This window comes from Pinus tabuliformis, chromosome Q (genome assembly GCF_031772625.1).
Source record: "Pinus tabuliformis cultivar Carrire ecotype Pingquan chromosome Q, CPIR1, whole genome shotgun sequence".
Taxonomy (NCBI): Eukaryota; Viridiplantae; Streptophyta; class Pinopsida; order Pinales; family Pinaceae; genus Pinus; species Pinus tabuliformis.
In genome coordinates this window covers 968,504,227-968,571,240 of record NC_142296.1, presented here as the reverse complement: position 1 = coordinate 968,571,240, position 67,014 = coordinate 968,504,227, and the positions used below count along the sequence as shown (strand labels likewise).

Below are 67,014 nucleotides of genomic sequence, written 5' to 3'. Positions count from 1 at the left end.
TGTTTGCTAATTTTTTTGTCATTTTGTAGGATTGAAGACAGTGGCAGATTCCATAGCTACAGGGCCAACATTCTCAAGATTCTCTTCACTCCTCCCTTCATCCACTTCATATCCATCATCCACACTCATGTGATCACCTCTCACCACCATCCCATTAGCTCAAAATTCAAGTTTCACCCCCTCTCTAAATTGCTACAGGAAGGTCTTGTAGTGCTACAGGAGGGCTCTGAAAAGCTACAGGAGAGAGATTTGAAGGAAAGGACAACCCAACATGACCTTGCAAAGGATGAATAAGGTTCCCCCACCATGGTCCACCATCCATCCATCACTCATCCATCCTAGTTCATTAAATATGCAAATATATCCACTTTGTCTTACCTTGTTAAAAAATTCTTGAAGAAACCCACACAACACATCCTCTTCATTTCCACAAATCTACACCACTCTCTCAAAGTCATAGAATTGTCCTCAAGACCTTTTACATCCTCTCTCATCACCCCCATGCAGCTTGAAGACCCTAGAAGAAAAGAAAAGGACTGCTACAAGAAGAGAACCTCCTCCTGTAGCAGCCTGTGCACACATCACAGAAAGCAATAATCTTGTTTTTCCTCATCAGTAGGGGGTGATGAAAACTTATGAGGCCACTCTGCAGTAGTCATATCACTCCTAGCAGGACTCTCCACTAGCAGTAGCATCTTGGACATCAACAAGGTACCTGCACACACAACAACCACAACAGTCAAATATCATAAGGAGAAATGAAGAAATACACAAAAAAACAAAAAAAAAACAACAACAACACAACAAGTCAACTCCCTTGATGACAATAATGAGGTCCAGCTCTAACATGTGCATCCCTACATCAATTCGATCATGAGGTAGGCATAGGTATGGAAAACTCTCATCTCCTCCCTATGTGTAAATAATGAAAAGTGTGTAAATTTCGAGAGGAGGTGTTTTAATAAGCTGGAGGTGGCTAGTTAACTTGGCCACCCTCGGCTAGTAAACAAAAAGTGATGGTAAGCACTCATGCAACGTGGAGGTGTCACATCAGTCGAGTTGGGATCACAGAGAGTGGGTGGTGATTATGAGGAACAAGGGAATAATTACTCTAAGTGGGGAAACGGTCCAAAAGAGGAAACCTCGTGTGACTGCCAGGTCATCACAGTGCTCCAAGCCTAAGCCAAAAATGGCATATTATGTACTAGGGCTCGAATTATTTTGCATAAATGCTCATTTCAAAAACAGTTAAGGAGAGGATGAGCTTAGGGTGCCATCGAGGAGTTTTGAACCATGTTCTGCCATTTCTACAGGAGGGAGCTATAGGCAAGCCTGCAACTGCTACAAGAAGGCCGAGAGACTGCTACAGGAAGACTAAAAGGGTGAAGGAATGCTACAAAGGGTCAAATTGTCTCCAATTTATTACCTTCATCCCAGACCTCATGATAAAAAGTAAGTGCACCATCTCCTTCATCCATCCATAAATTGTATGCAAGGTGCACTTCAAATTCTATAGGAAGTAGTAGTCAAATTGTGAAATTGAAATATCTTTTCGGGCTATAGATTAGAGGGAATGTAGGAAATTATCATCAACCAGGAATTTTAACCCACTGTTGCCACTGAATTATACATCAAAGCTATTACAGGAAGTATCTCTCCTTCACTTAGCTAAAAACATAGAGAAGAGATGGGGGGAGGATTTAACATAAGGGAGCCCTTAGATACCAAAGAATCCATCTACACCCTCCTGTGGTAGACATTTTTAGAATACACTAGTGGCCATGATTATTTGAACTGTTGAAAGGATATGATGACGATATTGCATTTGAATTTGCCATGGCCCTAAAATCACAAACAAAAGATAGTGCCACCACTGTGGTGAGGGGATTAGTTATTTCACTCAGCCCTTAGCTAATTAACAGAGTGACAACCCTACCCTGAGGGATCAAATGGGGTAGAGAAGACAGGACCAACAGGGCCATTGCCAAAAAGAACTTCTTCACTACCAATGAAAATCTTGTCGAGGATAAGAATGGAGTTAGGAGGGAAATCCTACCTTACCCTTGGGATGAGGTGGCCTACCATATCCTGAAATACATCTCCTGTGAGGGGAGGTTGAGTGTGGTTTATGCCTACCATTTTAGATTACTTCATGAACTCAAATTTCAAGCGGAATTTCCCTTGGATCAAAGACTTAGTGTACCATACTTCCTCCTATAGTCCATCAGGGACATGAGTCAGAAAGTGAGAGAGGGAAAACACCAACACCTAGGCCACCATGGCCTCATTAAACTGATAGTGGTGGATGCCTTGAACAAACTAAGAATCCCTATCCTTTGGTCCAAATTCATAGACATGGATAGAGAGGCCTTCATTGACACACAGACCCTCACACCAGGTGAGACCCCAGCCTCTAGTGTTGGAGGAAGAGAGGAGAAAGAAAAAGAAGAAGAAGAAGGGGCAAAGGTAGGAGAGGAAGAAGCAGTAGGGTTAGAAGAAGAGGAAAGAGAAATAGATGCAGAGAGGACAGAGGAAGAACCAGAGGCAGAGGTAGAAAAAGAGAAAGATGAAGAGGAAGAGGGGGAGCAATAGGAAAAACCAAGTCCTGAGAAAACTACTGAGCCTAGAGAAGTAGAGGTATCCCTAGAGCAAGAAAGTTTGTCTCCAAGACCCACTAAAAAAGAGGTAGCTACAACCTTAGCTACCTTGAGCACCCTAATCAAACCTAAAAATAAGAGACAAAGGCAAGCCCCATATACTTTAAGACCAGGAAAAGCACCAGGATCAAGCAAGAAATTACTCAAACTCCCACAAAGGTCCCTATCACAATTTAAGAGTCCCCAAGTAAGAAAGAGGAGGTGGGGCCACTAAAAGAAAAATTGAAGAGGTCACCTCTCCAAAATCCATAACAAAGACTCCTATAGCATATGTAAGGAGGCCCACCACTAGATCAACCTCCTTCAAACAACCCAAGACACCTACCACCCTCCAACAAGAAGAAAATGGGAAGCTACAGGAAGGGCAAAGCATGCTACAGGAAAATAGAGCATGCTACAAGAAAAATAGATTGTGCTACAGGAAAAATAGATTGTGCTACAAGAGGAAAAAAGGATGTTATAGGAGGGGCAGAATGATCAACATGAGGAGCATAATGTGACACAATAGCTACAGGAGGTAGCAACTTCCCCAAAAACGTTTTAGATGGAATTCCCATAGCTCCAGGAGCCTAGTCCACAACCTATTTTAAGCTCCTATTATAAATTCGTTGAAGGAGGGAGAGTCATTCCCCAAAAATTTGTAGTCCCACTTTTCTTTGAGCTAGAAGTAGAAAGAGGAAGAACCCACAAATGGATGCAAATTTATAAGTCTAAAAAGGTGGAAGATGTGGGCCTCATGGAAGAAAATGTCTTTGAAATGGGAAAATAATTAAGTGAGCTAAGAGAGAGGGAGTTCGCAATGAGGGAGCAACTACAAGTAGGAAATAAGTGGTTGAGGAAAAAGCTACAGGAGAAGGAAACTCAACTGGCCACAATGGCAAGCCTCTCCATGGAGGCATTATAGTGCAGACAACCATCCAAGTCTTATGCACTATTTCTCAAAGAGCAGTGGATGCAATTCCAAATCAAGACCTTAGCACAACATGGGTTTATGCCATTTCAATATTACAAACAATTCATTGAGTTTTGCAGCAGGTGGTTATCATAGGAGATAGAGAAAAGTTGGTTTAGTTATACATTCATAACCTACCTTGACTGATATGAATATTTGGGATCCCAATTCAAAATTGGGGGATACACAACTAATGGCCCTAGCATCCTGGATGACTCATGAGGAGGCAAAGAGCTGAGGAAGTAAAGAGAGTCATGGAAAAGGAAGAAAAGGAACCACTTTATAACAAGGCGGAGCTAATCAACCCAATGGTTGTTATTAGTAATCATAGCATCATCTCTAATGATGTTGACCTAGCACCCAAATACCTTTCCACCCAGGAACAAGCCATCTCACATTTGTAAGACAAACTTAGGTTATTAGGGATAGAGAGCCAATAAGCCTACCAAAGGAGATGGAATGCATTACCCCACAGTCTCCTTATCATGGAGTATCACTCTCCTGAAAGGCTGAGGAATGAATTGGAGAGGACAACCCTATACAAAATAATCACGCAAATATTAAAAGTCAATTGGATTGGACTGAAGATTAGTCCACCCTTGTTGCTAGGCCTATAGGAAGGAAGAAATGAAGTAGAGGAGAGGAAGGAGTAGAAAAATATAGAAAAGAATGTAGGCTTCTATCCTCAAGAAGGCACACCATTTGAGGAGCCTTGGGATGTAAGGGAGGCCTACAGGGCCATGAAGGACATGGACATAGATGACTGAGTTGCTCAGAGGATGAGCAACAGTTTCAGTAGCGGGTGACGATGAGGCTCATAAATAGGTACATCATAAGGGTCATAATGCCATCCTCCAGCTTTAGAATTATCTCTTTCTCACATTTATTTACAATTTTTGTTATATTATGCTTAGTGAGAGGGGTAAAGATGTTTTTCTTTGTCATATTGCCTAATATGGTTTAAATGCAGGAAATGGAGCAATTTTGAGATGATTTCAATGCAGGAACTCAGAGTAGACAATAGGGAGATATTTCAGGAGGTTATCCACCTCCTTAACTCCCTCAATCAGGCAAAATCACCACACTCTCTCATCATGTCAAGGTCATTGGAAGCCAAGCAGGACGAGGTCATTGGCATCAAAGTAAGTGCAGTTAGAGGAGAACTAGATCCACCATTCTCGAGTTTTTGGAGACAAACATTCCTATTTTATAGGGAGATGTTGGTAGCTACCCTCTCGTATAAATAAACATTTCAAATAGATCATTAGGATTCAAACTTGATTCAATTATTTTGACTAGTTATGTGATGTATTTGACATTGATGCAATGATAAAGAGAAGTTTCCAATTGATGAATCACTAAGTTAGTTCCAGAGGGCTGAGGCTCTTGGTTTGGGCCCAACCCTAGTGGCTTAGGTCCCTCTTATGTATTGGTATTTATTTTTAGCTTAGAATGATTATTAGTTCTCTGCATTTTATTATAATATAATCCCTAAAAAAGCTTGCCACTACTACCTCTATCTCATCTCTCTCATGGGAGCATGAATGGAAGAATCTACAATCACAGCCCAAAAATGCTATGTTTATGATTTCTTGGAAGAAGGTATATATTATTCATCTTTTCTCATATGTTTGTTGTAGCTTAGAAGTTGATATGTTGACTAGATCAGAGTTTTTGGCATAGATTAGATGGTAGTTAAATTAAACTCATATTTTCCACCATTGGTTATTTTGTTTTGTAAATAATAAAAGAGTATGTGCATGTGATGTTGCAGTGTTGTTTGGATCTTTAGGCAAGGGGCCTTTCACCATCTCCATCCAAGACTTCTTCACCCTCTTTGATGAATCCCAAAAACAAATTCTTGAGTTCATTCCCTTAGGTCATCGTGAGCAGCCCTCTTTGTCCAAAACAGGCCTTCCTGAGGTGTTGAGCTTGGCTAGGGTGTTAGCCACATTTCATCCATCTAACACAACCTCCATCCACCTTGCCATCACTTGATCTCATCATGCCTACCTTCCAAACCCTCTTGACAACCTTCCTTTAGCAATATAGGCCTCCTATAGCAGCTTCCTATAGCATGCCTGTAGTAGCCTCTTTTACCCCCAATTTTGGCCTATGATACAAGTTTGACTTCATTTAGGAGTAGGTTAACCCCCAGCTTGGACTCCATGATCAAGAGAAGCACCTAGGCCATTCCAACCATCATTTTTCCTTCACTACAAGATAGAATAACATTTGTTTATTTATCACAGATTTAGCACAAGTAGAACATTGATTTATATGCAAGTGTGAATTAGATAGATAATGCATGAAATCTTGACTTATGATTTGGTAGGATATTTCTTGTTTACAAGTGGTTTTAATAGCTATATGGTTGATTGCAAAATAGTGTAGTTCCCTTTCTGCAGGTAATATAGCTCTTGTGTTCTTTCATGAATTGATGCAGTAGCATATACAAGTTGATGTTGAAAAAGCATTTACCTTTATGTCATTAGAGATATATTCTGCGTAGCACCTTTAGTAGTTAATTTCCTTCTAATTTAGGATAAAGAATGGTCTTGGAGCATTATTGATCATATGTCCTAGTTGAGGGTGGCATAAGTAGAATCCCATCTACTGTGTATATAGAACTATCACCTTGAAGTTTGTACAAACCCTGGGTTGATAAACAGAGTTGAGGAGCCCTTAGGAGTTGCAACACTCTTGGATCAATACCAAGACTCACTATCACCCATGAAATATGTCATGTTAAAATTCAATTCCATAGTTGATGTGAACTCACAACCCATAATAATAGGAATTAGTGATAGATATGCTAGAACTGAAAAGCTTTCTCCCAAAAGAGAAGAAAATGAGAGACCCACACACTAAACGCTGGATCACCACTTTGATGATGTGTGTGATTGAAACTACTAACAATTGTTGCTACTTTCCTAATTGTATGTCAACTGCCACTGGTGCCAATGACTTCCAAAAATTCAAAATCAGTATCTAGAGCATCTACTAATGCGTTTCCCAAGACACCCACATCATTAATGATCCAACAACTAGTGAAAGTGTTGAAGTCAACCAAGGGTAAGGAAATGCATTCAACACTTTCTTGTTGTAAATGTTGAAGACAACATTTAGGTTCCACCAAGCAACAAAATAGATTCCAATCTTCAATCTCTAAGCACCTGTTGGTGAAGAACAATTTTTTATTTTTTTCTGGAAGGACTTCATCTTGGACATCACTGTCAAGAACTAGCTCCATATGCGTTTGCGTGAACATTGAAGCATATCCTTCTTGAAGGCATCTGAGATAATCCAAGCCCTACACAAGGTGAAAGCTCGAGATATTTTCGATATATGGCTTTTCTATTAAGTGCAAATGAAAATCAAATGGATCCACCCACAGGACGAGACCGAGACTTCAAACTTGTTTTATATAGTACATTTATCTAATAACAACGCATTTACAATCATGATTTTGGCACAAGAAAACATTTTTTAACCTTGAAGTGCAGCAATCAACTGGATATTCTCAAGCCCTTTTAGGAGAGTTCCAAGTTAAGATTTGTTTTTGATACTCTACCAGTAAGTGGGTTTCATCGGAAACCATATAAATGTATTGAAAGTGGATGTTGGTGATCACCAAGAGGTGAAATAACCACAACAGGAGCTATTGTGTAGGACTCATGGAGGTTTAAGTTACATCCATGATGGTCACAAAATAAGGCTTAATGGATTATAGAAACCTGCCATGGAATTTGAGTAATCTCCATCAATTTATATGTGGTATAATTCCATGCACATTGAAAAATATATTAACAAAATTAGACAACCTACCAAGTGATAAGATCACCTTGATGTTATTGATAAGAATTCCAAGTAACATGTTTCAATTGACATGATGAAGATAGGAAAAGGTTAGGAAGTTGACCATCGCCAATAAGAGAAATGTATCACACAAGCTTGTGGAAGGTTGTGGTGCATATACATGCTTATCATTGATGTTAACTTTGCAATACAACCATATTGCGACATCTCTTCGTATGAAATATACTAAGTACTAAGAAGACCATAAGAAAATGTGGAAGCTTCATCACAATATGCTTTATCCCAAATAAATCCAAGTTCTTTCTTAAATCCATTTCAACAAAATTTATTAATCCCTTGTGTCCTAGCTCCAAAACATAATCCAACGGATGTAATGAATGACTCACAATAAGTTGCAATAGTGTCATGTGACCATGGATAAGATGCAATACTGATGAATGTAACTTGGACATGCTTGGAAAATGGATGGGGTAAGGAAATATCTATAGGAGAGTTGCATGATAGATATTTCTACCATTAATCCATTCTCTAGCTATAGAGAATGTGAAAATTCCTTGAAACACAACAAATGGAATTAATTATCCTAACTGATTAATAGTTTATTAATTTTCAAATTAATCACACTGCAATTTCTTCACTAAAAATAAATATTGCAGAAGCAAAATAGGAACTGAGAAAAGCTAATACACACACATAAAATGACACAGTTGTTTTGGGATAAATGTCCCCAAAAAAAACTAACTTGGGAAAACCGGTGCAATAGATGAGGGTTTATTTCATTATGCAGCACTGAATTCTAAGTACAATCTTTGAAAGCCCAAGTGGCTATCCAAACAACAAGATAAACAAAAAATACTTAGAGAGAATAATTATTTCCTCCACAAGAAAACTCGCAGCCTTTGAAATTTGGTTGTCAACCTCTACGTAGGCCGAATCTGTTTCTAACGATCTGTATGTTTGTGCTGGGAAATCCCGGGACCTGTGTGTCTATTATGGGAAAACCCCTGCAGCTTTATTCTGCGACATCAAAAAAATACGCTGACCCTTGTGGCTGCTAAGGAAAAGTTGTGACATGGAATAATTTAGTCACTCGCCTTTTTCCTCTTTTGAATCTAGAAATGTTCCTCTGTATCACCGTCCTTGCACCTCTGACACTTGCTACTTAATCTCTGACTCGATCTCTTGAACTGTCTAGATGACTGAGTATCTGCAAAATATATCCTGCATCTACCCATTGACTCCTTATAATCTCTAGTTGGGACTCCAACGACGAAGATTAAATTTTAATCAATGGTTGAGATCATCACTAAGTCAATCTGTGTGAGTCTCTAGATAATTCACACCCTTCTCAATTAATTACTATTAATTAACCCATTTTCCTAAGTTAGACTTGGGAAAAAATAAATGATTACTAATTAATTTAATTGATCCATTTCTAGGTGGAATCTCTGGAAACTATTGATGGGTTGTGTATATCTCATGTATTCTAGCCTCTCCACCAAGTTTCATGCCTGGAACACATCCGATACTACAAAAAATAACACTCCCTCCTAGTGAGGACTGCGTTCTATTGTTGCACACCCTACCACAACACCGTGTCTCTGTAACACCCTTTGTCACATTGCTGATGTCTGGACACTGCCCACCAAACACTGCACAACTCTGATGATGCATCTGTGTTTCTACTAACACTGCCATATTGTTGTCAACCCGACATTTTCACTACAACTCCCTCTCATCTGTTGTTTCTGCAACTGCAACTACTGCAATTGAGAAGCAATCAAAATATTGAATCAATTGTGTTTAGTATGATGCCTCTTTCTCCGTAGTCTTTGGCTACTACAAGATATTGCACTGTCACTAAAATATCTACGTTGCTACCAACTCTGCACTAAGCCACTTACTCTATTGTTAACATTGCACTGTGCTCCTCAGACCCTAACTGCTACTAGTCTACGACTGTTACTCTAGATCTGATTGCATCACTAACATTAATCCATCTTGCTACTGAATATTGTGGGCCCCATAGTAAGGTGATTATCCATGAGGAGGACACCTCAATGGGCCCTGCCCAAACATTTATAGTTCTGGACTATAACTCCAGGTCACCCCACCTCACTCTTGAAGGTATGGATGCCATCATAGCGAAGTATTCCTCCAACTTGGAGGACAACTTATCTATCTCAACTTACGTTGTTTGTTGGTCCTTCCTCTCCTACTTGTCCTTGTTCCTAAGAGGACACTGTGTACTGACCAAGCTCACCACATCTGAAGCACTTGACTTTTGATAGGCCCTTCTTCTTCTTCTTCTCTATTATCCCTACCCCTGACTGGGACCCTTAGACACTAGGGCTGCATTCTCCTCCTCCTTCACACCCTTCGATCAACGACTATTGTTTCCACTGATGGAACTCTTTAGAAAAGCTAGCCTCAACTCCTCCTGCTGTAAGTCAGACCACATTCTGTCCCATTTTGGTAGCTTGTCTCTTCCCAATATACTTTGGACAAGGACTTGTTAATCCTCTGAGATATTGTTCAGTACCAACCTGTTATGTGAATTTTTTCATCTACGGATAAATAAAATTTCCCTAGGTGGGTAGCTACACCTAGAACAACAGATTTAAACAGTTTAACCTTTTCTATAGAAGATAAATAATACAAGGGACCTAGTTGTTATCTTTCACTTCCCTTTGTCTCCTTTGAACAACTCTCATCTCTCCTTCTCGAACTGAATCCACTCGATAAGTACATGCAATCATAAACAAAGGACAAAAACCAATCAAAGCAAGAGATCTATCTACTATAAGAAAATGGAATCGAAAGAATTTACACATATAATCATCATACATAAAGACAAGAATATGGGAAAAGGTGTAAACAACTTTATTAAGTAGAAGGAAGAGTTACAACCAAGAAGTCCGATCCCATGTCACTCATCCAGCTTGAGTTCCATCCTTCATCACATCAAAAGAACAACACTCTAGTAGCATAACAATACTTGCTTACAATCTCAAACCTCACACCAACAGTATCTCCTTACAAATTCTCAAAGTCCAGCCCCTGATCACTATGATGAGTGCTCAATTTATAGGGAAATGGAGGTGGTTTTGTCATAAATTGGGCATTGAATGGCTTTCCAATTTGGGAGTTAGTTTCCATGGAGGAAGGGATGAGAGGATAGGAGGTTATTTGATTCATTCCCTATCCAATTTCGAGCTCATAGGAGAGGATAAGAGGTGGGAATCTTCTAGAATGATCTAGAATGAAAGAATATTCCTAGAACCCTATGAAGATTTCACTCAATCTTGCCTAGCGCAGGTCAAAGTGGGCCTAGGTGCTCTATAGAGCAGGTTTGAATGGGCCTAAGTGCTTTGCAACGCACTTACCCCTAACCAAGGCTGCACTGGTCCCTCAAGGAGTCATTTCAGGATGTCTTCAAGCTAGGAAACTCTCAGGAATGATGGCATTCAATGTGATGACTTGTCTAGGGCATGTAGCAATAGAATTAGGGTTTGATGAGCCCTAAAAGTACTAATCTGAATGATGGGAGTGATGTGCCCAAATAGACCTATAACAATTTCCCCCTAAAGCATGAAGTCAAAAATGATAATGTCGAGTGATATGTTTTACAATGTGATGAGGAGGTTCGGAAGCGGATGGTAACCTGCATTGTTTACAATACATAATATCATGATATTTTGGATTTTTCATGAATTGTTGAGGGAATGCATACCCATTCTCAGCATATAAGCTTTTCATTACTTGTACATAGATAGTCGTCTATAGATATAGACCCATGATGGGATGACCATCAGTGTAAATCCATCGTATGGATGATTTGGTACTTTCCTGAAATCGCAGCCCGGATGGATGAAACTAGATCCGAGGGGTCTTCTATCTTGTTCAGTCATTCGCTCAAGTACAAGTCTAACCATGTGAATATGTGATCTGAAGTCGAACATGGGAAGACACCATCTGATTACCAACCAATGATGTAAGTCGTTAATAGACGCGAGAGAAATCACCGATAATGATAATGATTCTCAAGGTACTGCGATACATTCTACATGGTGTGAATGGATGTTTTGATGTCGAACACCATACAAAGTCTTTTAGTCGAAGGCCAGTGATGTCAACCTATCGCTGGAAGTGAGAAACTTTCCATTGATGTATGCAAGCTCCAAGGTACTAAAAATGTGTTTCTAAATCAAATTCTTGGATAATGTGTTGAGGTCGACAAGAAGTGACTCGTCACAGGAGGGACTTAATTTATCCCACATCAACGACACAAAACGATTGTAATGATTTTTTGGAGATGAAATGTGACTAATGACACAAGGTTCAGGAATGGCGGTCATGAAAATGAAGGTTTATGAGTATTGCAAAGGATGAATTTTAATTGAGTGACTTCTCTTGAACATGTCAGTGACACTGAATGAATTGGCAGCATTGACCCAAAACCAAAGTAATGGATGGCATGATAGACCATACGTGTGATGACCATCAAGCAGATAACCCAACGCAAGTGGTCACAGAGATGAAGTGAAAGTGTCATGTTCAAGAGCGACCTGCTGCCACAAAGTGGTTTACCCCTTTTCCCATTTCCCCAGTCATTGCTGACTAATTCTTTATTTTTTATCAAGCTTGAGGAGGATAACATATGCTTGTTGTATAATTCCACCCTTCAGGTGAATCCATTGCTATGTGATGTTTTAACGAGTCTAGCGAAGGTGAAACTCGGTCTTGTCATGATGGACAAGTTTGTCGCTATTTGATGTTTTAATGAGTTTAACGACAATGATAACTCAGTCCTTTTCATGTTTATAGAGTTTGAAAAGGGACAAAAAGAAAACTCCACAAGTTATTTTTCGTAAGTTTGTCTCTCAAGTCTGAAAAAACGTAAAATAATACGAGAGAGAACCTATTGACCATGTTCGATCAACGTATTCCTTTTTCGTAAATAATCTATCTCAGTCTAGAAAAGGGTTAAACTTATATTGAGTAGATGTCATTTCCAATCCGTTAATGAGTTGAAAAGGACAAGCGCTCGGCAATATTTTCATATTTCGAGAGTCTAAAAAGAGCTTAAAGAGGACTCCAAGGGGGTTCCTTTTTCGATGTTTAATAGAGCTCGAAAAAGAGATAAAAGTATGCTTTGTGGTCAATGTTAGCCCCCTAATTTGCTCTCTTTTTTCCATTTTCCCCTTCCTAAATTATAACCATTTACCATTGTTTTACCTCTCTTATACACCCTCATCTTGCACTAATCCAAGAACGATGACATATTTCGTATGCCCTTTATTTTTCATATTTTTAATTCAACTTAGAATTAATTAATAATTTATTACATGATTTCTTGCTTATAATCACTCTTTGTAACTTATCGATATCTCCAATGTTTATTTGGTAGTCAAAGTACTTACCGTGACCGCTGATCCTAGTGCAGGATCGGATCTTGCACTGGTGCCAACACAACAAATCCTTGCAGCAGATCCAAACCTCCTTGATCACCGCCTCGTTTTGAGCAGCTTCAGCCACGACAGCAAGATCAATCTAAAGGCAGTCGAGCTTCAGCCACGACAGCAAGATCGATCCAAAGGCAGCCGAGATCGAATTTATGAAGAACGAACAGCTGGGGATTGGCTACGGCCAGTTTTGTTAAACTGTCTAATTTTGAAGGCCGAAAAGCTAAATTCTGCATTTGGTTATGTAATTGGTTAAATGATCTATTTTGGCCTTTGGCCAAAGATCTATATAATGAAGAATGTAAATAGGACGAGGATAGTTTTTGGATAGAAGTTTTTGTATAGAACAAAGACACAGCCAGAGAGGTGGTAACAGGTTGCTGTATTTTGTTATCACTTGAATCTGGGTTGGACGATGTATTCACGCATGTATTTGCCTCAGTGAATTAATAAAAAGGGAACTCTGCCTCATGTTTTATAAATCATATTTCTGTGTTTGAAGCTGATGAATTGATTAAAGTACTGAGCAGCGTTTTCGTTTGAAAGGGAAACGCGCTGGTTGGCTAGGGCCCAACCAACCCAACATGTTTACCCTATTTCTTGTTTCTTGTAATTTGTGTTTATATTGTCAAGTGTGATTTAATTTCAATCACATGCATTCCTGTCTGAGTGAAAGAAGATCTGTTGTGTGAAGTAGCTAAATTTCCTTTTCCTGAACCTGATTTCAGATTGGTTTTCCCTACCTGGTCCAAGCAGAAGAAATAAACCTGCACCAATGCACGTTGGTGTGATATTTCCTTTTCTACAATTCTGTTTGGTTGGTTTTCCCTGCCTGGTCCAAGCAGGAGAAATGAACCTGCACCAGTGCACGTTGGTGTGATGCACCAAGTTTTTCTAGTTTACTTACTGCAATTTTATTTCTTTAATTAAACACTTTATGACAAGATAAATATATATGGATTGTTTCTTTATTTCTGCACTCTGTCAAGATCAGAAACATTCAATTTTTATGTGTGCAATTTGATTTAACAGTATAATAGCACTTGCAGTAACTAAGCACTCATTTTAAGAATTAAATGCTAAGTGCAAGAAGCTTTGATCCGGTGCAAGAACTAGTTTCTTGCCACGGGATCTGAGTGCTTTGAACCTGGAAAAGTTCAAGCCCTTGCAGGAAGTAAAATGCCTTTAGTAAAGACACTATTTATACCCTATGCATAAATCTTTGTTCCTGCACTAGTGCAAGAAGACTGCGATAGTGTAGGATAGATTAGTGCAAGAAGGAAATATCTAAAGGAGCAGGTTTAAAGGGCCCATCTGATGAGACTGCTAAGTGTCTCTGCTAAAGAAAAACACACACTCAGTAGTTAAACAATAGTTAGCTAGAGTGATTGCCCCTTTATTTCTAAATCCCTTTTGCAAATGCATTCTTCCTTGTTCCAGTCTTAGATTATTTGATGGTTCAAGTTTCCTTTTTCTATTTTTAGTTTGATTCTGCAATCTTTCCTTTAAAGAAAGTAGGGATTTATATTAGAAATATTCATACCATCTCTGGCATTGCCTGTGCTTCGTCTCTAAGTTTACGGATCCCCCAGGTTGACAATTTAAGTGTTGAGGAGTTTTCTTAAGTGTAATTCCTGCACCCAACATTTTGGCGCCATTGCCAGGGAGGCGATTTGATTTGGTAAGAATTTTCTGATTATACAATAGAGGTAATTTTTCCTTTATTTTTGCAGTATTGTTTGGAAAATCTTCTTTGAAGGAATTTTACTGGTGTTGATTGATTTCTGACAGCATTTTTTATTAGAAGTTGTTTGTTATTTTTCTTTCTTTTTTGAAATGAATGCCTAGAAAAGGTAAGGGTTCAAAGCCCACTAAGGGCCGAAAGAATTCTGAAAACAATTCTCATATTGGGTCTCCTTCTGTGAGCAGGAAGCCCAATCCAATTCAAACCCATCACGCAGGAATAGTCCACCTGGATTCTGGTGACAACAGCTCAGGTGTGGTTTAGTCTATTGGGAGAAAAAGGGAAACAATGGCAGACCATGAAGATCATGTGGAAGGGACTGGTGAAAACTAGGTAAGTAGGGAACAATCCACTTTTGTGTTTCCAATTGTGGACCTTGATACTGTGGCACAAATGAAGAATATTCCACCATTAGCTCTCCCTCATTTCCATGGTAAAGTTCATGAAGATCCTGACTCTTTTTTATTTGAGTTTGATATTTTGTGTAGAAGTTATGATTATTCAACTGACGCTCAGAAGCTAAGATTATTTCCTGTTACTCTCAAGGACTCAGCTCTACGCTAGTTTATGGGGTTAGGAGGAAACACTATAGCCTCTTGGGATCAGATGAAGAGAGTGTTTTTGTCTAAATATCAAGAATATTGCAAAACTCAGGACATGCAGGATGAGATTTTTACAATCATACAGGATGATGATGAAACTCTTGAAGATTACCTAGAAAGATTTCTGTATATTTTACAAATGTCGAAACTTAAGATTGATTCCATTACTATTAGAACCTTGTTCTTAAAAGGACTTACTGATAATGCTAGAAAAAATTTAAATCTGTTAGGACAAGGTGATATTTCTCAGCAAACTTTTGAAAAAATTTGTGAATTATGCAAGAAATTTTCAAGAAATCAGTATAGATCCGGTAGAGGAACTCGAAACAGAAATAGAAAAACCGAATCTATTGATGCTATGATTATTGGATTAGAAAATAAAATGGAAAACATGAAAATTGATATAATGAATATTGTTACCAAACAGTTGGACTCTTTAAAATTTCAGCAAAAACTCATGAAGGAACAAGAGTCATTATGTATTTTCTGTCCTAAATGTAGAGACAAGCATCCTCCTAAAGAGTGTCCTCTTAATTTGAAAGAAACTAATAAGTGTGCTATTTGTGCAGAAGACCATGTCACAAAAAAATGTCCCTCTATACCAGGACTTAAAGCTATATTTACAGGGGGACAGCCTGAAGCTGAATACTTGTATGCTATGGGAGCAAAAAGAAATTGGCCTCAAGTAGGTGCAAGTATGGCTCCTGAATTTTCTCCACACTATTTTGGTTATAATTCACATGCATATTCTTATCCTAACACTAATCAGCAGTGGCAGTATGGGAACCAATACCAACATGGGCAACCTTCTCAACCATGGTAACAAGGTTGGAGAGGGCCAACTCATTCTCCATATTCCTACCAGCCACCCATGCAGTCATATCCATCTACACATACACCTTATTCAATGCCTCAACTTCCGAGTCAGTCTACTCCATCATTACCTTTACCTCCACCTTTTCGACCTCCTTAGTTGCCTGCTCAACCTATGCCCAATCCTAACAATAATAAAGTAGTGCAAATGATCTATGTAACAAACCCACCTTTACCATTCGAGTACCAGTCTATCCCAGTTGGGGTTCATGATATTCAATTAAGATCGAGAAGGACTGTAACATCAGAAAATCAGAAGCAACCTAGAGTGATTGTTGAAGAGAAAGAAGAAGAGGAAACTCTTAACCATTCTCCGAAAGCTGTCACTAAGCAGCCCTTACCCTCGGAATCCTTGCCATCTTCTTCCAACCAGCCTCCCTTCCCAGAGAGACTAGTAATGGAAAGAAGTGAGCCTATTTCTGAGACTAGCTTGGCATCAGAGCTTCAGAATCTTTTCATTAAGATACCTCTGCTCCAAGCCATCAAAGAGATCCCTATTTGTACCAAGATTATTAAGGAACTTTGTCTCAAGAAACCCGAGAGGAAGAGATTGGAACCCCAAACCATTCAATTTTTTGGTAGGGCAGCAAGGTTGATGACGGGATGTGTATCTATGGAAAAATATACTGATCCCAGAAACCATGGGTTTTAGTTCAGATTGGTGATGTCCTTGTCTCTAATGTTCTTATAGACCTTGGGGCAGCCATTAATGTCATGACTAAGCAAACCATGGATCAACTTCGGTTATCTCATCTGTTGGCATTATGATTCAGGTGTTGTCCTTGATGGCAAACTCATTCAGGTGGTAAATCAAGAAGGACGCAGGAAATATGTTCAGCAAGTGCGTCCCCGCAGGTATACCATACAGAACCCGCGTCCAGGGACGCAGGCCAGCCGTTCAGGAGGTGCGTCCGCTCAGTGCACACATTTCAAGGCAGAGAAAAGCACGTGGGGGTTTCTTGTGTGGTATCTAGCCGACGGTTTTGTGTTTCTATGGTGTCGGCTCGTGGTATTGTTCCACGCTTTGGGGAGAAGCTTGCCTATATAAAGCAAAGGAGTTCATTTGGATTGAGCATCATCTTGGTGGAACATCTCTTGGTGTGATCTAGTCCAAATCTATAAGGGCAAATCTTCTAATGGACTACGATCTATATGGCGCATGATCAGATCTGTGGATCTGAGTGTTTGGGTTGGTTCTAAAGTCCTCTTATCTTCTATATCTGAAGGGACGCAGATTCAGTGAAGGGAAAGTGCGCCGGGATGCAGTACAGTAAAGACTCAGGTGCGTCTCTGAGGCAAAGGACGCGGCGCGACTGTGGCATTGGGTGCGTCTCTGAAGCGAAAGACGCGGCGCGATAGTGTTTTTGGGAGCGTCGGTCGAAGAAAAGCAAAAAGGAATAGTGCGTCTGCACGCAGAACAGCATAAGGTATACTGCGTCCAGTCGCAGGCCACAGAAAGAAAATATGCGTCCCTGTCTTAAGATGATCTGTTGACTGTATATTTCTGTTCATAAGGTGTTCTGGGTTGTTTATGTAATTACTGATCTGATATCTGTAGTAGACTGTATCTGTTGTATACTTGTTGATCATTTGATTCTTCATGAAAAGAAGTAGGGGGTTGTAGCTCCCTTCCAGGAGAAACTGGAAAACGAGAAAGAGTTGTAGCTCTTTGCAGGTTGCAGCCTGCGTGCTGGTAAAGGACTGCACCAGTACAAAATCATTGTAAAAAGAATTTCTTGAAAGAAGATAGAGACATATTGCAGCAGGTGGTTTTTCTCCCGCATTGGGTTTCCACCTTACATCTTGTGTTCTTTGGTGTGACTGTCTATTTTCTTTATTCATGCTCATTGTTTTATGGTACTGATATGCAAGAATATTTCAAAAGATCAAATAAGGAAGATTTGGTAAATTGCTAGATAATACTGATTCACCCCCCCTCTCAGTATTATTTCCAACAATTGGTATCAGAGCAGGTCCTTCAGAAAAGCTTGATCGCTTGAAGGTAGATCGTTCATCATGAGCAACTACGAGAGAGAAGCATCAATCAGGCCACCCGTCTTCGATGGGACAAACTTCAATTATTGGAAGGTAAGAGTTACTGCATATCTTCAATCTCTTGGTACAGAAGTTTGGAACATTGTAGAATCAGGCTATGCCTTTCCTTCAGCTACTCCTACAGATCCAGCTGAGAAAAAGCAGTATGAAACAAATGCAAAAGCAGTCAGTACTCTATTAGGAAGTATATCTCAAACAGAGTTCATGAAGGTCATGCACTTCAAATCAGCAAAAGAGATATGGGACAAAATGATCACTAGCTATGAAGGAGATGAACAGGTAAAAGAAGCTAAACTTCAAACTCTCAGGATTCAATATGAGACTCTCAAGATGTATAATGATGAAAGTGTGGCTAATTATTTTCTTCGAGTAGATGAGATTGTTAATTGTATGAAAAATTTGGGGTGAAGAAATAAAAGAGACTATAGTAGTTCAAAAGATTCTAAGATCTTTATCCCCCAAGTTTGAATCTAAAGTATCTGCAGTAGAAGAAAAGGAAAATCTCCGTGTTCTCACTATGTCTCAGCTGCATGGAATTCTAACTGCTTATGAAATGAGAAAGGGAGGTCCATCAGACAGAAGGGAAGCTGCTTTTAAAGCATCAGGCAAAGAAGATCACTATGAAGCAAGTCATGTTCCAGAAGAAGAGGAAGAAGAATCAAATTTTGTCAGAAATCTTCAAAGAGGTTCTGGAAGGTTCAGAGGTAAGCTACCTTTCAAATGTTTTGCTTGTGGAAGAGTAGGTCATTATGCTGCAAAATGCTCTTATAAGGATAAAGAAAAGGAACCAGTTAGATGGAACAAGAAACAAAGTGCAAATAAGAAAAGCTACTACACCCATGAAGATAGTGATGGCTTATCAAACAGTGATGAAGATGAACAAGGTAACAAATATAGATTGTTAATGGCATTTGAAGATGATGATTATGAGGATGCTGTAGATGTGGATAACCTTTATGATGAAATTACTAGACTCAAGAGATGTATAGAAGAAAAGAACATGATTATTGATACTCTACAATTTCAGATTGATGAAAAGGAAAAACATCTTGAAAAATTAGAAGGTGAAATTGTTGGTCTTAGAAAAGAAATTGAGAAAACAAAAACTATTAATCTCAAGTTTGTCAAAGGATCTGAAACGTTGAATGAGATTATCAGTGTGCAGCGGTCTCCACTAAATAAGACAGGTCTGGGCTATAATGGAGAAACTTCTCAAGCATCCACTTCAAAAAGTTATCTTGATGCAGCAAGAAGAAATGAACAAGAGCACAAGGAAGATCATCAGGTAAAGCAGGGACAAACGTCAAACAGAAACTATCAGGGGCAATCCAGCTTAAGGGTGAACAAAAGCCACAACCAGCCACAGGTAAAATCTTCCCAATTTGGTTCAAGAATAGATGAAAATAGAAATTACAATCAGTTGGCTGGTAGATTCATTAATCGCAGAAACTTCTTCAATGGACAATGCTTTTCTTGCCATAACTTTGGTCACAAAGCAGCTCAATGTGTTGCGTATAAAACAATCATGACTAGGGAAGCTCAAAAGCAAAGAAGTATGACAGGGATTACAAAAAGGACCTATAACAATTTTTCAGCTCTTGAAAATGAAGTTGAATGCTCTATTTGCAATAATTTTGGACATGAAGATTTTGAATGCAGAAGCAGGTTTCCGGAAAGAAAGGTACAAGAACAAAAAAGGGAACAAACCTCAGGCACCAAAACATGGAAAATAAAGGAACCTCAAACAGAAAGATGTGGGATAGCATTCTATGCAGAAGGACAAGAAAATCTATGGTACATTGACAGTGGATGTTCAAAGCATATGACAGGTGATAAAGAAAAACTTGAATCTTATTCTAATTTAGAAAAGGGAAAGAAAGTCTCTTTTGGAAATGATACTCCTGCAACTATAAAAGGAAAAGGTATTGCTCCTTTAAAAGAAGATGTTAAGGCTGGAAATGTTTTGTTTGTTGATGGACTAAAGCATAATCTTCGAAGTGTAAGCCAGATGTGTGATCAAAGAACCGAGGTTATATTCAGATCAAATGGGTGTCTTGTTCGTGATCTTGATACAGGTAAAACAGTTCTCAAAGGTAAAAGAACTCCAAATAATCTATACATATTTGATGAAGGACAACAACAATGCTATCTAAGCAAGGATGAAGAGCACTGGTTATGGCATCGAAGGTTGGGACATCTAAGCTTCTCACAAATAAGGAAAGCTTGCAAATATCAGGCAGTTCGCGATCTTCCAGATATCAAAATTCCTGACAACACCATATGCAGATCATGTCAGTTTGGAAAACAGACCAGAACTAACTTTCCAGAGAAAGAAGGATCAGCCAGCATGCCTCTTGAGCTAGTACACACAGATGTATGTGGACCATTCAGAAAAAGAACACCTAGAGGAGAGGAATACTTGATATTATTTATTGACGATTTCTCCAGGTTTGTTTGGTTAGGACTTATGAAGCACAAAGATGAAGCTTTCGAAAAATTCAAATCCTTCAAAGCTTTGGTTGAAAATGAATCAGGTCACAAGATTAAGTGCCTCAGATCCGACAGAGGTGGAGAATTTACTTCAAATGAATTTTTCGATTTCTGTGATGAACATGGGATAAGGAGAGAATTTTCTACAGCTAGAACTCCTCAGCAAAATGGAGAGTAGTGGAAAGAATGAACAGAACAATCCAGCAAATGGCTCGTGCTATGCTTGATGAATCAGGAACTCCTGCAACCTTCTGGGGTGAAGCTGCACATGCGGCAGTTATTATTCTCAACAAGACAAATGTCCGAGTGAACAGCACTCAAACTCCTCATGAGCTCTGGAGTGGTAAAATTCCTTCGGTAAAGCACTTCAAAATCTTTGGGAGCAAATGCTATATCAAGAATACTGAGGAGCAGCTTGGCAAACTTGATCCTAGAGCAGATGAAGGAATTCTTCTTGGCTACTCTCCACATAGCAAAGCATACAAATGCTACAATAAAAGACTTGGCAGAATTGTTGACAGCATTGATGTAGTGGTTGATGAGAAGGGATACATTCCTAGGCAAATACATCGTGAAGACATTGAAGAAGATGAAAGCTACCCTCAAAGACAGAATGATGAAGAAGAAGAACCGCAAGAACAATCTCAAGAAGGACCTCACGAAGAAGCAGAAGAAAGAACAAGAATAGAAGAAAAGACTCCATCCAGATATGTTCAAAAGAACCATCCAGAATCTCAGATCATGGGACAAAAAGAAGCAGGTATACAAACTAGAAGAACAGTTGCAGAAGCTTCAAGTTATTTGGCATTACTCTCCTCTACTGAACCACAAAATGTGAAAGAGGCATGCAAAGATGAATGTTGGGTGAAAGCAATGGATGAAGAACTTGAGCAAATCGAAAAGAACAACACTTGGGAGCTGGTTCCTAGACCAAAGGATAAGAATGTTATCGGAACAAAATGGGTTTTCAAAAATAAATTGAATGAAAATGGAGAAGTAATTAGAAACAAAGCCAGACTTGTTTGTAAAGGGTATGCACAGCAAGAAGGAATAGACTTTGAAGAAACTTTTGCTCCTGTTGCAAGACTTGAGGCCATCCGAATGTTTCTTGCTCTCTCAAGTTGTCAGAACTTCAAAGTATTTCAAATGGATGTGAAATCAGCCTTTCTGAATGGAGACTTGGATGAAGAAGTGTACATTGAACAGCCAGATGGTTTCATTCTTGGAAACGATCCAAATCTTGTATGCCGATTAAAAAAGGCTCTCTATGGTCTCAAACAAGCTCCAAGGGCTTGGTACTACCGGTTGGACAAATATCTTCATCAACAAGGTTTTTCAAAAGGTTCAGCAGATAGCAATCTTTATATAAAAGTTGAAAATGACAAATTACTAATACTTGTTGTGTATGTAGATGACATTATTTTTGGCAGTAATGAAGAAGCTATGAGTCAAAGCTTTGCCTCGGTCATGCAGAAAGAATTTGAGATGTCCTTGCTAGGAGAACTGACATACTTCCTTGGTTTGCAAATCCAACAAAAGAAAGGAGGAATCCTTTTATCTCAAACCAAGTATCTCAAGCAGATTTTGAAGAAATATGGCATGGAAGATGCAAAACCAGTATGTACACCCATGGTCACAGGATGTAGTCTCAGTGCAAATGACGAATCTGCAGCAGTACATCAACCAACCTACAGATCTATGATTGGAAGTCTACTATATTTGACAGGTACCCGACCAGACATCATGCATGCAGTTGGAATAGTTGGAAGGTTTCAGGCAAATCCAAAGGAGACTCATCTTCAAGCAGTGAAGAGAATCTTCAAATATCTTCAAGGGACTCAAAATTATGGCCTATGGTATCCTAGAGATACAGATCTCACTCTTCATGCTTATACAGATGCAGATTGGGCCGGAAGCGTGGATGACAGGAAAAGCACAAGTGGTGGTGCATTCTTTATGGGTCCCAGACTGGTATCTTGGTTCAGCAAGAAACAGAGTTCAATTGCCTTGTCTACAGCTGAAGCGGAATATGTTGCTGCTGCATCTTGTTGCACCCAACTTCTTTGGATGATGCAGACTTTGCAGGATTATCAAATCACTTGTACACCTCCTATTCCTATCTTATGTGACAACACAAGTGCAATCAGCATCTCAAAGAATCCGGTTATGCATTCAAAAACCAAGCACATACCAATCAAGTACCATTTTCTCCGGGAACAAGTACTTGAACAGAAGGTCAAGTTGGAGTATGTTCCTTCTAAGGAACAAGTTGCTGATATTTTCACCAAACCATTGCCCAGGGACACTTTTGAATACCTCAGGCAAAAGCTGGGGGTTGTTGATGCATCATCTCACTGTTGATCATCTTCCTATTGATGGTATAGGCTCAGGGGGAGCACATAATGCATTGTTGGCATTATGGAGAAGGAGATCTTGGAAATAGCTGCAATATGTCTCTGTCTCCTTCATGATGGATTTCTGGTTACAGATCTGGAGAAGCATGAGCATAGGGGGAGCATACCCTTTGCCCTTGATGTCAAAGGGGGAGAATGATGAAACTGAAGATTATGTAAGCTGAAGATTATGTGGTTGCCATCAAGTCCAAAGGGGGAGTTTGTTGGCATTATGATTCAGGTGTTGTCCTTGATGGCAAACTCATTCAGGTGGTAAATCAAGAAGGACGCAGGAAATATGTTCAGCAAGTGCGTCCCCGCAGGTATACCATACAGAACCCGCGTCCAGGGACGCAGGCCAGCCGTTCAGGAGGTGCGTCCGCTCAGTGCACACATTTCAAGGCAGAGAAAAGCACGTGGGGGTTTCTTGTGTGGTATCTAGCCGACGGTTTTGTGTTTCTATGGTGTCGGCTCGTGGTATTGTTCCACGCTTTGGGGAGAAGCTTGCCTATATAAAGCAAAGGAGTTCATTTGGATTGAGCATCATCTTGGTGGAACATCTCTTGGTGTGATCTAGTCCAAATCTATAAGGGCAAATCTTCTAATGGACTACGATCTATATGGCGCATGATCAGATCTGTGGATCTGAGTGTTTGGGTTGGTTCTAAAGTCCTCTTATCTTCTATATCTGAAGGGACGCAGATTCAGTGAAGGGAAAGTGCGCCGGGACGCAGTACAGTAAAGACTCAGGTGCGTCTCTGAGGCAAAGGACGCGGCGCGACTGTGGCATTGGGTGCGTCTCTGAAGCGAAAGACGCGGCGCGATAGTGTTTTTGGGAGCGTCGGTCGCAGAAAAGCAAAAAGGAACAGTGCGTCTGCACGCAGAACAGCATAAGGTATACTGCGTCCAGTCGCAGGCCACAGAAAGAAAATATGCGTCCCTGTCTTAAGATGATCTGTTGACTGTATATTTCTGTTCATAAGGTGTTCTGGGTTGTTTATGTAATTACTGATCTGATATCTGTAGTAGACTGTATCTGTTGTATACTTGTTGATCATTTGATTCTTCATGAAAAGAAGTAGGGGGTTGTAGCTCCCTTCCAGGAGAAACTGGAAAACGAGAAAGAGTTGTAGCTCTTTGCAGGTTGCAGCCTGCGTGCTGGTAAAGGACTGCACCAGTACAAAATCATTGTAAAAAGAATTTCTTGAAAGAAGATAGAGACATATTGCAGCAGGTGGTTTTTCTCCCGCATTGGGTTTCCACCTTACATCTTGTGTTCTTTGGTGTGACTGTCTATTTTCTTTATTCATGCTCATTGTTTTATGGTACTGATATGCAAGAATATTTCAAAAGATCAAATAAGGAAGATTTGGTAAATTGCTAGATAATACTGATTCACCCCCCCTCTCAGTATTATTTCCAACATCATCTTCACCCTACTCCCACTGTGCTTGAATTAGCGGATAGATCTAAGATTAAGCCAGAAGGAGTATTGGACGATATGATCATCTCATTAGATTCTTGGGAATATCCTACTGATTTCATTGTGCTACAACCAAAGAACCCAGTAGGAGGACATCCCTTAATCTTGGGATGACCATGGCTTGCTACGGTCGATGCATATATTGGATGTCGCTCCGGTGATATGTATATTTCGCATGGAGATTCTAGGAAGAAAGTTACCTTATACCACCCTACCAGATCCATTCAGGACCTTCGAGATACTTTATGGTTGGATCAAAGCAATGATGAGGAGACTCAGCCCATTTCCCTTATCCATCATTATACTGGGTCTTCATAAGAAGATGAGATTCAAGATTTCCTGAATAACCTAGACACTATGCCTAATTTTGAGCTATTGAGCCAGATTTTTAGCCTAGATTTTCAAGATAATCATGATTCTCATTCTTCTGTACCACTACATTTGACCACCCCCTTGAGTACTCCTGAGCCTAATACTACTCTTGTTGAGATTAGCCCCGTAAATCCTTGTATATTAGTTCAGATTTGGACTCATCTCAGCAAGAGCAGCTTGTGAATTTGTTGCAAAACCATCTTAGTGCCTTTGCATGGGGCTATGAAGATATGAAGGGTATTCCTCCTGAAACTTGTACACATCATATCTATATTCAAGAAAGAATCTGACCTGTCCAACATTCCCAAAGGAGAAATAATCCAGCTCTAAGAGATATTGTGAAGGGAGAAGTACAGAAACTCTTGGATGCTGATTTTATCTATCCTATTTCCGACAGTTAGTGGGTCTCTCCATTAGTGCTAGTACCTAAGAAAGATGGAAGATGGCGTATTTGTATTTATTATCAAGAATTAAACAAAGCCACTCTCAAAGATTATTTCCCTCTCCCTTTCATTGACCAGGTGCTTGATACCCTTGCAGGAAAGAAATATTTTTCCTTTTTGGATGGCTTCAGTGGTTATAACCAGATACAGATTGCACCCGAAGATCAGGATAAAACTACTTTTACATGTCCATGGGGAACACTTTCTTATAGAGTGCTTCTCTTTGGTTTATGTAATTCCTCTACTACCTTTCAAAGGGCAGTCCTGGCCATTTTTTCTAATCTAGAATTTGTAGAAATTATATGGATGACCTTTTTTTGTTTGGTGATTCTTTTCAGGAAGCTCTCGAAAATCTGGAAAAAGTACTTCTTCATTGTTAGGAAGCCCATCTCGCCTTGAGTGACAATAAATGTAGATTAATGTGCAAAGCAGGAGTGGTACTTGGCCATTTGATTTCTGGTAAAGGTATCCAGGTTGATCCAGCAAAGATCGAAATCATTCTGCATCTTCCTACACCCAAAACTCAAAGGGAAGTAAGAGGTTTTTTAGGACATGCTGGTTATTATAGGAGATTCATTGAAAAATTTTCTAAGATAGCTGCCCCTCTTTTCCAACTTCTAGCTAAGGATAGTGAATTTTCTTGGACCACAGCTTGCCAACAATCTTTTGAAACATTGAAGGAAAAGTTAGTACATGCACCAGTTTTGAGAGGTCCTAACTGGTCTTTGCCTTTTCACATTTCCTCTGATGCTTCAAATTTGGCTATTGGCGCAACTTTAGGACAAGAGGAAAATAAACAATCCTATGCTATTTATTATATTAGTAAGAATTTGTCTTCTGCTGAATTAAATTATACAGTTATAGAGAAAGAGTTTTTAGCTGTAATTTTTGCAATTAATAAGTTCAGACACTATATTACAGGATATGAAGTATTTGTACATATTGATCATTTTGTGATCAAATATTTGATGAACAAGCCATTAACTAGCGGTAAAGTGACTAGGTGGTTACTATTGTTGCAGGAATTTAATATTACTATTATTGATAGACCAAGAAAATCTAATGTTGTAGCAGATTTTCTTTCTAGATTAGATAATCCTGGTGAAGCAACTCCTGTTAATGATGATTTTCCGAATGAACATCTTTTTGCTATGTCAACAGATTCCCTGTGGTTTGCTGACATTGCTAATTACTTGGTTACTGGGAAAACACCACCCCACTTGTCCGCTCGTGAAAAGTAGAGTATTGTTCAGAAAAGTGTTGCATATTCCTGGATTCAAGGAGATCTCTTTTACACTAGTCCAGATCTGATTATCCGTAGGTGTGTAAGAGAGGAGGAAGTGTTTGACATATTGAAATCTGCTCATGATGAACCTTGTGGAGGCCACTTCACTGATAAGCAGACTGCATATAAAGTATTGCATGCTAGTTACTTTTGGCCTTCCTTGTTTAAGGATGCCAAACAATATGTCAGGCGTTGTGATAGTTGTCAGCGAATGGGCTAGCCTAATTAAACCAATGAAATTCCTTTATGCCCCCAAGTTATGATTGAGCCATTTGAAAAATGGGCTATTGATTTTATAGGGCCAATAAATCCAACATCATTAAGTAAAAAGCATATCTTGGTTTGTACAGATTTTGTTACAAAATGGGTAGAAGCTAAAGTTGTTTCTTTTGCTACAGAAAAAGTTGTTGTTGATTTTCTTTTTACTGAAATCTTTACTAGATTTTGTGTGCCTAGAGAAATTGTTTCTGACAATGGTCCGTAGTTTATTTCTAATCTGGTACAGGGTGTGATGGAGCAATATAAGATCTGGCACAGGAAATCCACGTTGTATCACCCACAAGCAAATGGCCAGGTGGAATCCACAAACAAAGTGATCGAGTCCATTCTTACAAAGACAGTAAATATGCATCAGAAAGACTAGGATGAAATATTACCAGAGGCTTTGTGGGCATACAGAACCACTTGGAGAAATAGCACGGGACATACACCATATGAGCTGGTATATGGCAAACAGGTTCTGTTACCAATTGAATTCCAGATCAAAACTTTCAGAACTGCAGTTCAGTTAGGACTAGATCTCTCTGAGGCACAACAACAACATCTTCTCCAATTAAATGAGTTAGATGAATTTCGTAGGGATGTTGTTCAGCAAAACATACTAATTCAACAGCAACGCAAAAGGTGGCATGACAAGTCTATTCAGAAAAAGAAATTCCAACCAGGTGATTGGGTGCTCCTTTATGATTCTAGATTTAAAATCTTTAAAGGGAAATTCCATACACGTTGGATGGGACCTTATGAAGTGATCCGAGTATTCGAGAATGGAGCAGTAGAAGTTAAAACTATTGATGGAAAAAATTCAGTATTCTTGGTAAATGGACACAGGTTAAAGAAGTATTTTCAGCCACTTACCAGGAAAGATTTTACACAACAAGTCCAACAGCAATTCAGGACGGTAGTGGTGAATGGTAATACCAACCTTTTGAAAACATGAATTCTTCTTCTTCTTTAAAAAAAAAAAAAGGTAAAGAAAAAAACATTTTCCTGTAATTATGAAAATCAGTTCACTAACATGATTGCAAAAGGATCAACCTGAAAACCAGCTTGCTGGTAGGAAGATCAAAAATTTCTAATAAAAAGAAAATGTTGCTTGATCTTTAGATATGCTAGCGACCACCAAGTAAAAGCAGGTTCAGTAGAACCAACCTTTATACAATTGGGGTAATTAGCATGGATATTTTTATTCAAGTAACACTTAATTTTCGCTGCAATTATTTTTTCTTGCACCAGTGCAGGCAGACCTTCCAGAAAATTTTCTGCCTTTCTTCATATTCCACTTCTGTAATATTCCCTCAGTTTTCTTCTTCAATCCCAGAATGATTAACCTTCCCACATTCTTCTAAATTTACCCTGTCCGCTTCGAAAAAATCCCACTTTACCCTTGAATTTTTTCCCTATCCCACTTTTGTTTATTCCCTCTTTTGGTACTATTCCTGGAATCCCTATAACAAAATTCCTTCCCATTCTGAAATTTCCCTTTTCCCACTTCTTTGTTCCCTCATGAATTCATTGCAGGATCTCACGCACAAAGAGCAAAAGGATATGCTCTGAAGCATCAAGAAAGGGCGAAGCAAATTTCCAGTATAAGTTGAGGAAGTCATGTCGAAGTCCAGCCTATATTTTATTTAAATTCTCTGTTTTTTTAGATATTATGCTTGCACTAGTGCAAGCATGTTGTCCTATATGATAAAGCAAGCAGAATGGTACCAGCAGAATAGCATAATTTAAGCGGTGCAAGCAAACTAGTGCAAGCATGCACCCTGTCAGAAACATAGTACAATTTGTTCTTTTCATAGCATATGTCATAGGAAAGTGGTCATCATGAAAATTTATATGAAGTCCTTTCACTTAGCCGATGAGTACTTGTGCTATCATACTAACTAGGAGAAAATTATTTAAAGTACAAGGTGTTTTTAAGTTAAGAATCATGATCATTTTTTAATGAATGCTAAGTTCTTTTTTGAATTATGAAGGAATGCAGAAGTGTTTAACCGTTTCTTGGACATAATTTCCCCTTTCCGCCATAATCCTATATGTCCTTCACTCATAATGATTACCTCACCTAGCCATTAAAACGTCGCCGCAAGTACCAATCCGACCTGACCTCAAAGATGCCGTGCATCTATGGCGAATGAATGGGTGATAAGATGGAAAGGATGGTGGACAGTTGGATCCCTATTTATAAGAACCGATTCTCCCGGTGTTGCATGTAAAATTCTCAACTGTTCATAGCTGTTAAGCAGCGATGCCGCCTGTTCGAAATGAACCCTCATCTCTCAGTAGGGTAGAATAGACTATCGAGTATCGCAATAGTCTTGCACTATTGCGAGACTTGGGCTTTCTTCAGTTCTTGCAGAAGTTTGACGGACACGATAAAGAAGTGGCTTTACAGTTTGCCAGAAGTTTCAAAAACAGCCGAGTAAAAATTCAGCCTCTCAAATTTAAATTCATAGAAGAATTTATAGCAGCAACGACAGACTTGGAAAATACTGGTGAACAATGGTTTAAAAATAAGAAGCTAGAAAGGAAGCGATGGCAGCGTTTCGTCGTCGACAAGAAGATGGAGGTAGACTGGAAGGAAGGAGTTCCGCGTAGTGCCCTACTGGGACAGTGGAAAGACCTCCTTTTCATCCTACAGAAGTTTGTAACCTGTGAGGGAAGATACTCCCACACTTTTGTATATCATTTTAGGATGTTGCAACATTTTGAAGCTGATCGGCACATCCGTGGAGGATGAATTTCCCCTTTTTTCTGCTTAAGAGCTTGGAAAAAATGGCCAAAGGTGTGCGGGATGGACAGGCAGACCAGGCTGACACGAAGCTATATCACCACGGCCTGATAAATATTCTAGTCCTAAAATAGCTAGAAGTTAAAGGCATGACCTGGGAGGCACTGTTGAAACAACTCCATAAAAAGACAGTTGCGGGAAAGGAGATAGAGGACCCCGCTAGCACAAGCAAGGGTGCAAGTAAGAATGAAAAGGGGAGTCCTTCTTGCACCAGTGCAAAAAGGAAATGATCGGAAAAATCAACAGAAGAAAAGGACCCATCTTTAAATAAGAAGACAACTAGCACACCTGTTGAAGAGACTCCTTCTATGCCACCAATACAGGCACAAACCCCCAAAAATGAAAACCTGTGAGTCCTTACGGATGCAACAAACTTTGTAGAGGTCGAAGATGATACTTTGTTGGCCGCTTTCATTAAAAAGCCCCAAAAAAAGAATAAAGTATCTGATGCAGGAAAAGAACCACAGTCCCCATAGGGCATTGAATCCCCTCCTGCACCAGTACAAGAAGAAGCACCGACAGAAGAAGAAGCAGGAGAAGAAGAACTAGAAGAAGAAAAGGTAGGAGAAGAAGAACCCGAAGAAGAAGATGCAGAAGAAGAAGAAGTAGAAAAAGAAGAATAAGAAGAAGAAGAAGAGGTAAGAGAAGAAGAACCCAAAGAAGAAGAACCAGAAGAAGAAGAGGCATGAGAAGAAGAACCCGAAGAAGAAGAACCAGAAGAAGAAGGACCAGAGGAAGAAGAATTTCCTAATGTAACCATGAGGGATATTGAGGTCCCTGAGGAAGACACAAACCCTGCCGAAACATAAAAAGAAAAAGATTTGGTAACTCCTGCTGCATGGGTAGTTGAACTAGAGCTTCAAGTGCAAAACTTAGGACAGCTTATAGCTAAAGCTTAGGAGGATAAAGAATAGATTAAAGGAGAATTGACTGCGGAGATCCAGAAAAAGAAAAGAGAAGTTAAAGTCTGGAAGTACCGAGTTGCGCAATGTTTCAAGCGACTTAAAAAGGTGACAAAGAAACTAAAGAACATCAGAAAGAAGAAGTCTGAAACATTGCAGGCTGATGATAGTATGCCAAAGCAGGATTGAGTTGGAATGCTCAAAGTTTTGAAATTTTTTGCAGAGGTAAAGAGTTGTGTGAGGACACACAACAATTTAGGGATGGGAGGATGTTAGCCCCCTAATTTTCTCTCTTTTTTCCATTTTCCCCTTCCTAAATTATAACCATTTACCGTTGTTTTACCTCTCTTATACACCCTCATCTTGCACCAGTCCAAGAACGATGACATATTTTGTATGCCCTTTATTTTTCATATTTTTAATTCAACTTAGCATTAATTAATCATTTATTACATGATTTCTTGCTTATAATCACTCTTTGTAACTTATCGATATCTCCAATGTTTATTTGGTAGTCAAAGTACTTACCGTGACTACTGATCCTAGTGCAGGATCGGATCTTGCACCAGTGCCAGCACAACAAATCCTTGTAGTAGATCCGAACCTCCTTGATCACCGCCTCGTTTTGAGCAGCTTCAGCCACGATAGCAAGATCAATCTAAAGGCAGCCAAGCTTCAGCCACAACAGCAAGATCGATCCAAAGGCAACCAAGATCGAATTTATGAAGAACGAACAACTGGGGATTGGCTATGGCTGGTTTTGTTAAACTATCTAATTTTGGAGGCCGAAAATCTAAATTCTGCATTTGGTTATGTAATTGGTTAAATGACCTATTTTGGCCTTTGGCCAAATATCTATATAATGAAGAAAGTAAATAGGATGAGTATAGTTTTTGGATAGAAGTTTTTGTATAGAACAGAGACACAGCCAGAGAGGCAGTAACAAGTTACTGTATTTTTTTATCGTCTGAATCTGGGCTAGACGATGTATTCACGCATTATTTGCCTCAGTGATTAATAAAAAGGGAGCTCCGTCTCATGTTTTATAAATCGTATTTCTGTGTTTGAAGCTGATGAATTGATTAAAGTAGTGAGCAACATTTTCGTTTGAAAGGGAAACATGTTGGTTGGCTAGGGTCCAACCAACCCAGCACGTTTACCTATTTCCTGTTTCTTATAATTTGTGTTTATATTGTCAAGTGTGATTTAATTTCAAGCACGTGCATTCATGTCTGAGTGAAAGCGGATCCGTTGTGTGAAGTAGCTAAATTTCCTTTTCCTGCACCTGATTTCAGATTGGTTTTCCCCACCTAGTCCAAGCAGAAGAAATAAACTTGCACCAGTGCAAGTTGGTGTAATATTTCCTTTTCTACAGTTCTGTTTGGTTGGTTTTCCTTGCCTTGTCCAAGAATGAAAAATGAACTTGCACCAGTGCACGTTGGTGTGATGCAGTGAACTTTTCTAGTTTACTTCCCGTAATTTTCTTTCTTTCATTAAACACTTTATGACAGGATAAATGTATATGGATTGTTTCTTTATTTCTGAACTCTGTCAAGATTAGAAACATTCAATTTTTATGTGTGCAATTTGATTTAACAGTATAATATCACTTGCAGTAACTAAGCACTCATTTTAAGAATTAAATGCTAAGTGCAGGAAGCTCTGGTCTGGTGCAAGAACTAGTTTCTTGCCACGAGATCTGAGTGCTTTGAACCTGGAAAAGTTCAAGCCCTTGCAGGAAGTAAAATTCCTTTAGTAAAGACACTATTTATACCCTCTGCATAAATCTCTATTGTTGCACTAGTGCAAGTAGATTGCGATAGTGCAGGAAAAATTAGTGCAAGAAGGAAATCTCTAAAGGAGCAGGTTTAAAGGGCCCATATGATGAGACTGCTAAGTGTCTCTGCTAAAGAAAAACACACACTCAGTAGTTAACCAATAGTTAGCTAGAGTGATTGCCCCTTTATTTCTAAATCCATTTTGCAAATGCAATCTTCCTTGTTCCAGTCTTAGACTATTTTGATGATTCAAGTTGCCTTTTTCTCTTTTTAGTTTGATTCCGCAATCTTTCCTTTAAAGAAAGTATGGATTTATATTAGAAATATTAATACCATCTCTAGCATTCCATGTGCTTCATCTCTACATTTATGGATCCCCCGGGTTGACAATTTAAGTGTTGAGGAGTTTGCTTTAGTGTAATTCCTGCACCCAACAGTGAAAATACAATTCACGATCGTGCACGTCAAATTCAATAAGTCAGTTGTAAATTTGTTCAAAGCAACACCAAATGGATCAAACATACCTATTTCATTGGTAAAAATAGGTAAATACTAAATTTTACTCGTTTAATGATCACAAAATAAAAATGAAAACAAGAATTTACCATGTCATTTTCACCATTTGATATTTTCCATTCAGTTTGTGCTTTGAACCAATTTTTTACCTCGAACTTCAGCAGTTGATTGCGAGAGATTCTGTGGATCATTTCTCATGTCATCCAGACTAGGTAGAAGAACTACCCCTTCTCTTTTTTTTCATGTCATTCTTTTATAGTTTCAGGCAATTTTATTGGGTTTTTATGGGCCCTAGGGTTAGTATACTTCGCCCTTGGATTAGTGCAACCTTCCGCATTGAGAACTGCATTGTAGAGCACCCAAACAAAAGGGTACCTACTTTTCAGTGCACTATCTCCTTGCCTGGGCTGTGCTGGGCGAGTTTCACAAATTGTTTTCACTTGTTTGGCCCAAAATTTCTCCAATTTTTTGCATGAAATGGATCCTAATTAAGATTATGGTTTGATTTCAGGATTTCATCGGATCATAATGTCCATTACTTGGCAAGAAAGGGAGCATGAAGAACAAGACATGGTTTCCCTAAATGATCCGGGTACTGTTGAGGCCCTCAGAAACTGTGGGTTGCTCAAATACTTCAGGTTATCCATAATGAGGCAACAATTATAACTATCACAGTTCTTAGTTCATGCATGGGATCCGACAAATCAAGCTTTTCACATAAGGGACAAATTGGTCCTTATTATGATTGATGATGTTTACTTTCTTATCAGGTTGTCAACACATGGTGCCCCCATTTCTCTTTCAGGATTTGCCCGTGGAGGTGAATCTGTGAGGGACTATATTTGGCAGTTTTGTCGGCCATGTACACAACCTAGAAAGGATGGGAAAATAAACATTAGGGATGTACGTTATTTGCCTCTCAGAACAATCCTTTTCACTATCGCAAAGTTGGTAGGCAGTGTGACACTTCATCTGGCGAACAGATCATAAATGCAGTATGCACTTGAGTGCCTTGAGCCAACTGTTTTCAACTAGCGTGAGGTTGTACTTTCTTCACTGAAAGAGCAGCTGACAAAGGTAAAGAGCCGTAAGACAAAGAATTTTGGCTATGGATCGCTCTTAATCACTTTTACCTTAGAGAGAATTCCATTGATGCAACCTCAACATGTAACGTTGGGTGTAGCTGGTCCTAGATACCCATGCATGCAGAGGTGGGTTGAATTGATGGATAGACATGATGTTCAGTCATCAATCACATTTTCTAATGCATTCTTCATTTGGCTTGATCGACAACACATTGTCATCGAGGAGCATTCATACGTAGGGATGGATTTTCGTGGAGATCCAAAGTTGAGTTTACTAGTGGGCACTCAATGGGGTGCTATAGGTAAACTGTTTTTGACCAAATATTTTTTATTTTTAAGTTTCTATATGTTTTTGTGTTTCTAATGTTTCCAAGACTAAACTAAAATCATTCTCATGCATACAAATTGTTATAGACATTTTTGTGCCTTACAGCATGAAGCATGAAATGTCAATAATCTAAGGGATCCAAAGTCCCTAAACATGTTGTTCCTACCCCTAGAGGAACAAGGTCAGCAAACCACAGCACTGAATATCAGTTCTCCACCTGAAAACACTCAAAAACAAGCTAATTCTGGATCATGTCAACTGCTCCACTGAGCATCTACGCTGAATGTCAACTGCTCCACTGTGTACCTGCGCTGAATGTCAACTGCAAAGAAGGCTACCTGCGCTGGGCGAGTTTGGCCAAGTGGCACAGTCATTCCTCAAGGTGTCAATGCCCAGGAAGCTTCCAAAATGACACTTGGATCAGGGAATTCGCCTAGTGATGAGTAAGAGGGTCTAGATCTCCAAGTGGAAGCAAGAACCTCCAAGTGGACTCAAGAACTGAAGAATAACTGAAGTGGGAGAGGACACTAGTCAGCTCCATGCCAAGCTCAAGCTGACTCATCCTTTCTCCAAAACTCCTATATATAGAGCTCTCTCATGAGGTCTAGGGGGGCTGGAATCTCGTGAATGTAAGGAAGTGCTGTTGGTTTGAGTATAGAACTATTGGGTGATTTGCTTGAAGGAGGTGAAGAGGAGATTTCTTTCTGCTGGGAAGTGATGCTGGATTGGGCCTTTTATGGTTGTATCACTTCCTGAACTTTACTTCTTCCATTAATAAAGCATTTGAGGTTCTTCTATATGCATGTATCTCAATGGTGTATTGTTTTACTTGTGTATTTGATTTATTCTAATCCTTGAATCAATTATGAATGTATGCTTCTTGTAGTTTCCCTCTCTTGTGATTTTGCAGGATCTTGGTGTAGCTGGGCCAGTGAAAGAGCAAGGAGCTGGGAGCAAGCAGCAAAGAGAGAAGATTGGATCAATCATTAGCGGAAGACATCGGTTAGTGGATCTCTTCCTCCCCTCTCTTACATCTCATAAAGAAGTAATCTCAAATAGCTTTGCTTTGATTGTTGTTGAGGTACTATCACCCTTAGAGTGGGATAGGGTCATTCCGTATTGGATACTTTTCCCAACAAAAAATTGGCGACTCCGCTGGGGACCGTATCTTGTTGGTTGTTTTTGTTTTTGCTATTCATTTCATAAACACAGGGAGTACCGAATCAAACTGCATTTGGATCTTTCAAATGCAAAGTAGAGGGCAGCTACTCTAGCTCAGTTTCTGGGCATGTTTATGATTTGAAGAGCTGATTCATAAGGACTCTAAATAGCTCTTAGTGATAGCTTTTCATCCTCCTTTTCATCCCTTAGTGTGTACTTGACTGATAGCTTCTGATTTGGCCAAAAACTGTGAATTTTTTAGCAATCTGTGACCCGGAAACTGAGAAAAACGAAAGTTTGAATCTTCAGTGCAAGCACTGTGAAGGCAGTCTGCATTTCAGCGCAGTTCCTGAAGGGGCTACCTGCGCTGAAGGTCAAACTGCCAGTGTACTACCTGCGCTGAACCAGTTTTTCCTAGTGCTACTCGGGTTCCCTCCTGTTTATTGCCCTGTTTTCACCCTTGTTTTTGCAGCCTATTACCAGTCAATGTACCTATCTGAAACCAACTTTCCTTGCCACTATTCCACCTCGGTTGTATAAAGAAACTGTGTTTGTTCTTTGTGTATTTCTTGCATCATTTGCAGTTTCCCATAACGAAAGTGAACTAGTCTTGATGTGGCCTCTTAGATCTAGACCTGTGATAAAGTGTCGTTTTGATCTTAAGAGTTAGTTTGTTTGCTGTTCATAGCTGATTGAGCTTTCGCTTTCGTCATATGGTTTGAATTTATATATTTCTAGTGTCAAAACATGTAAATCTTAAGGTGTCTTTTGATTTTGGACAAGCTTGTTGGCTTTCACTTGAAATTGAATTCAAAGTTATACAACAGCTTTCTTTTTGTATTGCACCAACGTTAAGAAAGAGAAAAGAAATACTTGCATTGTGCATGTGCATTATGACAGTTTGCATGTCGATTTAGGAAAAAGTGCATTAGTGTGTGCTCTATGATCTGTGTGAAAAGATGATGTCTTTCTTTTCCCTCAGTAGTTAAGATTTTCAAATTTGAAAGATTGAAAAGCTTGCTTATCATCTTAGACTGCATTTAGGAGTGTTACTATACATCTCGTGGTGATCCATAAAGGCAAACTGCTAAACAAGATCAACCTTAAAATAAATTGAATTTACATAACAACGCATTGAAACATAACGCAAACACATAGAGGTCTAAGCTAGAGACGTGTTCCGGCGTCGTTAAACGTGATATCTTAGCGTTGAGTGGTTGGGTGATTCCTCCACGGTGAAGCGATAAGTATCAATACGGACTTGTGCTCCCACGTACCGTCACGTATATATTGGGATACCCCTATAGGAACAAAGCCTTCATCCATAGGAAACTGTGTCGGCCGCCCTACTGATCGCAATACAGTGAACACAACATTCACGAAGATCGACCACCCGTACCGTAAAACGTATTCTGTGGTTTTGCGAAAGGTTTGGCACACCCTCTGCCTAGATCTCCAGAGCAGTTTCTTTTGGCCTTTTTCAAACTCTATAACTGAAAATGTCCATCCGAGCATTTGTCACTTCGGGCTCGTTAAAACATTGAAGGAGACTAGAGTCATCTTTAGCTTTTTCTCGACTCTTAAAAAGTGAAAAATCAAGTTGTGTCTAAAGCGTCGTTATAAAATTTATTTTAAACGGAACATAATCACCTCCTATTCCTGCGTTGATCTGTAGGTTGAGAACATGGAACGCCCCAACCAAGGAATTCCACATGATGGAAATCCTAGTCCTTTCTCCTCTTGGGGAGAAGTTGGTGCGCCCCACATGGCCACATTGTCGCTTCCAGGACTGACAATTGGCCTGCCAATTTGGCTATTCTCAACCAATGTAGTTCAGAACACCATGGTTCCTAAACAGTCGAGTCAACAGTTAGATCAGTCTAGAGCTGCCCACCAGCCTTCTACTTCCTATAACTCTTCCTCCAATCCTTCATCTTCGCAAGGTAGAGCTGGCAAAATCCAAGCTCCCATGGAGAAGAAGGAGAAGAAGAAGAGATAGAAGAAGAAGAAGGAGCCTAAGGCGACTGGGGGCAAGCAAAAGACATCTGAAAAAAATCCACACACAGCACAGACCGGGCCTAAATCGCCATGTGTCATATGTAAAGGAGACCACTTCCATAAAGATTGTCCCTGTATTCCCCGGATACTAAGGGACTGGTCCCCTCGTTTGCACAATTCGGGAGCATCAACCTCTGATAGCCATGTTGAATGCTTACCGTCAACCAGCGAAAGTGAAGGTTCAAGACAAAGGGGGGGAGAAAGATCCCCCTGCAGACTGTGTGAAGGCGATCACGCCATCCACCGTTGTCCCTTCTTAGACGAAGCGAAGAGAGTTTTGGAAGATCACCCGGTTTCACCGTTGAGACTTCCTCCTGGATACAAAAAACTCATGCCAAGTCCTTCGTTGGTTGAAAATACAGCTGGCCCGCTCAAGTGGTCAGCTGAAGCGTCAGTCATTGAAAATGAACCTACTAAATCCAGACCAGACGAAAGTCTAAAGGTCGATACGGCAGTTGACCCGGTTCTTCCTTCAGAGGTTTCATCCTCAAATGACACTGTCACTGAAGATTCATCTTCAAATGACACCCTCACTGAAGAGAATAAGGATGACACCATCCAGATTCTTTTCATCAACACAGATTCTGATGAGCATCAGGGAAATGCGCCCATTCCTTTATCGTAGGAAGGAACATCGTCAGGGTCATATCCGGCCGTGTATTCGGTCCCACCGCCAAGCAACCTGGTTGTGTCCTTTGATTGGAACCAACTAGGCAGACCCCGGTTGCCAGCCAGTATACCATTCAGAATCATAGTCCAAATTTATAGAATGGTAATGGCTGGCACTATCATTGATGAAGGGGCATCTGTGAGTATCCTTTCCTCTGTTGCTTGGAAAGCACTGGGTTCCCCGGCGCTTTTGCCTGAGATAATAAATCTCTCAGGTTTTGATAAAGGAACCAGTCGACCATTAAGGATCCTCCCCAATGTGCCTGTTACATTGAAAGGGAAGACCGTTCAAATGAACGTGATGGTCGTTCAAGGACCCTTGGATTATAACCTACTCCTTGGACGAGACTATATATATTGCATGGGAGCTATAGTCTCCTCACTCTTTAGAGTAATGTGTTTTCCACACGAAGGAAGAATGGTCAAGCTCGTAGACCAACTTTCATTTCCGGGATCACGCATCGCAAATAGTCATATACCAACCCTCAATGGTCTATTCACTCAAGAAATGTCTCCACCCCCAGTCCTCCTTCCCGATGAGTGCGAGTGATTCGGAAAGATGGGACTGGAACCCAGGGGGCATGCATCCTAGTCTGCTTCGGGCAGAGGAAACCTTGGGTATAAGGTAGAATTTCCGCGGGAGAATATGACTAGTCCATACCCCGTCCGTGGTTGGAAGAGGGGTTGTTCTAGAATAGGATTCTTTTGTCAAAGTTACGTGTTTGACAACAGTCATTCACCCTTGTCTATTTCGGTAGACATTGCTGAGGAAGTGTTCAGTTTGAAAGATTAACAGAACAATCTTTGGGTAACCAGAAAGAGGCAAGCCTCCCTCAATAACACAAATGTTTTGTCTTTGAGTAGTGTTCTTCTCTTGTCACAAGTAGCTGCTCTCTTGTCGCAAGTAGCTATTCTCTTGCGATCTTGCAAAAGATCTGTTAAAAGTTGGGCTGACGGGAAGACAAGTACCGCATAAGACCCGTTAAAAATAACAAGAAGACAAGTATCGTTAACATTAGACTGACAAGACGACAAGTAGCTGTGAACACCCAAAGAAAAGCAGAGGTGGGGGAGAGGAGGGGCAGCCTTGAAATTGTATTTTATACCTGGGGGCATGCAAACCTTTTGGAGTGCAAGCTAAGAGCGGTTGTTTATCTGTTTTTGGGATTAGCCGTTTCCGAACTTGCATAAAGAAAGGATGAGGGAGCAAAGCTTAGTGAAGATGAAGCTCCATAAAAAATAGAGATCTCACAGGAGACATTTCTTATCTTATGACTGGTATATCGAGCAGTTTTACCGCGGAATTTATGCTCGTTAAAAAATAGAAAAGCGAGATCCGAGCAGTTTTAGCACATAGTTCATGCTCGTTAAAAAATAAACATAAGATTGAGCAAGAGTTTCCTCCAGAGTTTAAGCTCATTAAAAAATGAACCTATTTCGGTAAATAACCATTGTGATCGTAAATTTATTAGCCATAAAAAGCCTTGGTCGTGTTTGCACCTGCCACCTCCATTCCATTTGGCCGATCGTTCTCCTCCATATGATTGTTTACCTATTTTGAGGAACAGCTGCGAAGAGTGATTTCACCTAGCCATCCTTGTGACACTGCCGTGATTGGAAAATTCCAACCTGTACCTGGAATCTGCTGCTATCCCTGTTTATCACTCGTTCCTCAAAAGACGAGTCTTCTTTGAGCTCTTTTCAACTGACTCGTAAAATATGAAAAGTTTGTCGAGTTTTGGCCTTCCAGCTCGTTAAAGTGACCGGAAGAGCTATCCCTCCTCTAGATTTCAATCTTTTTGGACCTGAGGGATTATTACACAAAAAGGTCGAGCGCTTGTTTTATTCGGCTCGTTAAAATTATCGAAAATTCATCCTTCTGTATTGTTTTATACTTTTTCGGACTTAAGGGATTAGATGACGAAAAAGGAATTTTAGAGTTAACTTTATGTACCTTTTCAGACTCTCAAAAAATGAAAAGGACCGAGTTTTCCTTGTCGTTAGACTCGTTAAAATGATTAAATAGCGACAAACTTGTCTTTAGACAAGAACGAGTTTCCCTATCGCTAGGCTCGTTAAAACATAGAGATGGGCTTGCCCGAAGGGCAGGTTATAGAACAAGCATATGTTATCCTCCTCAAGCTTGACAAAAATAAAGAGGTACTGGTCAGAAATGACTGGGGAAAAATTGGGAGAACCTCAAAGCTTTAATGGTAGCAAGTCGCTCTTGAACATGACACTTTTCCTCCGTATCACATCGGGTTGGGTTGTTTCAGTCACCGGTCTCATCACCATGGTCTTCGCCAAACCATCCACATTTGGGGTAATTCTACCGATCCATCGCATCAGTGTCGTTATATGTTCAAGAGATGTTGTTCAGAAAGAGTCAACCGTGTCCCATCCACTGCCGTACATTATCCTTCATCCACCCATGATCGCCACCCTGAATCATATGTCACAGATTGTTTTCACCTCCACTAAAATCATTAGCTCCGTTCCGTGTCACTGATGTGGGATTCATTAAGGCCCTCCTTTGACGGATCGCTTCTTGTCGACTTCAGCTCATTATCCAAGAAGTTGATCTAGGAACACCCCCCTCAGTACTTTGAAGCTTGCATGCCTCAATGGCAAGTTTCTCACTTCCGGCGACAGGTATTCATCAATGACCTTCGACCAGAAGATTTTGCGTGGTGTTTGACGCCAAGTCCTTTATTCACACCACGTGAATTGTACTGCAGTACCTTGAGGGTCATTATCATTATTGGTGATTCCTCTCGCGCTTGTTAACGGTTTACATCAACCGGTAATCAAGCGATGTCTTTCCATGTTCGACTTCAGCGCAATTCTCACATGGATCGACTTGTACTTAGAGTGAAGATCGAACGAGTTTGAAGACCCCGGATCTAGTTTCATCCATCCGGGCTGCGATATATATTCAGGAAACATAAAGACATTTGACATGTACATCATTGCAGCAGATGATCATCCTACTCAAAGGATGATAATTTCAGCAGAAAATTATCAGTCTACCATCAGACGATCGTCTGTTCTATGTACCAAAATGAATTTATAAAGCTGAGCATGGGAATGCCTGCCTCAGCTAGATCATGAAAGCAGAATGAAAAAATAATGTATTGTATTGTATTTTAGTACAGGTCACCTCTCAGCGATTGAATGAACTTCGGATCCTCCTGATAAAGCATTTCACCTGATAAACGACCTCATACTTTAGGGGGCAACTGTTATAGACATTTTTGTGCCTTACAGCATGAAGCATGAAATGTCAATAATCTAAGGGATCCAAAGTCCCTAAACATGTTGTTCCTACCCCTAGAGGAACAAGGTCAGCAAACCACAGCACTGAATATCAGTTCTCCACCTGAAAACACTCAGAAACAAGCTAATTCTGGATCATGTCAACTGCTCCACTGAGCATCTACGCTGAATGTCAACTGCTCCACTGTGTACCTGCACTGAATGTCAACTGCAAAGAAGGCTACCTGCGTTGGGCGAGTTTGGCCAAGTGGCACAGTCATTCCTCAAGGTGTCAATGCCCAGGAAGCTTCCAAAATGACACTTGGATCAGGGAATTCGCCTAGTGATGAGTAAGAGGGTCTAGATCTCCAAGTGGAAGCAAGAACCTCCAAGTGGACTCAAGAACTGAAGAATAACTGAAGTGGGAGAGGACACTAGTCAGCTCCATGCCAAGCTCAAGCTGACTCATCCTTTCTCCAAAACTCCTATATATAGAGCTCTCTCATGAGGTCTAGGGGGGCTGGAATCTCGTGAATGTAAGGAAGTGCTGTTGGTTTGAGTATAGAAATATTGGGTGATTTTCTTGAAGGAGGTGAAGAGGAGATTTCTTTCTGCTGGGAGGTGATGCTGGATTGGGCCTTTTATGGTTGTATCACTTCCTGAACTTTACTTCTTCCATTAATAAAGCATTTGAGGTTCTTCTATATGCATGTATCTCAATGGTGTATTGTTGTACTTGTGTATTTGATTTATTCTAATCCTTGAATCAATTATGAATGTATGCTTCTTGTAGTTTCCCTCTCTTGTGATTTTACAGGATCTTGGTGTAGCTGAGCCAGTGAAAGAGCAAGGAGCTGGGATCAAGCAGCAAAGAGAGAAGATTGGATCAATCATTAGCGGAAGACATCGGTTAGTGGATCTCTTCCTCCCCTCTCTTACATCTCATAAAGAAGTAATCTCAAATAGCTTTGCTTTGATTGTTGTTGAGGTACTATCACCCTTAGAGTGGGATAGGGTCATTCCGTATTGGATACTTTTCCCAACAACACAAATGTTGGTATTTTTTGACCTATGGGAAAACAACAGGAGGCAGGTGGACGAGCACAGAGAAATTTCGGGAGGGTAGTTCTCCAGGATTTGGATTTGACTGAGACACTGGCAGAGTTGTAGGATCATGTGGAGGGGTTAACCCTCGGTATTCTAGATATCTGGATCAAGGAGTTACCTATGAGGCTGCAGCACCATACTATTGGTGTTCCTAGCCATTGGATGCAGCTATTACGCATGATAGCTCAGGTTGTGACCTGTTATCATGAGCATCATTAGGTCTACTTAGGATGATTTTTGTATGCATTTTGAGTTTTTAGGTCAGATGACCAAACATGTCTTGGACACAAATTTTGTAAAAACTTTAAAATATCTATCTATTTTTACTTTCAAAGTTTTCCTATATGGTTATGTGAAATCCTATTCAACTAATGATGTGAATTGAAAATTTACTTTTACATGTGTCGCAAATGTTTGTTTAACACATAGTTTGCTAATGAATCAGTTAATGTGTTAAAGTTTCTGGAAATATGTTGATATTGAATGTACTCAAAATGTCTTTCCAAAAGACGAACTCTAAGGAACATACGAAGAATAGTTGGGTTTCGGACGGTATAAACACTTGTAAGTTGTAGTACAATGAGTTGTGAGTCCAACCTAATAATGATTCGGCGAATGCCAAGTGAAATGGCATCAGAGAGAAGTTCGATCAACGCGCTATACTTAGCGATATTGTTCATAGAACGACTGATACAAATCCCTTGAAAACTCACTAACTCGCCACTTGGAGTGAAAATGGCCCATGTTGCAGAAGATAGGTTCTGCGTACTACGACTAGCACCATCGGCGTAACCAACAAATGGTTCCAAAGATTTCGACATCTGCAACAAATGTAAAGCGGATTACTTAGCCACATAAAAAACACTAAAATACACACTGACACACACACATGCAATTAAAACATATATACAATGATTTTACTATATTCAATTAAGCATAGTAACGTTTGAGGTACAACTTGTTTCGGGGCTGCGACAATGGAATTCCATCATAATCCACCAACTCGTAAGCACCTTTTCCAAAACACGCTTGACAATGTAAGGGCCCATCCAAGTGGTTCAAATTTTCCTGCTCCTAGTTTATCAGCTTCCTGATCATAAAGCAAGACCAAGCCTCCTTCCAAGAAAATACGAGGCTTGACATTTTTGTCATATTGCTCCTTGATTTGTTTCTTATGTGCTTCGTTAGCCAATGTGGCTTCATGACAGGTTTCATCCAGATGGATGAGTTCTAAGAAATGTGGTTCTTCATCAGAAGTGTCGGGTAATAGGTCAATTGCGAGTTTAAGAGATGAAATTTCACATTGTGTCGGCAAGATTTCCTCCAGACCATACACCAATTGAAAGGGTGTGAATCCAATCGCATTCCTTACTGAGGTTCGATATGCCCACAAAACAGAGTACATGATTAAATGCCAGTTTCGTTTATGAATCCATATCATTCTCTAAAGCAATCGCTTCAGGACTTTGTTGATGGCCTCAACTTGTCCATTAGCTTGCGGATAATAAGGAGTAAAACTATCATGTGAAAGTCCTAACTTGGTAGTTAACTCAGTCATCATGTGATTGTGAAAATGTGACCCATGATCTGTAACTATAGCCTGTGCTACACTGAACTGGGCAACCATGTGGTTGAAAAAGAAAAGTGCAGCCGTCTCGCCACTGTTGTTTAATGTAGGCATCGCCTCGACCCATTTTGTGAAATAGTCAACAGTGACTATAATGTACCCATGCCCCGACCGAGTGAGGGTTACATGTCATGAAGTTAATGCCCCATTTGGCAAATGCTCCAACAACGACGACAGGATGCAGTGGTGCAGGTGGTAATTTAGCTTTATGGTCATAGATTTGGCATGCATGATAGCTTCTGACGGAAATAATGTAATTTTTGAATATGGTAGGCCAAAAGTAACCAGCACAGAGATTTCTCTATGCGGTAGAATAACCAGATAAGTGTCCACCACAAGCACCTGAATGGAAATCATTCAAAATTTTCTTGGCTTCCTCATTTACGAGGCATCTCCGTAAAATCGTATCGATACCACGACGGTAAAGAGTGTCGCCAATGATCAGATAATATTTGGCTTGGTATCATATACATCGTTGTTGCGAGCGAGAGGTATTGGGCCGGAAAGTTTGGGTCTGGAGATAAATCAATATATCTCCATACCAAGGGTCAAATGACGAAATCATGAACAAAAACTCATCCAAAATTGATGGTTTTGATGTTGAATCAATGGTATTCAAGGGAAGGTTGCAAATAAGTTCGGTGAAAACTAGAGATTTCTTTGATTTGGATTTGAAACAACGTAAACTTTGAAACGGGAACTGATACTATTACCCGTTTCGTAGAAATAGCAAAAAATTGACCCGATTTTGAAAAGGGGCGATGCAGAACACATATTTTTTTAGAGCATAGTTTTTGGCATTTTAAATAACCGATACGATTACCCGTTTCATAGGGGTAGTAAAAACATGACCCGATTTTGAAAAATGGTGATGCAGAATACACTTCTTCTTTTTTCGGATCATATTTTTGACACTTTAAATTTTTTTATGTATCAAATATAAATATTTGTTTTTAAATGTTAGTGATTTTCATGCTGATTTTGAAATGTGTTGATGCAACGTGTTGATGTAGCATACCTTTTTTTTAGAGGACTTATTTTTCACACTTTAAAATTTATTATGTCCAATTTTTTGAAATTATGTTTACTTAACGAATTTTCAAATTGTTTCATTTTTTATTTTTTTTTTAAATGTTAATTACTTAAAAAATATATATAAAAAAGACAAGAAAAAATGTTTAAAAAAAATAATTATCTCATAAACCATAAAAGAATTTGGAGAAAAAACAAAACCAAAATTTTATATATATATATATATATATATATATATATATATATATATATATAAATATAAAAAGTAAGTAAAAAAAGAAAAATTTATAAAAAAAAAAAAAATAAAATTTAAAAAATATATATATATATATATATATATATATAAAAGTAAAAATAGAAAAATTAAAAAAAAAAAATTAACAAAAACTAGAAAAATTAAATAAATAAATTAAAAACAAACTAGATTAAAAAAAAATATAGAAAAATAACTCAGAAAATAAATTAAAAAAAATAAAATTAAAAACCAGTAAAATTAATATTAAAAACATTTAAAATAAACTAAAAAACAAAAATAAACTCAAATTAAAAAAAAAAAAAAAAAATGAAAATTTTAAATATATATATATATATTTTTTCAAATTTAAAAAAAATAAAAAATAAAAAACATTTAAAGTTTAAAAAGAAACATTTATTATAATCTTTTTCGTTCCTTTTCTTAAAGGGTTTAATTATATTATGGTCCTTTTCATTCCTTTCTTAAAGGGTTTAATTATATAGTATAAGATATTTAAATAACGAATTTATTTTAATTAGTTACCCATCCCTTAATTAATTACTATTATTATAATACTATAATAAATCTTTACAATTACCAATTTCCCTAAAACTAGTAGTACAGGTTCCTATTAGATTACTAATAAATTAATACCCTAATCATTGATTGTAAGAATAATACCATTATCATAACGAATATTACTTTTAATACCATTATTAATAATAATATAATAATAATACTAATCTGAATGATATAGTATATATAGTATAACGATAACTAAGATTATTTTAGTTAATGTTAATAATGTTCTTAGGTTTTTTTTTTATTTTTTATTTCTTTTGGTAGGAAAGCACCCACGGGGGATTTGAACCAGTGACCTATCACAAGGAGTGCCTAAACAGTGCACCCATTCACCGTCAATCCAAAGTCCCATGGGCTTCTATAGATTTATTAATACTTAAATAACCTTAGTATTAAATTTATATTAACTAGTTACACAAGACATTAACAATAAGATTAATGCTATAACATTAGTAGAATAATAGTATATTAATTATTATTGGTTATTATTAAATCATTTCGATTACTAGCTATTATTGTCCCTAGATATATTAATTCTAGCAATTTTAATATAAATATTCCCTAATATTATTATTATTATTATCTTTTCACTTAATTACATATGATAAGTATTAAAATAATATTTTAGCATAATAATATTATATAATTAAACAATTTGAATAGTCAAATCTAGTCGTTTATCAAGTCTGCCCTAATATAGCCGTTTTTTCAATATAGTGGTTTTTAGTCAAACCTAACCATTGGATGATCTGTTGTCCCTATTTAATATACAGCGATGATCTGGTTCTTCAACTTGTCTTGACGATGAACCACACTCGTCGGTTCGAAACGCATCGACAAATGTACTATCATGTGATTTATGCCGAAGAACTTTTCTCATAATTTTGACATGGATCACAGACGCCTCAATTCAACAAAAGAAATATGTCTTTTTTATTGTATTTTTTATTAAGCCCTACTTTTTTTATTTAAAAACAAAAAATTTAAAAAAATTTTTAAACAATTTTTTTTTATTTAAAAAAAAAATTACCCTCGCTGCCGTCCGGTCGCCCATGGTGCCACAGCTCTGGGTGGAGGGTCTACATGTAGACCCTCTGCCTAGGGCCACGACACCACCGGCGACCGCCCGACCGCCTCTGGTGATACGGCCCTAGGTAGAGGTCTGCACGCAGACCCTCCACCCAAGGCCGCGCCACCACAGGCGGTCGGGCAGCAGTGAGGTAATATAATATATATATATATATATATATATATATATATATATATATATATATATATATATATATATATATTAAATAAGAAAAAAAATGATTTAAAAAAAATTAAATTTTAAAAAAATTTTAAATTCTTTGTTTTTAAATAAAAAAAAGTAGGGTTTAATAAAAAATACATATTTCTTTTTAAACTTTAAATGTTTTTTTTTTTGAAATGATATATATATATATATATATATATATATATATATATATATTTTGAGTTTATTTTTGTTTTTTTAATGTTTTTAATATTAATTTCACTGGTTTTTTAATATTTTTTTGTGAGTTTTCTATTTTTTTTTAAATCTAGTTTGTTTTGTTTTGTTTTTTTAGTTTTTGTTAATGTTTTTTTTAATTTTTCTATTTTTACTTAATTTTATATATATATTTTTTAATTTTGGTTTTTTTCCAAATCCTTTTATGGTTTATAGATAAAAAAAATTTAACATTTTTTATTTTTTGTCTTTTTATATATTTTTTTACATTTGCTTTTTAAAACAATTAACATTTTAATCTTAATTTTAGTAGTTTTTAATTTTTTATTATTAATTTTTTTGTCAATTTTCTATTTTTTAAAAACTAGTTTGTTTTAAATTTTTTTTTTTTTGTTAATGTTTTTTTTTTTCATTTTTTTATTTTTACCTACTTAATTTTATAGTTTTTTGTTTTGTTTTTATATATATCTATTTGCCCAATTTTTTTTTTTTACTTACAAGATAAATTTTATTATTATTATTATTATTATTATTTTATTTTATGATTGAATTTTTTTTGTCTTTTTTAATATATTTGATTTTTTTGTTTTTTATTTTTCTTTTATGTTTTGTTTTTAGTATATATTTTAATTTATGTTTTGTTGCTTTTTAAAACTTTTTTTGTTTTGTATTTTTTTGTTGAAATTTTACTATTGAAAAAAAATGTTATCTCAGCGTCAACACTTTTTGTTTTGAGGGTGTTTTTTGCACAAAATTTACCATTGAAAAAAAAAAAAAAAAAAAAAAAAAGAAAGAAAGATGTTATTCGAACATTAACACTTTTTGTTTTGAGGGCGTTTTTTGGACAACTTTTGCACAAAAAATTGGTTTTCACCGCCATTTTTAAAACATGTTGAAAACTTACCCTAGAAAAAAAAAAGTGTTATTCTAGCATCAACACTTTTCATTTTTAGCATTGTTTTTGATGTTTTTACGGGGTTTTTTTACCAGAGTTCTCGTTTTGAGTTTATAGTTCATGTTTCAAAGTTTACATTGTTTTGATGAATTCCAAAACAAATTCCTGCGAAATGACAATCCATTTTGAGTATTTTCCCCCTAGCAATTGACATGAAACAATATATGTCATAGGGTTGCAATCCGAAATGAAAATGGTCTTTCGAAGCAGGATATAGTGGCGAAATCTCTGTACAGCTTGAACAACAGCCAGTTCTAGCTTTTCGACGTAAGAGTACTTAACTTCTGTATCATTGATATTGCGACTCAAATAATATATCAGATGTTCAATCCCATCTTCTTCTTGGACTAAAACCATTCCAATGGTTGTATCTGCAGTGGCGAGATATAGGAAGTAGTCGTTTTGATAATTCGGGGAATACATTAATGATGCTCTAATCAAGGTACCTTTAAGATCATCAAAGGAAGCTTGCGCAACCTGATCCCAATAAAATGGTATCCCGTTTTTCAAAAGACGAGTAAATCCTTTAGCCATTTCAACATAATTGGGAATGAACCTCCTCAAAAAGTTAGCCTTCCCTTGGAGTCTCTGTAACTGTAGTAGATTGGAAGGTGAAGGCAAGTCAAGAATTGCCTAAACCTTAAGAGGGTCGAGTCGAATTCCTTCCTTAAACACTACGAAACCAAACAAACGACCAGAACCAACACAAAACACACATTTGTGTGGATTGAGTCGTATTTTGTAGTGTCGACACCGTAAAAATATAGCTCTCAAATGTTGCGGGTGATTAGTCCGCTTTCGTGAATGAGCAGGTAAATCATCAAGGTATGGTTGAACAATATGTTTGATGTCATGGAAGGCATAGTTCATTGCCCTCTGAGAAGTTGTCCCTGCATTTTTCAAACCAAAAGGGAGTTTCCTGTAAGCGAATGTGCCCCATGGACAAATAAAAGTAGTTTTAGATTGGTCCTCTGGGCGGATATTGATCTAATTATAGTCAGAAAATCCATATATAAATGAAAATATTTCACATCCGACACATTCATCAATAATTTGGTCGATAAAGGGAGTGGGATAATTGTCTTTTGGACAAGCCTGATTAACATCCCCATAATCGACGCACACTCGTATTGTCCCTTGTTTCTTCATGACATGAACAATATTGGAAACCCAATCAATAAGAGGAACAGGGTATATGAAACCAGCATGCAAAAGTTTTTCAACTTTTGTTTTAATGGTAGCAACCTTCTTTGGATGAACAGGACGGAGGCGCTGTCACACTAGTTTGACATCAGGATACATTTTGATTTCATGTTCAACTATACTAGAGTCAATACCTGTCATCTCCTCATATGACCATGCAAATATATATCGAAATTCAGGAAAGAGAGCATAGTAAATATCAAGTTCTGATGGAGAACAAGAATTCGAAAGAAAATCAACAACTGAAGGGTGATTAAGTTAATTTGAAAAATATTCTATGTGATATGGAAGATGGGAACGATGATGATAATCTTCCCATGGTTCTTCTTTTGTCATCATTGATTAGATGATTCCTTCATTAGTAGAAAATATACGTGAAAAAGGATCAGAGAAAGTACCATATTCTAATGAACGATCTACCCATACAATTGGCGAAGATGGATTTGGGTTCGTCGCGCAAGCCAGAAAGATTGATTGTTATACAAGCTCAATGGGGCTTAACGACATGATTTCATTACTACTATCAACTTCAAAACTATTGGTAATCTTCCTTAAATCAGATGAAGTGGAAGATACCATGTTGCAAGTCTCAACTTTTTCCACTTCCGCCAAATTTGATGGTGACGGTAGTGAAAATTTACCCATTAGTGAAGAATCCTTGAAGAGACCTACACCAATGTTTTGAAGAGATAGTGGGGGTTCGTGAACTAACGAAATGCTTCTAGTATCCTATGAACTAGAGGCGAAGAAGGCAAGTTGATCAATAACTGTGATTTCGCCTTTATGATGGAATGCAATCGTATGAAATTATGTCGAAACCACAACAACCATAACATAAAACTATGGTCTTCCTAGCAAAATGTTGTAGTTAAGGGGTCCATCAACAACGTCAACTTCAACAGTTATTGTTTTGCCTACTAGTTTGATTTGCAGATTACTCAAGATTCCATAAGGCATATATGTGCGTCCGTCAAAAACTTTTAGCGTTGTTGGTGAACGTGACAAAGGCGGTGAGCCAAGTTTTCCAGCAATTCATTGACATAATACAAGTATATGCCCCCTCATCAATAATGGTTCGGTGAATAAGTTTATTCAAGGCCTTTACTTGAATCAGGAATGCTAAATGTGCTAGTAACTATGGCATATAACTCGCATGGTTGAAAACCACAAGATTGGAATCAATTGGATCGATTCCACCAATTGCTGACAATAAAGCCTGCTTTTGGGAGGGACAATTTTGAAGCACCTCGAGTGTCGACATAGTAGAAGGTGATTGAGCCAAATCTTCTACTATGTTATAGTTATGTGCTGCTCGAGCTCGAGGGTTAAATGTTGATTTATGTACAACTCCCTTAGGCGGTTTATTGTTAACTCTGGTGCAATAGGTGGTGGAATAGGATCAGATGAATTCAAAGGATTAGGTTTATTAGCCTGGATATTCAATGACGATGATTGAATTCCATAATATTTACTTCGTGTTGACACCAAAACTTAAAATTTAGGCTTAGAGGCGGATAGCATAAGCACTTGGGAAGTGGAAGCATGGTCTGTAGCAACAATATTTGTCTCCAGATTTGGAAAAGGATCAGTCAACACTGTAGATGTACTAGAAGCCTTAAGAAGCTTTGAGACTTCAGAGCAATGAGGACAATCTCACGTAAAGTGCTCATCATTACAGATTAAACATGGGTAACAAGGTTTCCTAGTCGAAGGAGAGGAATCAGATGATTTCTCTTGAGGGGGATTATTTTGTTTCTTCTTGTTTTTCCCCTTCTTCTTGCTTCCTGGTTTCTTTCCATTCTTACCTTTTTTAGATGACACGATATTAATTTCGGAAGTAAGAGTGTTATCAGATGCATTTTAAGTTTGATTGGAAATGGCAAGTGTTTGACTAGATGGTCTACCTACCGTTTGTGTGCTCGAAGAACCAATCACACCGTCATCAGCATGAGAGTCCTTACTCAATGGTGGTGGAGGAACAGTGAAAGTTGGTTGGGGTGCATTTAGGATCTTGTCATAGAGAGTGCCAGAATGTGTATAAATCAAGTCCAAATATTGGGCACGAGAAATTACTTTCTCTTCAATAAAAACTCCACCTTTTTCCACATCCTCGGTGATAGATGGCAACAAGGATTTTATAAACCACTCAACTAAAAGCTGATCAGGAACATAAGTTTTAACCATTCGACGACGATGATGCCACTCATGAATATGATTAGAGATATGAGTAGCAATAATCTGTTTAAAGTTGGTTAATAGTTCCGTTCCAATTTCATATCGTATGGGTAATTGGAAGTGGGTTAAAAACATGGCAGCTAAAGATGTAAAGTTATCAAAAGAAGCTCGTCGTAACTCAATGTACCACTTTGTAGCTAGACCAATAAGCATTCTCTGGAAAAGACCTAGTCTAACTGAATCATCATTCAAGGAGTTTGATGAACACCATAAATGAAAATTCATGACATGGTTGGATGGGTCTTTTCCAGGGTTTCCATTGAATTTCGGAATATCATAAGGTAATTTATGATGAATCACTAGCCACCAAGGTGCATAAAGAATTTGATCATTGGTGAGCCGATTTAGATCCGGTAATTCAAGTGTTGCAACAAAAGACAACTGTCTATTGAGGTCAGGTTGAGCATATCCAGGGTAAGATGGGATTGCCTGGGCAATAGGCCTTTGCATACCAGCATAAGGCATCTGCTGCTGGTAACCTTGATAGGGGTAAGTTTGTTGACCAAATCCGGTATAAGGTTGTTGTTGAGCACTAGGATATATTTGTTGTCGTCCAAACCCAACATAGGCTCGTTGAACAGGACCTAGGTAAACGTGTTGTTGACCAAACCCAGCATAGGTTTGTTGAGAAAGTCCAGGATTAGGTTGGTATTGCTGAAATTGTTGTTGTTGATATTGGGGCTGCCAAGGTTGTTGAAGCAACTGTTGTTGTTGTTGATACAACGGTTGTTGATTTAACGATTTTTTCCCTCAATGTAAGCTTGACCAGGTTGAGAATACACTAAACCAGTGTAAGTCTGAGTCATTCTAGCAAAAGGTAAACTGGCTTGAGGTTGTTGGATTCCAGGCACAAGTGGTTGTTGTAAAACTGCCTGAGAAGGCTGAATCTGTAAACCTGAAACTTGGGGGTCTAAGGTTGAAGGACTAGTTTGCACCGGTTGAGATATAACAATCTAAGCTTGTGACTGCGGTAAAGTTGTAACAACAGGTGTAGTAGGTATGGATGAGACAGATTGCATAGGTTGTGATGGATACACAAGCCTAGGTTGAACGGGCATTGTTGGCTGCCATTGACAGACAGTCTTTCCAGGCTGACCTAAAGATGACTGCAGACCGACATATGGTTTCTCCCCAGAAAATGGAGGATAAGGAGATTGTGCATATTGTTCTTCGTCTGCGGGTAGTCCAGTGTAAAGCGGATACATAGGATGGTAACCAGATTAACCATCTTGATATTAACTTGATGGGTCTAGCTGTTCAGTATTTATTAATGAAGAACCATATAGAATTCCTATAGAGGACATTGGTGAAGACCAAGGGCTAGAAGCAACACTTGAGTGGGTTCCAGATAAAGATTGGTAACCTGATGGGACAGACGAAACACCATACAAATGTGACTAAGGTGTCATAGTAAACATTGAAGAAGTTGCGACATAAGATTATGTCGTAGCTGTGACAGATGGTATAGTCTGGGATGTTGACTCTACCATAGTCAAATGTCCAAATAAATTCCCTAACGAATCAACGAGTGTCTGAAAGTAATCAAGATCAAAAGGAGCAATAAAATGAGGAGTATGAGGACAAAGATAAAGTCCAGTTCCAAAATGGAATGGATTTCTGGGTGCTTCTTCCTCAGATTCCTCTTCTATCAAAATCAAACCAGGTAGAAGGATTTCACCGTCAGGTCCGTAATAGATTTCTGATATTTATTCCTGAGGTAAAGAGGAAGTCTCGACAGTTACGGATGTTTGAGGATGTACTGGTCAATCTTCTTCTGGTATGGTAACAACTTCTGATTGTTCAACTTCAAGATCCAAGTGTTCTGGTAAAAGAAAAATAGGTTCAGGTTGGGCTTCTTGAACAACTACTGGTTCAGAAGTAACTTCTAATTGAACGGTGATAGGTTCAGGATCAGATTTTGGTTGAACAAATTCAGGTTCAGAAGTAATTTCTTTTTGAACAACTTCAGGTTGAGAATCAACTTCTTGTTGAACAACTTGGGTTATCGTTTCACTAGATTCAGTTTTAGTGTCCTCAAGTAATTGTGGGGATTTCATTTCAGTAACAGATGTATTAGTAATTGTAGGAGTAATTTGGGTCATAGTACTTACCAGTATAGATGTTTCTGGTAATTCAGATGAAGAACCAGAAGTTTGTGAAGTACTGGATTCAGTCAAACGAGACCGCTTTGACCGGATAGGTGTAGCTTCAGGCAGTAAAGGCAGTTTACTTGTTGTCCTTCGTGAACGACGGGGTAACGGTTGATGTTCCTCCACAATTGCTAATTCACTTTATTACAAAAAATAAATAAACAAAAAGGGTAATCTAGGCAAAAGGATTACCAAGCAACTGTGAACTGTAGAATACCTCCCGGTGAACTGAGAAGTACGGGCAGGCAATCTCCCCGAATGATGTGTTCGGTGTATCACAATGTAGAAGGCAGTCGACTCGGTTACCTAAGGATGGATAGAAACCTAGTGTTGTCCTCCCATATATACCAGAAAGTACATGGAATCCCAATCTGTGTTAGCGTTGTTTAATGCAAAACCGCATAGCGAGAGCATTCATTTATACTTTATGTATTATAACAACGCCCTATATACCCGAAGGTACGTGGACGAGCTACAATATACTCACATACATGGAATGAGGTATCACAATCGGAATGTATCGCAGACAAGTTAGTGATAGCTGCTATGTTTTACGATGCCATAACATGTCTCTATCCTAGAACCTCTAAATGTTTTGCGTTAGGTGACAATGCTCCATTAGGTTAATTGAGATTAATTTTAAGTTGATATTGATTAAGAATTTGCCTTTCAAGGTCCACCACCTAATGTCTTTGAAATTTATAGAATGCAACTAATATGATAAGCATTTTTTTCATTCAATTTTAACAAAGAAAACCTTAGCTAGTAGGGATAGAGCAATCAGATTCTTTTAATCAAAGAATAAAGAGCACATCTAGTGCAATTTCCCTAAACTATTCCATATGAGCACACTCAAACTTTTTCAATGCACAATGCAAGTTTTTCTTTTCAATTCCCTTAATGTTGAAATGAACAAAAGGAAACTAATGCACATACAATCATTCAATCTTTTTGCAAGAACGAAGACTTTACGACAGTTCCTTTTCGAAAGAAATGAAGACTTTTACAACACTTCATTTTGAGCAAAGATTAATCGGCTATAATCTAACTTTGACAATGAATTGATAATTATAAAGAAATCATTTAAGAAACATTAAACAATCAAGGCCAAATTAGGGCTAGGAGGAGAAATACAAATTGATTCCAGAGACACAACAATCATTGATCTTTCAGCAAGCAAAAACAGAAGGAAATTTGGGAAAAATCAAGTCAAATGTGGGATTTTTTTACCTAAGGAGGATAAGCACAGCCCGGAATGGGAGATAGTGAACTTCAGAGCATTTTCCTCAAGCCAAGAGTGCTTTGCAGTGCTTTGTGTCCTGACCAAGCCTGCGTTGGTGCCAGAGAGGCCATTCTAGGGGCTTTCAAGAACAATTTTTACCAAAAAACACTTCAAAAAGGTTGAAACAAGATAAATGGAAGCAATTAAAGTCTACTAGGGTGTACTAGGATGAAGATAAACTACCCAGAATGATGATCGTTCCTCAATGGAGTCGCCAATTTGTTATGTGGAATTTTGCATCTATGGATAAATACAATTTCCCTAGGTGGGTAGCTACACCCAGAACAATAGATTTAAAGAGTTTAACCTTTTTCTATAGAGGATAAATAAGACAAGGGACCTACTTGTTATCTTTCGCTTCCCTTTGTCTCCTTTGAACAACTCCCATCGCTCCTTCTCGAACTGAATCCACTTGATAAGTACCTGCAATCATAAACAGAGGAAAAAAAACCAATCAAAGCAAGAGATCTATCTACTCTAAGAAAATGGAATTGAAAACATTTACACATATAATCATCATACATAAAGACAAGAATATGGGAAAAGGTGTAAACAACTTTATTAAGTAGAAGGAAGAGTTACAACCAAGAAGTTTGATCCCATGTCACTCATCCAGCTTGAGTTCCATCCTTCATCACATCAAAATAGCAAAACTCCAACAGCATAACAATACTTTCTTACAATCTCAAAGCTCACACCAACGGGTATCTCCTTACAAATTCTCAAAGTCCAGCCCCTGATCATTATGATGAGTGCTCAATTTATAGGGAAATGGAGGTGGTTTTGTCATAAATTGGGCATTGAATGGCTTTCCAATTTGGGAGTTAGTTTCCATGGAGGAAGGGATGAGAGGATATGAGGTTATTTGATTCATTCCCTATCCAATTTCAAGCTCATAGGAGAGGATAAGAGGTGGGAATCTTCTAGAATGATCTAGAATGAAAGAATATTCCCAGAACCCTATGAAGATTTTGCTAAATCTCACCCAAAGTAGGTCAAAGTGGGCGTAGGTGATCTACAAATCAGGCTTGAATGGGCCTAAGTGCTTTGTAGTGCACTTACCCCTAACCAAGGTTGCGTTGGTCCCTCAAGGAGTCATTTCAGGATGCCTTCAAGCCAGGAAACTCTCAGGAATGATGGCATTCAATGTGATGACTTGTCTATGGCATGTAGCAACAGAATTAGGGTTTGATGAGCCCTAAAAGTACTGGTATGAATGATGGGAGTGATGTGCCCAAATATACTTGTAACACAATTGTACTACCTTTGATGGTTGAGGTGCTTTCCCAACAACTACAAGATGATCTCGTACCTCCTGAATCCTAGTGAGGAAGGGATCTATGATTTCCCCTTTATGTATCCTTATGCATCTCAACGTTTCTTCTAACAACAACTTTCGTTGTTTAGAAGTTCCTTGATATAGCTTGGAGAGAGCATCCCACATCTCTTTGGCAGTATTCGTGCCAGATATATGTGAGACTATATGATCTTGGAATCCATCCAGGATCAGCTACTTCTCCTTTTCCATTTCCTTTGTGTATTCCTTCAGCTAACCCGCATCCTGTGGAACTGCCACAATGTTGACTATATAGATCTTCAGGCCATAATCATCTAACATGAACAACATTTTTGCCTTCTAGATGAAATTATTGGAGGAACCCTCCAACCTATCCTGATCTCTAAGCCCATCTGTGGCCATCTCTGATCTTATCTGGAAACTCCCTCTTCCTTTGCTTGCTTGTTGCTCTGCTACTTGCACTCCCTCCTAGAATGTTCAGTTCTTCTAGCTGCTACTGCCACTTGAAACTAGGAAAATCAGATTTCTTGGCCATAAACCCTCTAATAGAAATCTCCCTCTATGTGTGCAATTTATCTTTCACCTGATGTTGGTTCTGCAACCGCAAATCCCTTTGTGCCCAGACAAGAATTTTCTTTGCGAAAATATGAGTAGTTGTTGTTCCTACCTGCACTGCACCTCGCGACTATACAGAAAAATATCGCATGAATCTCATGGTTGTTTTGAGCTAACTCGTACAGTCATCTGAAAAATTTAACCTGCAGCTCCCTTTGAGCTGCGAATTTCTCCTTTCTTTCTCTAAGGTTCCTGTCCTGAAATATGTTCTGATACCATGTGAAAATTCTTTGAAACACAACAACTAGAATTAGTTCTCCTAACTGATTAGAAAATTATTAATTTTTAGATTAATATCGAATTAATCACATTGCAATTTCTTCACCAAAAATAAATACTACGAAATAAAAATAGGAATTGAGAAATGCTAGCGCACACACATAAAATGACACAGTTGTTTTTATACAAATGTCCCTAGAAAACCCCAACTTTGGAAAATTGGTGCAACAACTGAGGGTTTATTTTATTATGTAGAAGTGAATTTTGTGTACACTCTTTGGAAGCCCAACTAGCTCTCCAAATAGGAAGATTTGATATAAAATACTTAGAGAGAATAATTATCTCCCTCCACATGTAAACCTAAGGCCTTTGAAATATGGGTGTTAACCTCTGTGCAGGTTGAATCTGTTTCTAACGATTTTCACGGTTGTGCTAGGAAATCTTGCATGGCGGATCTAGGAAAACTCACACGACCCAAATTTGGGAAGTCAAAAAAATCCGCGCGGCCCATGCAGCTGATATGGAAAAGATGTGACGTGGAATACTTCAATCACTCACCTTCTTCTTCTTCCATATCTAGAAATATTCCTTCGAATCAATTACTCTGCCCATCTTACACTTGCTACTCGATCTCTGACTCGATCTCTCAAACTGTCTAGATCATCGAGTATTTGAAAAGTCTATCCTCCATATACCCATCGAATCCTTATTATAATCTCTAGTTGGGACTCCAATGGCCAAGATTAGATCTTAATCAATGTCTGAGATCATCACTAAGTTGATCTGTGTGAGTCTCTAGAGAATTCACACCTTTCTCAATTAATTACTATTAATTAACCATTAGGGGAATTTTGAGGTCTAAAATGGGCCTCCTAAGAAAAATATACAACCAAAATAAGCTTTATAAGAACCAATAGGATTCAATATGATGATGTCAAACATGGAGGATGATTCACCATTTTTGGAGTAAAGAAGTAAAAATATTAAAAAATATAAAACTAATTTTTCAACTCGTATATTAAACTTATCTGCCTAAAGTTTTAGTCAAATTTCGAGCAGGAGTACTCGTTAGATGCAAAATTTAATTCCTCATCCAAAGAGTACCTATGTTGCATTCTTTCGATGGACCCTACTACATGAAAAATGATAAATACATGTATTTCTCATTTTTCGTGTAGTAGTGTTGGCTTATATGGGCCTAACCCAGGTTTGGAAGAGTTATTTAGCCAAACAAATCCCGCAGCTACCGGCCCTTTCGGCAACAGCCCGCAGAGCGTGGACTGAGGTCTCACCTGAGGTAACAAGGGAGGGTGTTGGAACCAAGTTTCCGCACCCTAGGGATGTCTAGATATGGTCTGGAGGTTTCGTGCACTGGTCTACAGCTCCACGTTGCTCGGTATTCGCACAGATCCAGATTGATTATATCTTTCTTATTAGTGCGCTATTCTACTAGAGGATGCAGTTATAAATCATATCTGTTCAACAGGGTCTTTAAGCAAACATTTAACCAACACAACTGATTCACGCATTTAAAATGAACCCAGATTTACATACATTTATGCAATCAGCCGAATACTTAAACATATATTATGAAATTCAGATTCGCGATAGCTCAGAAGGAACATAGAATTTTCAGAAGAAACTTATCTTTATTTCCACTTATCCTCAATACATCCAGATCCGCCCTGCGCACTCAGCTGCAGGGGTCTGCGCACACAACTGTGGACTTTCCAGGCCTCTGCACACACAGCTACAGAGCCTCTATCTACTACCCCAACCCTTGACTCGGACTTACAGACGCTTCAGACTATCTTCTTCAAAAACCCATTACATTTCATATTCAAGATTAACCATCCAAACTTAACTTTTTCTACCCATAGAGCCTCGCTCTATTTATACCCTTCCTTGGCCCGCGACCCCTGCGTGGGCCGACTCTATTTACATTTCTTTACATTATTTTCCGAGTGGACTACCCTTTGACTCAACCTATTATAATTCGCGCTCCATGCTTTCATCAGAGTCTTTCCCCTATCTTTACCCAAAACTTCGAGCTTCGAACCCCCTAACCATTACGCAGGGCTTCCGCTACCCAACAGTCCCCCAACACAATCATCGTGACTCGTCCCAAGTCACTCGACTGGTGTGGTAATCTTCTCGCGTAGGGTGGTTAGCAGCCTTTGTGCTTCGCTTGTACCAGCAGCAAATTCTTCCGTCATCTGTTGCATCATTTCCATGTGTGTGGTCGTCAACTCAGTCTCAGGCGGCGCTGTCTCAATGGTGGCATACTCGCTTTGCATATGAGCTACCCTGCGCTCTATGGCGGTTGAAACTACAAATGCCTCATCCATCCATGGCTAGAGACGAGCTTTAATCACGACTGCCTTCTTCCGGGCCGCGTCATCTTGGATCTTTACGTCCTGAGCCTCCCTTATCTTAGCCAAGCACTGCGTAATAACAACAGTCGACACGGTTCCTTCAATCGTATCATAGGTTTCCTGAAGCTCCCGCACTTCATTTTCCAGTCGCTAAAGGGTTGGATCCTCTTGAAGGGCCATGAGCATGACAATCAACTGCGTGAACAGGTCCGTACATTCCTTCAGTGTCCTGGTAAGCATTTCGCGGGTGACAGTGATGATGTTCTTGCGCTGTTCAATGATCTCAGGGGGCGTCGCCGGCTGAGTCTGCAACTTTAACTCTGCAATCTGCACACTAAGCTCCCGTTGGATCCATGCGGCCTCCTCCTTCGTGTTATGGTACGTAGTAGCTAGCTTCTGAATTTGGGTCTCAATAGGGAGATCAACCCTAATATCCACCTCAGGGGCACTTGAGCAGGCTTCCGCGACAATCTGCTGCACTTGATGGTTCTGTGTGACGGCTTTGTCCCGTTGGAGGCGCAATTGTTCGAGATTTATTTTCTGCTCCTAGAATATTTGTTCGGTATGGACTTCCTAGGTGTGAAGCTCTATTGTGGCGTTGTCCTGGAGCTGTTGTAAGATTTCGCGCGGTAATGCGGCTATGTTTAGTCCCAGTCCTGTAAGTTGTCCCAGCACAACTTTGTCCTAGAATTGCAACAGAATAGGTGACTTGGGTCTTCAGTAATGGTTCTGTAGCTAACATACCAGAACCCCTTGTAGCAGTGCTTTCACTTGTTGGCGCGATGCGGATTCCTAGCGTCTGTAGCTGCGTACAGAGCTCCCCCAACACAATCTGCTGCTTGGACATGGCTTCATCAACTGCATCACGTGTGGCATCGCGAACGACATTTTCGATGTCATTCAGGTCACCCTCGGTTAGGGTGGTCACTTCACTGTCTGTCTTAGACGCCTTCGCCTTCTTCCATGGCTTCAGCCGCTTTGGTGTCGTTGAGTGCTTTAAAGGGGCACCCATAGCAGTGGATGGAGTATCTATTGCACCCGATTGAGTGGTTTCCTTCTGACTGCCTTTGTTCTTTGTCGATGTCTCCCCGCCTGGTTGTGTCTTTCCTACCGCTGTGAGTGCCACCTCCTGAGTTGCTTTAACTTGCACAGAAAACTGTGCATTCCGCTTTTGTTGTGCGGCATGCTTGGCTTCCTCCTTTTGTTTCCGAATGGCAGCCTCGTCACGCTCTACTACTAAGGGTCCACACTAGGCCGCTGGCCAAGTATCTACAATCCTGTCAATAACGTCATTAATGGAGATAAACCAGAGTGAGGTCCATGCCTGGGTTGGGTCCTTTCGCGCCCTAATGTATACATGATGCATGTTTGCTTTAAATTCGGCAATGTGCTTCATGCTTTGATAGATCTCGTCAGTCCGGCGGGGTAACTTGTTAATCCACTGACGCATAGTTGGGTCCATTAAGACCCAAAAGATTTTGATATTGCAAATTCGTCCTGCATCCCTTGTCCCCCAAAGGGCAGCATATCGAGCGGCTTCAAGCCATTCCGGATCCAAGATTGGAAACCGGCTTTCCTCGGGTAAGTCAATGGTGACCAACATGATGGACAGGAGCAGCCATGCATTATGGAATGTCTTTCCCTCCTCCAGCACGTCGCGATAATTGGTCTAAAACTCTTCACAAAGGAACTGTGACCAATTGAATGGTACGCCGGCTGCGCATTCCTCAGCAAGGGCGATAACTACGATGGGGACCTCAGTGCCATGACATTTCCTCATGACTTTCCCTACCAGCAACTGAGTGGCAATGCAGACTGCATTGTCTGAGATACTATCAATGATGTACCCTCATTGTCCCTTGGCGAGCTGATACTTCTTTTTTAGTCGCTCTATCATCGCGACATTGTTACCTTTATTAGTAATCTCCCGAGGGTCTCTTTCGTCGCAGTGAAGGTGCAAAATTCGATGAACAAGTTCCGCTGTGATACTGACGAGTTTACCAACCCATAATATGTCCTCATGAACTAAACAGAGCAATTGCTTTATGACCAACATGGTGATAGGGGGTCGGAAAAAGTGAGGAAACGACAAGAGACAAAGCAATCCAGCTTTTTCCACTTCCTGTAGCCACTCCTTTGGCTGTAGGGGACTCACCTTCCCTTCTACCTTTCGGTCCATTAGTTCGTTCGTCGCCAGGTGGGGAAATTTTACTATATCTGCAAGGTCCCAATCTTCGAACTTCATCGTCGTAACACGACCAACCACCGAGTTTTCCACTGGAACAACTTTTGGTAGCAACAGGGTAATGATTACAGAGTCGACTTCATCCAAATTTGTAGGTACTTTGGCCTTCCCTTTGCTTGGGGGCACATACTTGGGTCGCCATACTGGCTATATAGGATCTTCTTCAAGGAGGGTTTCTTCGATGTATGTGGGAGGACCCTTATCTTCTTCCTCTCTTTCAATTATAACAGTTTTAGCCTTCTCCTCCATCATGAATTTTCCAGGTTACAGGTGTCGGGGCGACCTTCTTACTGGGTCTGGGCTTTGGGGATCCTTCTTGGTCTGTGGTGTCCAGGGAGATTTTGGGAGCTCGGTGGTCTGTGGCATGGTTGTTTGCGTGCTGTTTGCGGTATAATTTTGCACCTTCTGGATTGTGTCTTGGTAATACTTGGGCAATTCCTGAAACCATGGACTATTTTCGAATTGCTCGTCACTCATCATGTTGTTGACGCAAGGCGGTTTTCTTGCAGAGCGGTATGACGTGGTGGTGTGACTTTGACTCTGATTATATATGGTTCGACATTCAAAATTGGCTGCTTTCCCTTGCGATAGCTCATAAATACGATTTTGGCAGTTATTCTTTTGCCTTAATTTCCCGCCACCAGCTTCATAGTGCTTTAAATGGGTCATCATATCGTGAACAATACCTGCAATGGTTGCTTTCCATATTTCCTTTGCGGCAAAAAATCCCCAGGGACGCAGGTGTGGTTTTTGTATGTAAGCGGTGGTTCTGTCATGCAGCTTCACAACAACCTGGTTTATCGTCTCACACCCTCTTCCAACTACATGGGGCGCTAGGACTAGGCCTCCTACGGATAGTCAGGTGGGCGAACCCCTAGTGTGGGTCTTCCGTTTCCTGACTAGCCCGGGTCGCGAGCACCCTATATGTTCCCTCGATTCTACTACTGAAGTATGGTGTGTGCATCCCTGTTCTCTCGGGTGCAGTCGCAACCACACTAGCGGGGTCAATGCTTGTAGCAGGGTAGGAGAGCCAGCCACGTTGGTTTCCTTTGGTAATTCCTTTCCGTAATCCAGGTAGGCAACTTCTAACTGCAATTCCGCAATCGCTTTGTCCAGCTTCATGATTTGTGCACGAAGTCGAGCCCCGGTATCTTCTAACTTATCAAATCGTAGTTTTCCCTACAGAATGGTTTCCCAAAGCTGTTTAACTCTATCACGGACGTCGTCGCCGGTGGAGTGAGCTGCACCTGTAGTGGTTGGTTGGGTCGTAGAGAGATGGTCCCCCCCGGCTTTGTGACCCTGTGTTCCGCGCAGGTCCGGTTGAGTTTTCAGTCGTCCGATGTGCACTCGTATCTTTTGAACTATGGCTTTATGCCATCATGGCCACCGCACACGTCCTCTAATCCAAACTTGAAATCACCGCCTATATCCCAGCTTCTGTGGCTCCTCTCCAAGTGCATGTAACTTGTATTTCGGCACACTGAGCTGCCCCTGTATTACGCATAATGTGCCAGGCGGGACGAGTTGCGCTTCAGCTGTTGCACCACTTTCCTCTGGGCATGGTCTTTCTTCTATCGTTATGCATCGTACTAACCGAGTCACCATATTACAGTTGAGTGTCGTAACTTCCTGCAATCGATTCTGCCATCGCTTCGCCTCCTCCTTGGAGTCCATGGTGCAGATGCTATCGCATTCCCACGAGGTTCTTCTATTATTGGCAGAATGCATCCGATCTTGGTCTTATGTTGTTATCTGATAAATGTAATCTAGTTCGTCATCGCTTTCCTCGTTACGTATGGGTTCGATGTAGCGTTCCCCTTCTGCTGGGTCCAACGGAACTACTACCCGTAGTGACTTATTTTCGAATGTCATATTGCGTCTTTTTAAGTTAATGATCCCTTTCATGTCTGTGGCCCAATCAATCTCGAGCAGTGCAGGGTAAGGATTTTTGTTATTAACAATCTCTATGACTTCAAAATCAGTCTGGGTACTTACACTATCGATATCCATCGTCACTACTTGTAATCAACCCATTGGTAAGATCTTTTGTTGGTTGGCCATTCGTAATTGAATTGGGGACCATTGTAGTGCGGTCTTGCCAATACGCTCCCAGGTTTGTTTAGGCAGTACGTTCTCATTCAAGCCTAAATCCAGGATAACTTGATCCATTTCATAGTCACCGATTTGTGCTGTCAGTCTCATCTCTCGTCCAGTGCACAGAGCATGTCTTCCTATCTTCCGGACAACTTGGGGTTCGCCGGATCTGATGCACCTGGTGATTAGCTCTTGCAACCCTTGAACAACCTTACGATTGCGTAGCGATTTCATGTAGGTTTCAAGAAAGGTAGTGATCACGGAGGGGTCCACTCCTGACTCCATTTGATCCCTCTTATTTGGGGTAGAAGCTTTCGTGAAGCTTCGTTGAGCTTCTCTTGGCCCCGTCCTCCCCTGTTCTAGCTCAGTGTTATGTTCCTGCATAGGTGTGTCGCACCTCTTCCCGCCTTCATTCCCTCCTACAGTTGCGCCGCTTCTTAGTACCATATTTATACTAGGGTCCTCTTCGCAAGGTTCTGCACACATCATCTGGATATTCTGGGTTGGTGGAGATTGGAGTACTCCCTTTTCGCTCAATTGGGAAATTAAGGTTGGACAGTCTACCAATTCGTGATCAAATTACTCACAGTAGGGGCATGAGATCCTAGTTGGGTTAGTGTAGTCGCGAGTGTAGTGTCCTTGTCCACCAAAATTATAACAAATTAACTGTCAACGGCCTCGTCTGGGCCCCCCTCCTCTTCCCCGACCGCGTCCTTGAAATCCCCCCAGCACTTCAGTTTACGCCTTGTAGGCTGGGGTTCTCTCCATCATTAAGTCATAACTTTGACATGTTCGCTCATCGTGTCCCACCGATCGAAAAAAGTTGCAATACAACTACTGCTAGATCTGGGTATACTTTTGTAATAGGTGCTAGTTATCTGTTGTATGCTTCCCTCCCACCGGGAAAATCGTGCAGCAGAGCATAGGTGCGGCACTCTGTCCTGCTTGTACCTCCACTTTTAACGGCATCGGGCCTCCTCCCGCCAGATAGTTCGTGAGGACAGGGCAATGGTCCTTGTCGTGCACTTGGCTCTTTCATTTAATACAGCCTGCCTCTGGACGTACCTCTGGTTGGGACATTCTTCCTTGCTTCAATCTTTGCACTTCCAAACTCAAGTTTTGAAGTTGCACGTGGATTTGCTGAACTCATAACCCTGGGTCTGGTATTGGGGTCGCGTTTAACCTCATTGCTATCTCCAGTGCCTCAGCTTGGGTTGAGATTTTATGTTGTGACAAAGCCATCCTCAGGTGGGGTGTCAATGACGCCACAAACCACGCGCAATGTTGCCCATATGTCAAGGTCATGTTAGCTTCTCGAATAGTACTCTTTAACCTTTGGTCAAGATCCCACGAAGTTTCACCAAGCAACATTGCTATCTCTTTGAACCCAATGACCGACTGGGCTTCAGAATTTGGTCAGCCAAACTCTTTATTAAGCGCATCTTGGATTACTACTATTCCCTCATTCAGATGGTCGGTTGATTATTTTATGTACCATGTCAGCGCGTGGTCCTGTAGTGCACTGACCAACGTAGCCTTTTTGATGTTTTCATATGTTATGCCTTGCACGTCCCATACAGAGTTTATCACAAACCAGAACTGACTTGGCTCTTCATTCCCTACACCCTGAAATGTGGGTAGCTAGACTGTGTTCGCCATCCCAACTTTTGGTGGTGGAGGTGGGGTTGGTGTGGATGGACTCGACATGGGTGAAGCGGGTGGCGGTGTAGATGGAGGTGGTATCAGTGGGAAGCGTTCTTTAATTAATCAGACCGCACTTCCTGGCGAGAACCTAGCGAGATCCTCCTCGCTCTCCCGCAAGCTAGAAATCAAAGGGTTGTTCTCTACTCCTCCTGTTCCTCAATAACCCCTTCCGCTCCGCGTTACTCCAAACATCAATATACGCACAGAATCTGTTTTTCGCACAACAACATCTTAATCCAAGTATTCAATGATTTGATGTACCTACCTCACGGTCCTTGGAGAAATTTCCTTTTTGCTTCACTATAACTTACGGTTGTATCGATCGCGAACTCAGTGATAAATCCTCCTATGATTTGATCTAAAAAGTGGTCTGCCACACATGCAAATTTATCTTCGGTGGCTTCTAGCCCACGCACCAGTTCTAGAGTCCACACTATCAGTTGGTCTAATCTGCACCTCCCCACACTATCAACTAACTTCGTGATCCACTCATACAATTCTATCAGAAATGTTACAAAGAAGATCTCGTGTATATTCGTGAATATATAGCGATCCAACCATTGTTCCTCCGATATTCGTGAGTTTCTGTTTTCCTGAACTACGAACTTGTGAAGCTTCAGATCCCACCACTTTTCAATCTCTTTCTTTGTAGGATTCCAGTGTTCCCACATTAGACACCCCTTAGGCAGATCCCGGTCCCGGCAACGAAACCATTTGTTGGCTTATATGGGCCTGACCCAGGTTCGGAAGAGTTATTTAGCCAAACAAATCCCACAGTTACCGGCCCTTTATGCAACAGCCCGCAGAGCGCTGACTATGGTCTCACCTGAGGTAGCAGGGGAGGGTGCTGGAACTAGGTTTCCGCACCCTAGGGATGTCTAGATATGGTCTGGAGGTTTCGTGCACTGGTCTACAACGTTGCTTGGTATTCGCACAAATCTAGATTGATTATATATTTCTTATTAGTGCGCTATTCTACTAGAGGACACGGTTATAAATCAGATCTGTTCAACAAGGTCTTTAAGCAAACATTTAACCAACGCAACCGATTCACGCATTTAAAATGAACCCATATTTACATACATTTATACAATAAGACGATTAATTAAACAAATATTATGAAAGTCAAAT

The 67,014-nt window shown here is 39.5% G+C and overlaps 1 pseudogene; it reads right to left on the bottom strand.

Moving 5' to 3' along the window:
- Positions 1 to 6,317: 6,317 nt before the first annotated feature.
- Positions 6,318 to 59,813, bottom strand: LOC149222705 (uncharacterized; annotated as a pseudogene).
- Positions 59,814 to 67,014: the final 7,201 nt, after the last annotated feature.